The sequence below is a fragment of the Phoxinus phoxinus genome, assembly GCF_949152265.1.
Source record: "Phoxinus phoxinus genome assembly, chromosome: 17".
Classification (NCBI taxonomy): domain Eukaryota; kingdom Metazoa; phylum Chordata; class Actinopteri; order Cypriniformes; family Leuciscidae; genus Phoxinus; species Phoxinus phoxinus.
Window position 1 is genome coordinate 30,446,941 of NC_136892.1, and position 62,569 is coordinate 30,509,509.

General features: G+C 37.7%; 3 protein-coding genes and 1 long non-coding RNA gene across 5 annotated transcripts; 1 reads left to right on the forward strand and 3 right to left on the reverse strand.

Moving 5' to 3' along the window:
- The first annotated feature begins 4,745 nt into the window (after positions 1 to 4,745).
- Positions 4,746 to 34,500, forward strand: zbtb7c (zinc finger and BTB domain containing 7C). Its single transcript, XM_079584981.1, has 3 exons — positions 4,746 to 4,919; positions 26,188 to 27,505; positions 32,057 to 34,500. Exons 2-3 carry the CDS (start codon positions 26,202 to 26,204, stop codon positions 32,598 to 32,600), a joined length of 1,848 nt encoding a protein of 615 aa, XP_079441107.1. The 5' UTR covers positions 4,746 to 4,919; positions 26,188 to 26,201; the 3' UTR covers positions 32,601 to 34,500.
- LOC306984027 lies at positions 16,896 to 38,717 on the reverse strand. Its single transcript, XR_013794464.1, has 3 exons — positions 38,552 to 38,717; positions 38,402 to 38,463; positions 16,896 to 17,064 (listed from the first exon to the last, which is right to left on the reverse strand). It is a non-coding gene; the product is annotated as an uncharacterized lncRNA (long non-coding RNA).
- A 1,438-nt stretch (positions 38,718 to 40,155) lies between these two features.
- On the reverse strand, positions 40,156 to 44,331 carry hnrnpabb (heterogeneous nuclear ribonucleoprotein A/Bb). 2 transcript variants are annotated; one of them, XM_079586890.1, is made up of 9 exons: positions 43,940 to 44,331; positions 43,341 to 43,514; positions 42,126 to 42,294; positions 41,887 to 42,045; positions 41,666 to 41,797; positions 41,345 to 41,441; positions 41,095 to 41,265; positions 40,927 to 41,009; positions 40,156 to 40,765 (listed from the first exon to the last, which is right to left on the reverse strand). In XM_079586890.1, exons 2-8 carry the CDS (start codon positions 43,493 to 43,495, stop codon positions 40,942 to 40,944), a joined length of 951 nt encoding a protein of 316 aa, XP_079443016.1. In that variant the 5' UTR covers positions 43,496 to 43,514; positions 43,940 to 44,331; the 3' UTR covers positions 40,156 to 40,765; positions 40,927 to 40,941. The 2 variants fall into 2 exon arrangements, with proteins under 2 accessions (XP_079443016.1, XP_079443015.1); XM_079586889.1 differs by having other exon boundaries at positions 40,435 to 40,765; positions 41,642 to 41,797.
- Positions 44,332 to 45,387: 1,056 nt separating this feature from the next.
- LOC306985021 (small ribosomal subunit protein RACK1) lies at positions 45,388 to 59,990 on the reverse strand. Its single transcript, XM_079586891.1, has 8 exons — positions 59,736 to 59,990; positions 58,593 to 58,764; positions 54,342 to 54,489; positions 53,157 to 53,252; positions 52,819 to 52,929; positions 52,021 to 52,161; positions 46,554 to 46,664; positions 45,388 to 45,529 (listed from the first exon to the last, which is right to left on the reverse strand). Exons 1-8 carry the CDS (start codon positions 59,842 to 59,844, stop codon positions 45,464 to 45,466), a joined length of 954 nt encoding a protein of 317 aa, XP_079443017.1. The 5' UTR covers positions 59,845 to 59,990; the 3' UTR covers positions 45,388 to 45,463.
- Between the last annotated feature and the right edge of the window lie 2,579 nt (positions 59,991 to 62,569).

Sequence of the window (62,569 nt, forward strand, 5' to 3'; positions counted from 1 at the left end):
AGCGTTTCAATCTTCTGTTTATTCAGTGACAGTGATAGTATGATGCCCATAGGGATTTCCTGGAATGACGTGCGTTATCTACTTCTGCGGGGCATATTTGGAGATTCTGCGTGAGACGCCCTCTGGTGTTTAGATGGAGCAGCACTTACTACTGATCACAGAGCTGTGCTTCACTGACAAGCTGCGCATAAAATAACCGCAGCGCATGGCAAATCCTGTGCAGTTTCATTTCGATTAATCGTGCAGCCCTAGTCCCACTCAACCTGAATTCAACCCTATAGAAATCTACCAATGTCATTATTACTTTTTGGAAATTTGGGGGTTTTAAAGGGTTAGTTCGCCCAAAAATGAAAATTCTGTCAGTAGGCTAACTATTGGCCGATGCTGGTCATGTATGTGTGATCCTGGCCAATAGTGAGCCTACGTTCTGACGAAGCGCTGCGCTGTTACACTACGTGAACTCACTCAGAGGCCCACACAGAAGAAAATTAATGGTTGAATAAAGTCGTTATTTTAGTTGCGTACAAAAAGTATTCTCGTCACTTGATAAATTAAGGTTGAGCCATTGTAGTCACTTGGACTATTTTAACGATGTCTTTACTAACTTTTCTGGGCCGGCAGATGCAATTACCTAGAAGCCTATGAAGGAGTCAGCCAGCTCTCAGATTTCATCAAACATATCTTAATTTGTGTTCCGAAGATGAAAGTCTAACGGGGTTGGAACAACATGAGGGCGAGTAATTACTGACAGAATTTACATTTTTGGGTGAACTATCCCTTTAAGGACGCACTGAAAGGGGCCCCTTCACAAAAGTTTAGCTTAGGGCCCCCAGAAGTGTAGGATCGGCACTGTCTGTGGGTTGTGCAAATAACCAATGAAAATTTAAAAAGACCTTGTGACTAAACCTTGTCCTCAAAGTGTCAAACCTCATAACTCCACCCGATTCCAGGGGCGGCAAAAAATAATTAATTTACAAATACATTTACACAGCCTCAAGCTGTTTCAAACCTGTATGAGTTTTTCTTCTTTAAACACAAAAGATGCTATTTTAAAGAGAATTGTCGATAACAAGATTCCTCCGCAAAAAGTTGCAAAAGTATTGTCCTTTAGTTTACTAAAGCACTGCCAGACGGGTGAATGTAGTGAAGCTATTTTAGCTGCGCATAGAAAAATTGTCTCGCAAGTTTTGCGTCATCTGATCGGCTCTTCTGAACGGCCTTTATAGAGACCCCCAATCAAACTTTAAAAAGCTATTATCAGCTGATAACGATCGGAGCCCGATCAATCAGAGCACCCTTACACATTTTATTTTATAGTTTTACCCTTGTTCTCTGAAAATGAAAATCCATCTATAGCATCTGCATATTAAATTAAAATAATTTGTGTTTAGTGTTGATCATCAGGGAGACATAGCATGATTGAGATATATTACATATATATATATATATTGTGCAAAAAACATGCAAATATTTCTGAAATAATGGCCATTTGTGATACTTAAAATACTAACTACGAAATTATTGATAGGAAGGCCATTTTTAATCTTTATATTCTAAAAATCGTAAAAATTTTATTTAAAAATTAGTTTGTTCATAAAAACAATACAAATGACTCAAATAAATCTACAGGATCAAAAAGGCCCAGAGTTGAAGAAACTCCCCCTGTATGTGTCACTAGGAGGGAGACGTTTGCTACCCCACACACACACACACACACACACACACACACACACGCACGCACTGCAGGAAAGGAAAGGAAGTGGTTGATTTTTTTGCAGTTTCAGCTGAAAAAGTAAGTCCTCATTTATAGGTCTGTCTCATTTGAAACAATCAGTGCTCATAAAACAGAAAGAGAAAGAGGCAGAAAAAACTAGACCGTGTCATTCATGTTTCTGCAACATGAAAGAGAGATTTAAAGATGCACAAAAGTATCTTACAGCTAAAGACATTAATGGTACTTTTAGCAAATGTTTAAAATGAGATGAAGACTCGTCATATTGGTAGGCAAGAGAAATGCTCATGAATTGATGGTTTCTGGCATCGTGTTTCTGTGTGATGCTGCATCCACACCGATATGAGTCATTCAGAGTTTAAGACCACCGCTTCGTCGGCCAACGACACGAACCAATGTGACGTTTCTATGTTTCTGATAATCCAATAGGCGTTGTTGATATGTGAATGTGGGCAGTCATGCGTTAACATATTCATCCGTCTGACGAGTTGCGGAAGTTCAGAACGAGTCATTTGAGTATCTTTGTTTCAATTAATCTCTTTTTAACCTGAGGAAGAAGTTTGAGTTCTGAAAGTTACAGTATGTTTTCAGAGTCAGACAGCAAACTCTTTTATCTCAGAAGATCAAGAGAGATTAGAATCCTCAAGAGGAGTGCTTTAAGAGAGAAAGAAAATGTCATTTTTGTCTTGTTTTGTCAATCGTGTGATGTTCAGTGACCCTACCATATACTGATCAGATCATGAGGCCCGTTCACACCAAGGACAATAACTATAACGATAAAGATATAGTTCTAAAAATCGTTCTAAATGTAAAAGAATAGCAGAGTCCACGCAACAACTAGAAGAACGATATCATCGGAATTACTTTCAGAACGATTTTTTTCCAGCTGATGAAGGATAAAAACATTGACAGCCAAGAGCTTAAGCATTTAAAGCGACAGACAACAAAACTGCAGAGTGCCTATAAAAAACAAAGATATCATGCGTTGGTATGGATGCTAATGTAGTTATCATTATAGTTATTGTTCTTAGTGTGAACGGGCCTTTAGAATTCTTGACTCAATTTTAAAGATCCCTTTTTGGCAAAAATGTCTTAAATGATTGCATAATGCCTTCATGTTTTTCTAGTGATAAACTATGTTTAATTCATAACATTTTATCAGAATTAAAATTAAATCCATTAAATGATCCAATGAAGGAAAGCACAAAAAGGTTCTATCTAAGAAGCCGCTGGCGGAACCCTTTAAGGTTCCGTTTGGAACCTTTTCTTCTGTGACATCACGTGATTAATGATACGCCACTGAATTAAAATCCAGCTCCAGGTATTGAAGTACTTGAGAGTGATTTGAGCTGGGTAAACATGTATTAATCTTGATCTTTAAATGCGCAGCGTGAATGACACCGTAATGTGTTTAGCGCTGTACACTTGATGCATTGTATAATTATCTGCGCGGTGCACACCTGCATTCACAAACACCTTACTCACGAGCCTCACAGAAACATGCCCGCTCCCTTCTTTAGGTGGGTATTAATGACGCGGCCCACATATATCCAGCCCCTCCCTGAGTTTAATACGACACTGAATGCTGGGAACACAGCCATGAAACGAATCAACACATTTACACATCACACCCATATACACATCTTCTACGGGGGCTGCGGTCAATGTATACAATAAATATGAGGCCTATTTAGCTATACGAGTATACACTTACAAAATAAGCACTACGGTATCATTCTTTACCAAGGAGTACCATAAAAATAACACAGTATATATGAATATGATAATCACATAGTGCATGGTATATTAATGAAACAGCATACATATTGGATAAGTGTTAAGAAAATAATGATCAATAAATATTATTCAATATATGTACATCTTTTTTTTATTCAGTAAATAATAAATAAATTAATTCCAGTGTTTTTTGTATTTATATTGATTCATATTAGTAATTAATATATTAGTAATTAACAATTCAACTGTAAATGTTCATTCTGACCTCTCACAAGGCATGGAGACACATTCAGAAATGTTTATGAATAAAATTTATAATATTCATATATTTAAGGTGAATTTTAATATTTATATATTAAACAAATCTTTCTCTGACTTAAGTACAAAAAACTATTTATAATTCATCTGCGATTTCATTAACCTAAAATGTGGCGGATACAGTATGTTCAGCATTTATTGAGAATGTACAGTGTAAAATGTGGTCAGGTAACTAACAATTAATTCAAGTCTAAATTTACAGGTTATATTTTACTCACAAAAGATTATTTAATATGACTAAATTACAGTTACATTAGATTTCACCAATAAAAGTCATTTCTAAGGGTCAGACCAGGAAGAAAGAGCTATATATACTATATCATAATAGCATCTGCTACCATCATTTGACCAACAGAACTGCCACAGTATATTTATGTGCTATAATACATTAACTTTGCCTAACTCAACAATACACTCACAAAACATATTTCTCAGTAGCAAAACTTCAAATATGCTCCTATGACTTAAAGGAAAAACCAATAAAATGCATTGAATTGTTCACCTTGTGAATAGATGCATAAAATACATAACACTGTGTGTGTGTGTGTGTGTGTGTGTGTGTGTGTGTGTGCGCGCGCATGCGTGTGTGTGTGTCTGTGTGTGTGTGTGTGTGTGTGTGTGTGTGCGCGCATGCGTGTGTGTGTGTGTGTGTGTGTGTGTTTGTGTGTGTGTGTGTGTGCGCGCGCATTTATGAGATTATCAGAATGTAAACATGTTGCTGAGTATGTTGGTATTAATGCATAACACACTACCAGTGTCTGCAGGTACGCAGGGAGGGTTTGTGCTTGGTGTGTGTGTGTGTGTGTGTGAGGTGCATGTCAGGTGGACACGTGCGGCCGGCTGCCAACATACTTTTGGTTTGGAGGGAGGGCTGGGTGGGTGTGAACTTTTGTTTAGTGTGTCTCTCTCTCTCTCTCTCTCTCTCTCTCTCTCTCTTTCCCTCTCCCTGATTCACGACACACCTTCTGTGCAAAACGCAACTCCTCTGCTTATCTCTCTCCCCCTGTCGCTCTCTCTCTCTCTCTCTCTCGTCTGTGTTCACTTTCACATGTTTGAATCGGAGGATAGCAGTCTGTTTCCTGACACGCAGAGACTTCTCTCCAAGAAGCAACTCCACCAGCAACACCTAAAGGTCAGCAACCACTACTTTCTGTCTCTCTGTCTTTCGCTTGAAGTTAGTTTCTCTCAGTGCCTGTCTAACTGCTCCATCACTGTCTGTGGTGAAATGTAAAGGGTTTGTGATGGCATTTTTTTCAGCTCGTCTTGTGCATCTGTCATGTAAAGAGCACTAGATTCTGCGGGACCCCCCCTCCCACCCCCTCGTTCTCACCGTCTGTTTAATTAGAAAGTCTAATACAGTAAAATGAGATGACAGGGCAGGGACAGGGGTCTGATGCTATCTCAGCATCACTCAGTGTTGCCCTGCAAGAGAACTGCAGTTTAAGACAAATCAGGCTGCGACCAACATTATCCATTACGCCACTACAGCGACTAAACAAAAAATGCATGAGAACCAAATTAAAATATGAGGAAAGTTTACATAATAAGTTAAATTATCTGCACTTGAGAAAAAAAAACAACAACGAACGTATTCTGACTTTCATTTGAATAGCATAATATTGCAATCTCAAAAACGCAAGCTTTTTTGTAATCGTCTCATTCTTCAAGTCAGTAATGTAACGTACATATACAAAATAATGGTTCTGTTTTGTAAGGGTTTTATTATTGTGTATTTTTATTGTGAACAGTATAAACATTCATTGGAAAAATGACTATGGTACATTCAACAAAGTCAATTATTAACTTTCTAAGATTTCTGAATGATTTTCAACATTTCAAATGTTAATGTCTTCCACTATTTAAAAAAATAAAAAGATTCTTTAAACGAATGTAAATATGAAAAATTTACATTTTGAACATTCTAAAGAAAAAAATCTTTGAATTTTATACATCTTTTTTTTTTTTTGGCAAGATAGCTTTGAAAACACTGCTCAGCATGTTTCCACTATCTGCTGTGACTTTTATTCTGCGGAAACTTCACATACGATGAAACTGTGAGCAGTGCTGGCCATGTCTAAGACGGAATACAGGAAACATCATTCATCTGCTCTCTTTGTGAACATAAGCCGAGACTCTATCAAGAATCTGGAGGATTAAATGCTGAAGTATTCAAACATGTAGATTCAGTGCACTCGGGTACACTGTGTGAATACAGTATCCACACACACACACACACAGAGAGAGCGAGAGAGAGAGGGGGAGCTTTGTTCGGTGTGGTCAGGGACACCGTATATCAGGTGAATGGGCAGATGACCGCCGGTCTCAATTATTCATTCATTTTAATTGTGGCTGTGACGGGTACCAGATTTCCTTTCAATGCCAAGCAGCAGCTTTCAGATCCATCACGGCATGTTCGAGCAGCCCTGATTAACCTGACATTAACAGGCCGTGATTACATAAAAACTCCAAACCTCGGCGAGCGAGCGAGAGAGAGAGAAGACGCGGAGAGCAGCGTGAGGGAGTGGGGTTATGCCGGGATACGCACCACACCTTTGTCTGTCGAGTCACTAGGACAAGGTTTATCAAAGTTGAACCTGATCCGAAACAGTCTTTTGTTACACGGCAGATACTTTTACACTGGCGTGTTCTCAAACATTAGAGAGTGTGGTGCGCTCCACGCGGGAGGGTGTGGGAACGAGGTAACGAGAACAATGATCGGGATCTCAGTGCGGTTCTAGATCACTGCTTGGAAAAGATACAGAACAGATCCTACACACACATAGAGAGACTACAGACATACACACAAACACAGCTCAGATATTAAATGTATAAATATATATATATTAAATACATTAAAATAGCTATAATATTCAAAATACACACCCAGTGTTGAGAATGTATACATTCAATGTTTTTTTTAAGAAGTCTCTTCTGCTCATCAAGGCTGCGTTTATTTGATTTGATCAAAAGTACAGTAAAACAGTAATATTATGAAATATTATTGCAAATGTGAATATATATATTAAAATGTAATTTATTCATGTGATCAAAGCTGAATTTTCAGCATCATTACTCCAGTCTTCAGTGTCACATGATCCTTCAGACATCAGTATAATATGATGATTTGCAAACATTTATGATTATTATCAATGTTGAATATGACTTCATATTTTGGTCAAAACTGTGATCCTTTTTTTCCAGGATTCATTTATTTGAAATAGATTATTTTGTAATATTCTTAATGTCTTTACTGTCACTTTTGATCACTTTAAATCATAAAAGTATTAATTTCTAAAAAAAAAACTAAAAAAAACTTCAGCTTTATGGTAATCTGTCAGTATGTCCAAATAATAGCTTGTTTATATAATTTATAATGTCGAAGACGAATATGGTTTGACTGACTGTCTGGAATAGAGACTTGATGTTTAGTCACTGAACAAAACAGATATTGATGAGGAATTGTGATGTGAGCAGATATAAATATTGATTTACATATAGTGTTGCTCATGGCTGGTGCAAACACATTGTTTCTTTTTGGGTCCAAATTGCTTAATATTAAAATAATAAAAAGAGTAAAAAGAGTACTTTACCCGATAATTCAGCTACTGAACATAACATTTTGATTCAATGTTAAAGAGTAAAAAAATCATTCAAAATTAACAATGGGATATCAGAACTAAAGATTATCAATGAAATATGGACTTTTGCATTCCATACATAATGATTAATTGAGTTACACAGCTCTCTGTAATACTTGATTCTGATTGGTCACACGTGGTATTATGCAGTAAAAGATGTGTGTGCATCATGACGCTAAATTGAATAATTTATCGTTGTCCCAGGCAACCGATGTCCTACATATATGAGCTAGTTTCATTATTGCAAAAAAAAAGAGTGAAATTATTTAGTCAGATCTATTCACCAAATCTTTCAGTGCTAGTTTAGTTTCATTATCACAAAATAAACCCCCTCAGGTTGAAACAAACCCCTCACATCATCCTGTCAGGGTTTATTAAGTGATAATAACCAGCGGATCATTTCTTTTCATTTTGTTTAACAGTTGTGAGAGGAAATCTGTGGTTTGATGTTGTTTAATAGAGACTCTTCTATGAATCTCTGTGTGTGTGTGTGTGTGTGTAAGCAGTGAATCAATCTAATAAAGAGTAAGTTTGTCCAGTTTGAGAGAAAGTTAGGGGATTCACATCCGCACACACACACACATGTATGTTTCTGATGACACAGCCGCCCAACAGCACACTCAAACAGAGAGTGAAATAGTGCCTGCCTATATGTCATTCGCTTTCCTCTCTCTTCAAAAAAAAGCATTTGTGGTGATTTAGGTAACGCTTATCTGTCAACCCGTGAGGACTGCCCTGACCTCACCTTTACACAGAGAGAGAGAGTTAAACTCTCCATAACAACTTTCTTTTCTGCTGCATAAAACCGTTCACGACTGAATCTTTTCTGAATAACCATCTTCATTCAAAAGTTAAACGGTTAACCCTGGATACTCACAGCCATTGATTTAAGTGTCTGATGTCATAGCATGTTCATTTTCAATAGCAACATGTCACATGGTCATGTAATTTCACTATCACTATGGTCACGGTGAGTGAGCTGAGCCGCTATTTATAAAGTGTGAGCGGGGATTATATGATATATCTGTAAGAATTCAACAAGTGTTTTTCTTTAGAAGCTCCTACACATCACAAGGACACATGACTAATCGCCCATAACAAACAGGAAATTAACCACAAATTTAGGTCAAAGTCTCCAGAAAGAAGAAAAAGTTGTATGCGTCTACAATGACTCTCTACAGCCAATCTGTTTAATAGAAACCAAACGTATTAATCCAAACATGATCATAATCTGATCTAGATAGACATTCTACAATAATTACTGTTTAACAAGACTTTACAGGTCTTTATCTAGACTTTATATACTTTATAATATAATCTGACTTATATTAGACTTTAATAACAACATTTTACTGTTCTATCACTATACCATATTATAATTATATTGTATTGTAACTGTACCAAACCTGATTCGACATTACTATAATCTGTTTAATTTCTAATCTATGACTAGACTATACTATAACCAAACCTGATCAGACTATACAATAATAATGTTTAACATCTAGACTATAACCAAATTATATTAGACTTGCTTTACAAAACGTAACTTTACTATTAGACTAGTCTAAAGCTATTCTTTACTCTAACCAAACCAGATTAAACTTATATTATAAGCTATAACATACTAAACATAACTTTTGTATAACTAAACTATACTTCATTATTCTATACTTTATCATACTAAACTTTAATAGACTTTACATACTATAAATATTCTGTCCTATAGCTAGACTACAACTAAACTAAACTATACAGCATTTCCAAGCGTCTTCTCTTCTCCAGCTATATTCCTTCCTGTACTGTGACATCAGCTGACATATCTTTCTTCTCGTGTAAGCCTGATCTGTTAGATTTCAGCGTTGGGCCGTGTGTGTTTGACTGATTTCCTCTGGTCTTCTATGAAAAGTGAGTGTGACGTGAGAGCAGCTGATTGAGGAACATCTAAACTCCTGTAGGTGTTTCCTGTGTGAGAAGAGTCACTGTAACCAGTGGCAACTCCCAGACTCTCTCCTCTCTCTCTGTTGCTCTGGGTAAATTACAGAAGCCCAAACACACACACACACACACAGTATTATTGAGGGCAACGCACCACAACACACCTTTACGTAGAGAGACCGAGCTCAGTTAACCACACACACACACACACAGAGAGAGTGAGAGGGAAAGCGGGCCGTTTTGTAATGTTGCTGTAAGATTTTGGTTTTGAAACTGGGTCCACCCACTGGTGTGAGAAAAGAGGAGAGGCACAGAGGAGGGGTGTATGGAGAGAAAGACAGCGATAGAAATGAGTGTGTGGGCTATCACTCACTCACTCACTCGCTCACTCGCTCAGTTTAAAATAAGGACACATTGATCCACCCACCCTAACCCCACACACACACACACACACACACAGAAGAGTTTAGGCATCACAGCGGGTTGGACTGACAGTCGTGTTGTATTGTGTGACCACAGGAAGTACACATGATTGAGGAATTATCTCAGTGTATGGTGGCTGCTTGTTATCCAATAGCCGATATGTATTACAGAGCAGTGCGGCCGATATACTGCAAACATACAATGAAAAAAACACATTTTACACAACATTTATTCCAAAATAGACGCACACATACACACACAAATATATTTATAAAATAATTGAAAAAGTTGACTAGTCGCTGATGACGTCATTGATGAGCAAATAAGCCTGAACCTCGAGCTGAGACTCGAACACGGGTTGTCTTGTGCTCAGCTCTGGCATATTGACACAGCGCTCCTACACGACAGCTTATTCTGATCAGTTCTTTTGTCTTTGGGTCGTTTATATTTCTCACAGATTTCTGCTCGTTCTAAATCAGATTCAGATAAAGTGACATTACATTTATATGAGTGCATTAGAGAGAGAGAATGTGAGTTCTAGCCGGCAGCGTCTCTACTAATAGTGAAGCTCTGGGTTTTAGTTACTAAGAAATATTTGCTAGAACTTTTCAGATTCTAAGCTATTTTATTGATAAATCACAAAACTAAGTTTACAATATATTTCTGCAGTACTGAATGATTCTGTGAGTGATCTTCACGTGATGTGTGCGCTGCTGTCTGTGTGTGTGTGCGCGTTACAATCAGCAGCGCATTAGTTTAGAACAGCGATTAACTTGCGTGTACAATAAAGTGTTTAAAACGTGCATTCACACGATCAATTTTGAGCATCAAGATGGTTTAATGAAACACATCTTGAGGAGCGCTCTCATTTATTAGTCATTTTAAAGGAAACAGAGTGTAAAAGTGGACTTTAAAGGTGTATTATCCTGTTGCGCCCTCTATAGGCTACGATCAACAACTAGTCAATGTCAAGCTTAAAGCGTCATGGCAGAGCATTAAAGTCGACTAGTCTGTTCAACCCCTAATATATACAGTATATAGTATAAACATAAAAAAATTGTAAATGATAATGCATTTCATTTTAGAACACACTTATTACCAAATCAACTCATATGTCAAATTAAGCAATATTATTTGTCTGGTTAATTATTCTGTTAAATATATTAATCGTTCTGTTAATTGTTAATAAAAAAAACATTTATTATTTTATATCGGTCCACCACTACATACTTTTTTTTTTTTTTTTTGGCATGCTGAATATCCAGTGCCATTATACATAGAGATTTCAATGAACTGTGTGCGTGAGTGTATGCGTGCGATATGCGCTTGCATTTTTTAGCATGAAGCGACATATGTGCATACAGTTTGTGACTGATCACTATGAAAGCTTGCATCTTGTGTGTGTGTCTATGTGTGTGTGTGAGCGCGCTTTGACAGACATCTGTCTCCTGTGCCCTGCAGCCTGGTTGGTTTTAATTAGGTAGAGCCAGAGGGCCTGAGGGCAGACAGGGGCTAGTCATAATCACTCACACACACACACACACACACACACACACACACACACACACACACACGGGCCAGCCTCCCCCTCACAATCCTCCACAAAAATGTCCTTTCAGAAGGAGCATCTCAAAAACACAAAAACACACACCCTCACACACTCCATCTGTCGCAAACACGTGTGAGATCTGTGTTTTACATGCATGATTAGTTCGATTAATGACATATTAGGGGATATACATTACACTACATTTGAGCTTGAGAGATGGAGTATCTGACGTCAAGTATGTCGCAATGACCGGATTCACATATGAACACCGGCACAATGCCGTAATCACCAACAGGATACTCTGGTTTTCCTTTAAGCCGCAACTTTCTGGGTTGAAGGTGTGTCACTTACAAAATAATTGCTAAAGTTAATTGGTTTCAATCATAATCATCTGTAATTCCTGCAGCTTTAACAATAGAGTGTCGTGTTAACAATGTCTACGAATGCATGAACTAACAAAATGTACAACCTTCAATACAATAGCAAAAAGTGTCAGCTAAATGTAAATGTCCATGTTTAATGTACAATTTATCTTTTATGCATTTCGATAGCCTTGCACAACAAAACTATATTTCCCATCATGCTCCACTAAAGCAATTAATGCTTGAATCATTATCGATATGTAGTTCTCTCTCACACACACACACACACACACACACACACACACACACACACACAGACTGACTAGCCTGACCAAGACAAAAACTTTCTTATTAGCAGCAACTTCCATAAACGATCACTATTTCTCTCTCTCTCTCTGTGTGTGTGTGTGTGTGTGTGTGTGTGTGTGTGTGTGCGTGTGTGTGTGTGTGTGTGTGTGTGTGTGTGTGTGTGTGTGTGTGTGTGTGTAGAAGATACCAGATAACGCAGATGAAGCCGACCAAAAGACACAACACATCCAGTAAAAACAGGAGCTGATGTGTGGAGGGGTTCACAGATGACCTTGTCGCATATTTTGGGCTCTCTGTATGTGTGTGTGTGTGTGTGTGTGTGTGTGTGTGTGTGTGTGTGTGTGTGTGTGTCGTCCTTGGATGGCTGTTTCCCACCCTAGTTGGTGGGTTTGTCTGTAAGTGGGCAGAGATGACAAATTTTTCCCACAAGGCCACACCCTTGAGCGCCAAAGCCCCCACTCCCACAATACATCTGTGCACGCCGTCCCAAATTGCAAATCCAAAGGCTTAAGATTTCAAACTGATGAATTTATGTATTAAACACACAAGCAACAGTAATAGAGATTTTTGACTATCAAACTAGAAACTAGAAAGGAACATCTGACCTTCCCTGAATTGAAGCATCACAGGGTCAGCGAACACACGAGGCTTTGTATGAGGAGGATGTCAGTCGTGTTTCTGAACGAGTCTCGTCTTTGTCTGAATGCTGCTGTGAAAAAACAAACAACACATCAGTTCTCACTGCATTCTGACTGATGCAAAACACATCGGAGAAATTTGATGCTAAACAGGGTTATTATAGTTCAAACTAAAACTAAAACTTAAAAAAAAAAAAAAATTCGTTACTTGAAATCAAATAAAAATTTCCTGAAACTAAACAAACCTTAATTTTCATTTAGTTTAACATGAAAACATTTTTTAAAAAGAGACAAAAACACACAATGCCATCGAAGAACCATTTCTGGGTCCTCAAAGAACCTTTCAGTCATCACTTCTTAAAATAAACTATTTTTTTCTTATTGTGGAGAACATTTTAATATTTTAAACAAAGTGTTACCAATGCAAGTTCGATTTAATGCGTCATTGCGTTACCATTTTCAAAATGTGTCAAGCATGTGAATTCATAACACAACACAAATCCCTGACACATTCTCAGTGTTTTCACAAATTGCTTTTCATGGTTTAAAAAAAAACTTTTATTTTGTAGTTTAGTTAGTTAATTCGTTTATTTTTAAAGATATAAAGTACTTTGATTGAACTGCCAATTTTTACCCAGAAAAGCAACTTTTGACAACACAGAGAATGCATCAGGTACTTGTGTTGTGTTATAAATTGCGCTTGACACATCTTTAAAGACGTAACTCAAAATACATTCATTTTTCTTAGAGTATAAAACAGTCTAATACAGGAATCTGTTTTAATGGACGTATAGAATCACCTGTCTGAGGTTTCTATGACAACTAACTAAAATATCTTCAAATAATGTGTGTGTGTGTGTGTGTGTGTGTGTGTGTGTGTGTGTGTGTGTGTGTGTGTGTGTGTGTGTGTGTGTGTGTCACACGTCTCCATAATTAATTTGTCCATTTCTTCACATTCACATCTTGCATTCGTCACGTTCTCAGCAACACAAAGAAATGCTAAAGCGCTGGCTTTGGTATAAAGTAACTGTGCTCGTTAAAAAGCAGGTCATGATGAATCTGTCATAAATTACATAACTAGGTGGATTCTTGATGTCATTTAGGAAATCCCGTCCGTGTTAAAGCGTCGAGTCATGATTTAAAGAGACAGATTCGGGGGGGAAATGTCACAGTGCCAAAAAACACAAACGAGAGAGTCTGTAATAGTTTTATGTCTTTTTGAAACAATAGATTTGAAGGAAACGCACTCCCTCTCTCTCTTTTCACACACACACAAGCTCTATTTCTGAAAAAGTACCGCCATTTCAATATGTATCTGTCTCACATATTGTACTTTTGTTTGCAAATGTTGTCTGCATTTCTGAAGTGTTAAGAATTGAATTGAACTGATTGAATGGAATTGAAACATTATGATTGTGACAAAACATCTTTGATTATCAGAATCCAAACATGATTTGGGGACATTTTAAAGTTCACATTGATTGTAGCTTGAGTTTAATTTTTTTTTTTTTTTTACTGAACATTGTTATCCTTGACAAGAGAGATTTCGTTATAAAATGATGATAAAATAAGATCTCATTGGCATTACATTAAAATACAAATATAAGTGAAATGAAACATTGACAGCTGTGAGTATTATTAAAGGATGAGGTTGTGCATCTTCTCAATGTCCAGCTTTAAACAGAAGATAATAAACATTCATTAGACGGATTAATGCATGATATATGCCAACATCTACATACCCAGAGGTATATCTAATAATCTAAAGCTTTCAGAAGAATCACAGAATGAGCTGAAAGGTGGGGAAAGTGTTCTGTGACACAGAAAGTGCTGCACAGTCACATGTAAGTGACTTTAGATATTACATCACATGTAATAGGCCTATTTAGACATATTTTGTTTCACCTAGACATAAGGTGCTATGATAAAAACTAGCTTGTATTCCTTTTTTGCACACATTCAACTACACTACACTACTACACAACTCGAGGTACTTTAAATTGGAAATTTAATCCAATTATGTATAATATATGATAAATTATGGAAACCAAATAGAATTAATAGAATTCAAAAAAGCAAACCTACAGTATGTGTGTCGGTGTGTATATATATATATATATATATTAATAAACTATATATATATATAAAGTTACATATATAAAGAAAATGTTTAAATAAAAAAATAATAAAGAAAATATATGATATAAAAAATGATGAAGAAAATGTAAATGATTAAAATATATATTATATATTAAAAATGCTAAAGAAAATGTATATTACTAACATATATTAATATATATATATTTATATTAAAAAAATGATATACATATGAAGACTATATATATATATATATATATATACACATTTTAAAGAAAACTATATTATTAAAATGTATTACATGGCTTGGTTAAATTCTAATGTAGAATGCGGTCTGTTATTTCACCGTTGCCATGAAAAACAGAGCGTTGCCATGGACACAGTGTTCTTCAACGGAAGCAATACAGTCGTTTTTAAATCAATAAACTCCTTTTTAAATCAATATTTTGTCAAATTATTGATTTATTTGGTAGGTAGCCATGTAATAAGCGGGACAATGTATAGCGAGGCGGTTGTTATAGCGAATACAACCCCTTCCGGCTCCGCTTCACGTCGGGGTCCTGATCAGCCTGTCGGGGTTGTAATCGCTATAACAACCGCCTCGCTCTACATAATCCCTTACATATATCATATATACAAAATTATAGAACATGTATATTACTTAAATATATATTATATATACAAATTATATATACAGTATATGTATATGTATGTATATATACACAGACACACACACCTGCTACAGAATATGTAGAAAACCACATTACAGTAAAAACTGCTGTTTGGATGAACAAGTGTACTCTTCACACAACTGTGAGTATAAGTTTACACGTTAACTAACTGATTATCCGTCTACCTCTGGTTTCAGTTTCACCGAAGGGAAATTGAACAGCCCCGCTGAGGAACATGCAGTCTGAGCTGCAATATGGGTCAAACCGCACGTATAAAACAACCAACTTCTAATTAACTAGAGAGTCGTAACGTCTCAATTCTGCCATTATATAAAGTGTCGCTTAATTAAACGGACACACATGCGAAATATAAGCTGCAAATCTGACCAGTGCGCCACAGGAAACAATGCAGAATTTCTATGACATACTATATTAATCTATAAAAAATATTAATCTTCCTTTTGCTGCATTGTATGGCTGTCATACTTGTGCACAGCAGTGTTAATAAAGTATCACTGGTATAGAATAATCGATTTTGCTTTTTAATATTTCAGTATTGTTTTTGCTTTTAGTTTTAGTTGACTGTAGAGTAAGTCATTTATCCTGCATGTCTAGATTACATACTACATTTGCCAAAATGTGTAGTATGCATGTAGTAGTATACAACCAGAGAACAATGCTTCAGATACTTTATCCCACAATGCATTGTGCTCTGGGGTCATATACTACATTTTGGCAAATGATAATGATAAATCACAGTTCTTTCTTGACTCATTATATGAGTTGATTGCCATATGTTTAAATAAAATTGCATGAAAACTTTACTAAATCAGTTTTATTATTAATCTAAGATTACAATGTGACGGTGCATGTTTTAATAAAAATATATATCTAAGACCATAGCCAATGTATAATGTCCAGTATGTGGTAAGTTTTAAGAAGTAAGAGTATTGTGAACTTCGGGTCTTCTACCTTCGTCTAATTCATCTTCTGAAGTCAGCGCACATGCATATATAGAACTGGTAGTTTTCTCTCTCTCTCCCTTCATTTGTGCCCAAGTTCGAGTTGCAAATCCTTCACGAATAAAACTAAAAATTCATTTTGTCTGACCCCAAATCAGAGGGTTTGTGCACCATGGGCTTTATTACATACTGAGGCTTAAACTGTGTTGTGGAGGAGGATGGGTATTATTATCCTGAGCTTCCCACCCAGCTATAAAACCTACATCGCCGCTCTAGAGTAGATCCACCACCACCTCCTCTCTCTCTCTCCTCTCTCTCTCTCTCTCTCTCATCTCTCTCTCCTCTCTCTCTCTCTCTCTCTCTCTCTCTCTCTCTCTCTCTCTCTCTCTCTCTCTCTCTCAATCTCTCTCTCTCTCTCTCTCTCTCTCTCTCTCTCTCTCTCTCTCTCTCTCTCTCTCTCTCTCTCTCTCTCTCTCTCTCTCTCTCTCTCTCTCCTCCTTCCTGTCAGCGTCCACACAAACCTCTCAGTCTGTCCGCGCGTGTGCTGTTGTTTTGGGCTTGTAGTTGGACGCTCGTCTGTGCTTTTTTGTGAATGGAGAGGAGACGCTCGGGCAGAGAGGATGGACAGACGTCTTTGTGTCCCTCAGAGACGGAGATGAGACCGGCTCGGATCTGAGACCACACTTAGTCCTGGAATAAAAGCACACACACACTTAGACACACACCTGAGGATCTGGACAGGGTGAGTGCGTTACTGCTAACCTGTTTTCAAGAGTTCTGCATGTGTGAAGTCTGTCTCGGTGTGTGGTTTGAGTCACAATGCGCACAATATTTGAGTCTGTGGTTGACATGTGCGTTCGTACAAGCTGTTTATGTTTGTTTGTACGTGTCCGTCGGGGATGTTTGTGTGCATCTCAGGTAGAGAACAGCATGTCTGTGGGCAGACATTTGATGACTCATGTAATTATTTGGGCCATTCTTTAGATGTCGTCTCCAGAAAATTAGCATGTGGAGTCTTTGCCCGCTGTAAACGCAAACTAACACAACAAGTAATGGACACAGCAAATCGACAATTACACCAGACACCGCTGACTCTGATGTGTGTGACAGCAGCAAAGCAAAGTGCTCCGTTATCACAACATGACTTTAAGTTATTTACTTCACAGGCTGTTCAACACTGTAAGATAAAGTGCACTTTTTCATTTCTCATGATAAATCTTTTAAATGTGGCTGATCTAAACTGATGATCGACCCACATTGCTACATTCATTGTAACAATCATCTTTAAATATACAGTACTGGTCATTGAGGTTTTAATGTTTTTGAACTTAATCTCACCAAGGCTGATCAAAAGTACAATACAAACTTTTACAATTAATACATTTTAAAATATATAAAAAATCATGTGACACTGAAGTAATGATGCTGAAAATTCAGCTTTGATCACAGGATTAATTACATTTTAATATTCAAATAGAAAACAGTTACTTGCCATTTTAATAATATTCACAATATTACTGTTTTTACTGTATTTTGGATCAAATAAATGGAGCCTTGGTGAGCAGAAGAGACTTCTTTCAAAAAATGTTTCCTAACTTTTGACCAGTATTGTACCACATTACATTTTTATATGAAATAGAAGAACTTTCCGCTTAAAGATATATAAAGCCAAACATTTTAACTGCGACTGTCACTGCTTAAAATAAGTGTAAAATATTAATTACATGTATATACCTAAAATATATAAAAGTAAATAGTTGTAGGCCATATATAAAATTATAAAGTAAAACTTTATTATACATTAATTATATTTTATCTATCTATCTATCTATCTATCTATCTATCTATCTATCTATCTATCTATCTATCTATCTATCTAATATATATATATATATATAAGATTTTATATATATTAGATTTTACATACATACATATTTGGCATCTTTCTGCGATAAGTTGATAAATTGTGAAATCGATAAAATCGATTAAAATCTATAAATTTTATCGATAAATTGCGATATAGTGCATTTTATGAACTATATTTGGGATTGAAAAAAAAAAAAAAAAAAAAAAAAAACGAACTGACGTCACAATGCAAAAATCAGATACATATCAGATTTGTTTCCACACAAAAGTGGCCCAGATCAGATTTGAAAATGTCAGACTGTGGATTTTGCTGCTCATATTATCATCCAAAAACAGATTTGAGCATTATCTGATTTATGGAAATCCACCAAAAGCATAAAAGCAAAATTTAATTAGAATTATTAAAGTTTAGACAGTCATTTGAATATGTTTGTGAAGTTTCTGAAAGGGTGTCATAAAGTTGACGTGTGTTTGTGTGTTTGAAGGACGCAGATTAAAAAGCGTGTAAATTACTGTTTGTAGCAGGTGAAGCGTGTGATGCAGGTGTCTGTACGGTCTTGCTTCATATATTTAGCAAACAGACGAATTACAGCAGACATTACACAATCCCTGTGTGTAATCTTAACAAGTCTCTTAAAGTGTCGTTTACGTTTGTTCTCATCTGTTGGCGGGGGAATCAGTCTACGGGTGAAAAGCAGCTCAAACATTTGGGACAAATTTATAGCAGAACGTTTAAAAGAACTCCGAGAGGGCCAAAAAACACGAGGCCAAACCTTCACACCACACTTTATTATGTTTTCTTTAACTTGATTAAACAAGGTTTAGTAAGGACCGGTTTAAGTCTGTGGTCTGTCTACTATTTGTATTAGGGTGGTTGACAACTGACATGCACATTGATTTTAGATTTTTTTTTAAATTATATATAAAGAAGCTTTGCCATAAATGACATTTTTAAATATATTACAATAGAAATAATTTAAAATTGTAATATTACCTTGGTGATCATAAGAGACTTCTTTAAAAATTAACAACATTAAAAATTAACATTAACAAAAGCTTAATTATAAACAAAAATCTTAATCCAAACTCATAATATGAGTATATATATATATATATATTCTTAATACATTAAGAATAAATTGATGTATTTAAAGAATTCAGAAATTGGACTGGTGCAATGAATGATAGTTTTTTATTGATTTTTACAGTATTTTTAATTACCGGTAAATAAATAAATAGCCTATATATATAAATAGAAGTTTTGTTAATGGGTTGCTGAAGTGACGTCAAGAAGATGTCAAGTAAACCAGATTTTTCTGATTCTTCATAATTTTTCTATATACCTATATATATAAATATATATATATTTCACATGATTGTTATTTTCCTGTTTATTACTGTGAAGTTGTTTTGAAACACTCTGTATTGTATAAAGAACTATATAAATAAAGGTGACATGATTAAATTTATGTCATGGTATATAGAAAAATAATGAAGAATCAGAAAAATCTGGTTTAAAATAGTTTTTTACTTGACATCTTCAGCTACCCATTAACAAAACTCAAAACTTCTGTTACTATTTAATGCAAATGTCAAACCCAAATTCCACAACCACAAAAGTAATTATTCCGACTGTGGAAACATTACAAACCATGCAAATGTCTGAAATATTCTAAACTGAAACGGAAATCAGGTTCACAGTAACCAAAGCACCTTTAAACCGTTTGCTGTGTATTATATGCAAATCACTACAGGGCAGAGAGAAACCGTATTCAAATCCACAGCCTTCTATTGGGCGATCGGTGTGCCGTTGCTAGAGTGCAGGAGAGGGAGGGAGGCAGATCTGTCTGTAAACAGGGCAAGCACTAATAGACTAAAACCTACAGGTGCCCCTGCAGGTGAGGCCCCTAAATGATCTCCCTCAGGACCCACGAACCCACGGCTGGATTTAGCCAATTTACCAGCAGTCTGAGCACCATGACACGCGCTCGCTCCTGTCTTAGACTCGAGCCCTGCCTCCCTAAAGAGGCCATGATGAAATATCTCTCACAAATGTGAACTGTTTTAACTTTTGGAGGAGATGTTGTAACTTCACCATATCAAGAGTTGGTCATCTTTGCATCACAAAGTTAGGCGAGGCATCCGTCGTGCACCGAACGCATGCATTTAACCCCCAGAATTGTGTTTAAAAAAAAAGTGCTTATGAATACATTAAGGAATAATCACTATATTAATTTTGAAGCCACAGTCTTTGTCCCAGTTAAGACGATCATCAAAGCAGGTGTTCGCCTGCGTGTGCTTATGTATTTAGTTCAAACATCAAACATAGGTGTGTGTTATTCTGAACGATCAAAGAACTGAGGGGGTAGTTTGGGTTTTTACTCACAGTGTCATTTATGTTTTGAGATATGACACATTGTGATTGATGTTGAACTCAGAACTAGTAATTCATGAACAGGTAAAGATGAAAATAGGAGATATCCGCAAACAAGGTTATTATTGATAATGCTTAAATCACACTTAATTTCTACATACCGGTTTTACTGAGCTTATAAATGATCGTTTTTATCATAACTTTAAGTAAGCTTTCAGACAAATTCAAACTGAAAACTGCTCAATTCAGAGCAATTGGTTAAAACGGAGGATTTTGTGAATCAAGCAGCACTGAAACATACTCATTGCGTGTTCATTTTCGCAAGCTGACAAGGACAACGACGCAATATCACAGAAACACATCTAGCTTTTTTTGCAATGCTCCTCCTGAATAGCGGTGCAGGAAACACTGGTCCACATGCATGCATCTTTTTTAAAATCACAAACGCTTCTCTGTGCTGAAATGAGTGTGTGGTATTTTATCAGGCTGAAGGAACTGTGTGAGGGTATTTTATGAGACGTTCTTCACCTCTTTCCACAAACTGCGTAGATCAAGACAGACACCAGAACAAAACGCTGAACTTTTTTTCAGATGATCTCTAAAAAACATCCTTTAACCTCAAGCAGGGCATTTGATTTTGGCATTGCAACAAAATGCAATCTGAAAAATGTATTTATGTTATCTATAATAATTCTATTATTTTAAATTGTTCTTCGACAATACTTAAAAGAAAGAGTTAAAATCTCCAGAAAATGTAGTGAACAAGTTTTTTTAATATTTTAATTACAGGTGAAACTCGAAAAAATTTAATAAGGAGCAAAAGTTCATTTATTTAAGTAATTCAACTTAAAAGGTGAAACTAATATTTTATATAGACTCATTACATGCAAAGTGAGATATTTCAAGCCTTTATTTGTTATAATTTTGATGATTATGGCTTATAGCTTAATATGAAAAACTTTCACAATATTCTAATTTTGAATTTGGGGTTTTCATAAGCTGTAAGCCATAATCATCAAAATTATAACAAATAAAGGCTTGAAATATCTCACTTTGCATGTAATGAGTCTATATAATATATTAGTTTCACCTTTTAAGTTGAATTACTGAAATAAATTAACTTTTGCACGATATTCGAATTTTTAGAGTTTCAACTGTATAACCAAATAATATAACAATACAAATGCAAACACGTTAATACAGAAAAACTCATGCACTGTATACAGTATATATAAATTGAATTTATATTTAATGAATGAGAAATTAAATAAGCTCTCAAACTTTTTCTCGAACGACATTTAACACGTTTTCTTGGGTTACACTATTCTGCACTTCTAATATTAACAGTCAAACTAATTAAATACTGAAACGATACCGAGCGCCTGACAGCTGAAATTTGTTGTCAGAAGCATGTGAACATTGCGATAAAATATTACTCCGTGGAAAATTACGTTGTCTTTCCTTATCGTTAGAAACATCACAAGCAAACCGCAAAGGCAACATCTACAGAATAATTCTACTACACTCCAATTGAGTACAAATTATCAAATCATTTTAAAACAAAAAAAAGTGCAAATATGGAGGAGGACAAACTGAGCTGCGGTCCAGTCGCAGATATCAATCTAAAGCATGCTCTTTCCTAGCAGTGCATCAACAGTTTCGACAGGATTTCAGATAGCATCTCGCTGAGGTGTGTGTGGGTCAGTCAACTCGGTGGGAACCAACAAGGACAATGGCTCAATAAACATACTCAATGTGCAAAGGTAAAAATGCAAAAGGTTGCATTAGGGTGCCATTCAATGTAATGGAATTTTTTTTTATTTCAAAATGTTAAAGGTCTCACCCCCTCATTCTGTTCCTTTTATTATTTACTGGTAGCTCAATGAGCTCAAATGTTGCATATGTAGTACATTTATCTAAAAAAAATTGCATTTTATTTAAAAAAAATTCACCGCCATGACTTTCCAAATCCTAATAACAAGTCCACCTTTACAGCAGTTAGGTGCCGCAACATCCACATCATTAATGCTGACAGTTTGGTCACTATTTGACACCGTTCGTGTTCAAATGATTGTGCTGAACTGTTGATTATCAACTGTTTAGTCTACTTTCTGAGGATTTTTGCCAGATTCTGATTTGTGATGTCAAAGTTAATATTACATGATAGTATCGGAAAATGTTGCATATTGTAAAACTTTGTCCGCGTTGAGCTACCAGTAATAATCATTAGAATACAAATTTTGTCAGCTTTTTTCTTTTCACATTACTAACACATGTGGGGGAGGGGGTGAGAGGACGAAAAATATATAAAAAAAATGTTGAGTGGCACCCTAGGTTGCATGTAAGGGTCAGTATTGAAAACAACAGAAAAGTTCCAGACAAAATTTAGAAAGAAGTTAGACAAATGATACAAAAAAGGTTTTCCAATAGATGTACGAGTATTGTGTAGTATTGGCGCAACTAGTCTCTGGTGGTATGTCAGCATGCGTCGGCACACAGGAAGGAGTAAATTGTCAAGGTTTGAAGGAGTTAGTCAGTGTTAAGCGTGTGTGTGGAGGGGCCAGTCGGCCCTCAAACACGCACACTATAATTATGGGAGTGAGTGAGGAGGTGTGGAGGGCCGGACTGAGAAAAGAGGAGACGAGAAACGCATGTGCTCCCAGGGTGGGTGGGAGACCTCACTGTGTCTCTCTTCCTTTTTTTCACTCCCTCCCTACTGTTGTTTTTAGCTCTGAACGCCTATTTAACTTGGCTGGATTTTCCAGGGTGGGGCTGAATTTTTTTTTTTTTTTAGTTTTGCCCAACCTGTCAGGGAACTTCTGGGGACATGAGATTTCATCCTCCCCCCTTTCTCTTTTTTTCTTTCTGCAATTAAACCTTTGAAAGAGTTTGTGTTATTTCTACACATGTGGTTAAAGGGATAATTCACCCAAAAATGAACATTTTGTCATCATTTACTCTCCCTCAAGCTGTTCCAAACCTGTATGAGTTTCTTTCTTCTGGTGAACATGAAAGAAGATATTTTAAAGAATGTTGGTATTGTAATCAAAACAGTTGACGGCACCCATTGACTTCAATAGTAGAAGAGAAAAAAAAAATACTATGGACGTCAATGGGAGCCGTAAACTGTCTGCTTATAACATTCTTCAAAATATCTTATTTTATGTTCAACAGAGAAGAGAAACTAATTCAGGTTTGGAACAACATGAGGATGAGTAATGACAAAATTGTCACTTTTGGGTGAACTATCCCTTAAAAATCATCAAAAGAATAAAATGTTATTTACGCACAATTAGCAAAGAACAAACAAATCAATTATAAATAATTCAAGGCATATTATATATGTAAAATTCTTCGATATCTATAAAAGTTATTCATTATTCCATTTCCAATTTGATGTTGGTTCATACAGGCCAAAGAAATTATTTTTGTGGCATCTATATATTTACACACCAAATATACAAGATATGTATATTTACCTGAAGGGTCACATTGTTTAAAACACAAGGCTCTCAATTTAAAAGATACAGTCCGTGTTACTTGACTATATGTTCAAACGGTAATTATAGCATCTGTCTCCTAGCAACAGCAGAAGGGACATTAAGATCCTGATTGGTAAGTGCTGAGCTCAATATTATAGAGAGAATAAAGACAATGTACAAGAGAAAAAAAACCAGTAGCTCATTTCCTTTGGCTCAGAAGCCGTTTTTGGACCATTGAACGCCAGTCGACAGCTTTCGGTGGTGGCGGGACGTATGAAAGCCTCCATCCACATGCCTGCAGTGACCACGGGGACGAGACACACTGAGATTAAACTCTATTCATAGCCATGAATGAAGGACAATGCTGCCAAAATGCCTCTTAAAAAGTCACAGTAAACATTTCAGGGAATCCGCAGGTACAATTCGGGCTCCATTCATGTATTTAGGAGCATCTAAACGGAGATCCGCTGTCCGAAAAATATAGCTTTGCAAATTCTTTATAATTGTTGGGCACTGTACAGTAGAAGTGCACTTTTAAACTAGACATGACTAAAATATATATATATATTTTTTTTTTACGATTCAACATTGCATGCCTGTTAATTAATCAAAAGTAATTGCAATTAAGCAGCACCATTATCAGAGCTCTCATGCGACGCGAGTAAAACTGGAGGTGGTGGGTTACGTTTACTCATGCCCTGACACTTTTTTTCCCGTGGAAAGCAGAAACTAGAGCCTGACCCCTTTTGCCTTCCTGTGTTGTCTTGTCTTCTTTTCTTTCCGAACGTGATAAAGATAAGTGTCAGCTTTTCTCACAATGCAAACGATCTGATTTATTTTGCTATCTGTCAAGGCCTACACAAAAAAATAGCCACTGCTTTCAATATATGTCATGAAAAGCAGAAGCCAGAGGAGCTGCTGTTTGATCGCAATCAGAGAGACACAGAGATTTGATCCTTGCATGCTCTATGGGAGCTAATTAATTATCTGATGATGTGACGCATCCTCTTTAACCGCAAAGTGCACGCACACACAAGTTACACACTTTTGCAAAAACAAGCAGTTTTTGCTCAAATCTCATTGTATATTAATAATATTTTAAAGTAGTTCTGGGTGATATGGCCAAATATATTCTCACAATATTTTTTCCCATATCATTTGATATCAATATTAATCATTTTATACTAGTAACATGGAAGGAAATGCATTTCACATGTTTGAAAATGAATTTAAACTACCTTTTAATTGAGAATGAAATCTGTTGAAATTCTGTTTTCAATTTTATTTTTTACGATTTCATAAAAATGTATCATAAAAAATTGTGTCTGATGAAATTATTTTAATCTTTTAAAATGTAAACAATTGAAAATATAACAATTAATTTACAACAAAATACTGCATTTTTATTATTCAAATAAGGTGCAACACAACAGAACGTGTATACTGTATAAATTAAAACATGGATGAACAAATATCTTGGTTATCCCTAAATCATAATAATAATAACAACAATAATACTTCAACAGATTTTTTTCAAAGTTGCAAATAAAATTTGATTGGATCATTGAAAAAAAGTTTATTGTAGTACGTTTTACATGAAAGTACTACTTCCGTCTTTCTACTTTAAAATTGCACGTTAAATTCAAAGTGTCTCTTGCCATTTCTTCGTAATTATTTGTGAAATTTACAAGCAATTTGAAGCAGTGAAAATCCTACACCAGTTTTTAGTGTACATTCAGTGTCTATTTCCTCAAGTTAAAGCTGAACTACAGTAGTCAACATTTGAAGTGGATCAAAAAAAGTTAATCAAAGACAAGAACGGGTATTGGTCAAAATTCATGTATAACTTTGATGAAAGGCTTTGATCCACAGCAAATGTTGACTACTGTATTAATATATGCGGTTTGTATTGAAGAGCTACCTGCAGACATTCTAGCATCTAATTGAAATTTAGTCAAAACTTCATTATTGATATGATTGATTTGTTTTTATGATAGATATCAATATCGATTTAGCAGCCAGCCCTGTTTTAATGCATGACACTATAACAAACTGCAGCTCTGACCAATTTCACTTTTTACCCATACACAGATTCCCCGGAGAAGATGGCGCACACAGACGAGGACTTGATCGGAATTCCCTTCCCGAACCACAGCAATGATATCCTGTGCAGTCTCAACGAGCAGCGGCGGGACGGGCTTCTGTGCGACGTCATCCTCGTCGTCAGGGATCAGGAGTACCGGACCCATCGATCAGTCCTGGCCGCCTGCAGCCAGTACTTCAAAAAACTCTTCACGGTGGCCACCGGCTCTAGTCGGGACGCCAACCCGCACGCCATCTACGAGCTGGACTTCGTGGCGCCGGAATCGCTGACGGCCATTCTGGAGTTTGCGTACACGTCGACGCTGACGGTGACCGCATCCAACGTCAAGGAAATCCTGAGTGCCGCGAGGCTCCTGGAAATTCCCTGCATCATAAACGTGTGTTTGGAAATCATGGACACGGGTGGAGGGGGAGAAGGAGGAGGACCTGCAGAAGGAGAGGAGTTTGAAGGGGATGACGAAGAAGACGAGGACGAAGAGGAGGAAATGGAGGAGGAGGTTGACTCGAAAGATGGAGAATTCGAGGACGACAATAGTGAGAAGTCTGCGCAAGGCAATGTGGCGGAAAACAAAGAGAGACGGAGAGTTTGGGAGGACAGGAGAACGGACAGCCCACCGTGTAGCTCGCAACAAGAGGCGCCGAAGCCAGACCGGGATGGACAAGAATCCCAAAGACGCCCATTGGACACTCCAAGTGCTGGGAAACCCAGAGGGCCGGAGGGATTGGAGGGCCGGGCGCTGAAGGACTTCTCCATTGAGTCCTTACTTCAAGAGGGGCTGTATCCGAAAGTGCCAGGCCTGGACAGAGGAGCTGGATTCTCGCCTCTTCTCCCAGGCTTTTATCCTCCAATGTGGGCTGCAGAATTCCCAGGCTATCCTCAGATTCTGGAGCCGCGACACCCTTTCCCCGCTGCTTCTCTGGAAAACAGTCCTCTGGACCTCGCAGTCAAGAAAGAAGTCATCAAAGAAGAGTTAAAGGATGAACCCACGAACCCTATCCTTCACAGAGACTTCCTCAAAGACTTTATGAGTCCAGGTTTGGGTATAACCTCTGACCCCGCTCTCGGCCCGATCAAAGAGGGAGCGGACTTGCGGTCCTACCTGAGCTTTCTTTCCGCCTCTCACCTCGGGACACTGTTTCCTCCGTGGCAGCTGGAGGAGGAGAGGAAGATGAAGCCCAAAGCGTCACAGCAGTGCCCGATCTGCAACAAGGTGATTCAAGGAGCGGGAAAGCTGCCGAGGCACATGCGAACACACACGGGGGAGAAGCCCTACATGTGCACCATCTGCGAGGTCCGCTTTACCAGGTGAGTCGGGTTAAAGATACAATATGTAATTTCTTTCGCCGCTAGAGGTCGCTAACCTCTTAAAATAACAAAGGCGTAGGTTGATGACGCAAAATTTCCTGCGGAATTATGGAACTTGTCGTCAAGCCGATGGATCTAATAATGTTTATGGATGAGTGAATACAACTATGTTTTTATCATGACTGTGGTGTGAAGCAGGGCACGATTGCTAATAAGAGACATATCAGAGCCACACGTGAGTCCCGCGGACATTAAGGACATTTAATTCTACCGAACTACCCGCAAGTGCTTAATACTCACACAGGTCAGTTTATTAGACGAATGAAGCTTGTGAGGTAACGCAGCGCTGTCTCACTCGCTCTACACTATCACACTAAACTGCATTTGAGTGTGTTGAAAGCTATAATGTTAGTTTGTTGGCTATATGAGACTAGCAGTAAGCTAGATCAACATTAGAATAACATACAGATCATATTCTAACATTTTATCATGTTGAACTAACATTGATTAGTTTTATGTACATTTGCTCACCTGTCTAATAAAGTACATGTAAGAGCGGCGTCTCTATCAAGTCAAAGTTTGTCACGGACGTGGAGCTCTCGGCGTCTCGAAAACGCCACGCTGATATTGATCCCCGTTTTAGTTCTCCTTTTGTCCCAAAGTCTGCTTGCCATGGTCCATAATGTTTGAACGAAACAACACCAGCGTGCAGCTAGACGTTACGCACTACGCAGTTGTCTACGGATACCAGGGATAACGCGGATATAACATCATTGACAGGCGACAAGTGAACAGGGATTACGGGACAGCCAATTATTTAAAATGGGAATTTATCTGAAATTTTAAATCTTTGGGAACTTTTGGTGTATTGTAAGTACACAACTGCAGGAAATATATCACACTGTGCAAGTGATTTTTGGATATTTTATTACAAAATTCATACATATTGTTCCTTTAAGGGGACACTCATTTTAAAAATTTTTTTGTCAATTTTCAAGTACTACCAAAATTTGCAGTACTCCCTTTAGTAATAAATGAGAGTGAGAGACAAAACTGTGTTATTCCAGTGGTCCTCTCTGTGTTGTTTTTATTGAATCATAGTTTTCAATACCATGAAGCAAATGCAGTTTTCTTAACTCTCAATAAATAAATAAACAAATATACACACAATCAAACAACACTAACGCATTAACTAAAGAGAGTTAATGAGAGAAGTTAGTGATACTATTAAAGTATACTTTCCTATAGAAGAATAGAAATACTTTGTATTTTTCGACACACTTAAGTTCTAATTAATAAAATTAACAATAATTTTAATATGTATAATTGACTTAATTAACGTTTATTAAAATTATTATTTAATTACTATTTAAAAATGTTTTCCACTTATTTATAGTGAAGGTTTATGGGTGAGTTATGGTGGGTATATTTTGTATTTTTCTATACACTTCTAATTACAATTATTACTAAACATTTAATTGATGTATTTTATTTCATTTATTATAAAATTACTCTTTTTAAAATACTTTTGAGGGGAATGATGTTTGATGGGAATGATGGTGATATTTTTATATACACTTCTAAGTATTACAATTATTATTTACCATTTAACTTATTTTCATCTACCTTTTTTTATTTAAATTATTATTAAATTACAATTAAAAAAACTTGCCAGTTTTATTTATATTGGTAGTTGATGGGAATTATGGTGGGTGTATTTTGTATTTTTCTATACATTTCCAAATATTATAATTATTATTTACCATTTTAACTTATTTTTATTTTTGCAATTTTTTAATTATTATTATTTTATTTTTTTGCCACCTTTATTTATAGTGATTGTTTATGGCAATGATAGGAAGAAATGGAGACAATGTGAATGCGCAACAACACCATTAAAGTGATAGTTCACCCACATATTTAACTAAAAACTTGCCATTTACTCGCCCTCATGTCGTTCCAAACCGGTATGACTTTCCTTCATCTGTAAACGTTCGAAACCACACGAGCATAAAAAACTTGGGTGACCTATCCCCCCTTAACATTTCAGCAATAACAAGAACAACTCGTTTAAAGTGAACGTTCACTAAAAAGCATCAGACAAATGTAATAGTTTTACAATGACAGATTTACGAGAAATAATTCTGACATGCTGTCATGCAACTTTTTCCCTCAAACAAATTACACTTGACTGTCTACAAGAATAAATAGCCTCTTTGAAGCTGAACAGCTAAGCTTCGGTATTACAACAATGAAAAGGCACATGAAAACTAGAGCAGCATCATAAGGACAAACCTGCTGTGAAACACTTTATGCATCACTGTGGTCGAAGCCCGCACGAGGTTTCCACACTGTAATAAAAGCCAAAGCGTGGTGATGTTAATATAAGACCTACATTGCACTTTTGGACTTTTCAAACACTGAAATTTCTATGAGTGAGATCTAGAGTGAGAAATAGATCAAACAACGTTTTTTCAGCTTCTGGATAACTCATCTGGATACCACATAACAGGGACACTAAATCCTGAGTGTTTCGGGTTTCGTGTTTTTTAGGTTCTTCTGTGGCTGCTACTGTTGAGCAACTTGCAGCTGTATGCTTTTCAAGTATGAAGGCGTACACCTGTTTGTGTGTTTTCCTGCATGCATATTCAATCGAGGATGCGTGAGAAAGAGTGTTTACGATGTAAAGGTGATAATACACGGGGCAATTGTTTTTAGCAATGTTGCCGGGCACTTTCCCATTGAAAATGGGCAGCACATTTCTATCTGGAATGGATACTTAAGATCGGTCGTGGGCCGTGTGTCTCACCTGGTTGCCCGCTGATGGCAACATTGCTCAAAAAGCTGCCCCGTGTATCATCATCTTAAGATTAAAAAAATAGATAAAAATCCCCACGGGTCCTCAAAAAGTAAAAAAAAAAAAAATCAGATGCATGTTATAAAACTTCTTAAATGGAATAACAAACATCCTAATTATTCTTACATTTGGGGAGGGACAAAACAGAAATCACAATACAGCCTAATGTGATTTTTAAACTGCAAAAGGTGATTATTGAAATAAATAAATAAATAGATTGCTTGTGATCTACTGTTGATGAGTTATGATAATGTTTACTTTATGGTGCTTATATTGAAATATGTTTCAGATGAGCATATTATAACGCATGGGCATTTCAAGATAAGAGTCCTGGCGTATTTCGGGCTTCTATAATGAAAACTCACACATACATATAATTGATTTTACAGTTCATTAATGATATTCTGGTTACACAATAAACTGTATCTGAAATTTGAATTTAACTTAACCGCTTCTGTCTGATGCTCCGTCACAGAAATAAAAGTTGCCAGCCAACGCCAGCGTTTTTGATCATTTTCACAAAACTTTCATGGCTCATCGCACAATATTTTTAACAATATCAAAAGAAAGAACAGAGACTCTGCTTTCAAACAACAACAAAAACAACAACTTTATGCCTTCTTTTTTATAAACTCTTAAATTTGAGTAAATTTCATAAAAAAACTTTAACAAAAAGCTAAAATAAATCGTGTGTTTTTTCTCTCTCAAAGACTACAACGTGCATAAGCAATGCTTTTATCGCTTGTTTCTGCTGCTTTTCATCTGCGTTTTGATCAGGAGATTCGCCACTCTTTCAGAAGATGTGTAATAGCGCCCCCTACCGCATAACAGTGAAAACACAGAAAGCTGGAAAATTCTGTCAATACCGGGGAAAGAGACAAGAGCATTATTTAACACATACTATTCAATACATAGGGGTTTTAGTAGTATCTGAACAATAATTACTGTTAAATAAATAAAGTTTGAAAAAGAAATATTTAAAAACCTAGTGTACTTTTTGTATTTTAATAACTTACATATATAATAAATCATTTTGCTTGTAAATATCTCCTTGTATTCCTTCCTTTATAAAGAAAAAACACATTATTAGATACATTTTCTTTGCATCCCTTAAAAAGGAACACGCCAACTTTTTGGGACTTTAGCTTATTCACCGTATCCCCAACCGGGCGGAGTGATTAGCGCAACACTGAGCGAACTCTCGTCTCCTCACCGCGGGGCTTTTCAGGCGCTGTGAGCAAATCACTCCGCAGAAGTAGCAGTGCTTCGCCTTCTGAGAATATAGTTCCCAGTATGTATACGGTTAGAAGATGTCTCATGTGGCCTTGTTATTTGTACACGCTGTCGCTGTGACTATACAAATCACAACATGTAAATAGGAAAATGTTGGCGTTATTTTGTCACTTATTGGGAGCAGTATGCTAGCTGGAGCTGTTTACCTCCAGTCTTTGTGCTAAGCTAGGCTACCGGTGGGTGCGTCAGACAGAGATGAAAAGAGTATGTAGACTTAACTTTGCGGGATACGGTGAATAAGCTAAAGTCCCTAAAAGTCGGCGTGTTCCTTTAAGTTTTTTTAATGCGCTCCTTTTTCACATTTTTTCTGATTTTGCATGTGCTCCATGGGAAAAAAGACCTGGTGCATCTTACAAGTATAAAATAACCTCAAACTTAATCGCTGTCTTACTCTTTTTCAGGCAAGACAAACTGAAGATTCACATGCGCAAGCACACCGGCGAGAGGCCCTACATCTGCCTGCACTGCAACTCCAAGTTCGTTCACAACTACGACCTGAAGAACCACTTGCGCATCCACACGGGCGTTAGGCCGTACCAGTGCGAGCATTGCTACAAGAGCTTCACGCGCTCCGACCACCTGCACCGGCACATCAAGCGTCAAAGCTGCCGTGTCTCGCGCCCGCGACGGGGCCGAAAGCCCTCCGCCTGGCGGGCCACCAACTTCCTCTTCCCCCAGGATCCCAACGCCCTCCAAGCCCCTTTGCTGGCTCAGCGGGCTGAGAAACAGCAGCCTCCGGGAGGGAAACCGATGGAGGACGTGAACGACAGCCGGGAGACTGACAGGAAGATCATCTCAGAGGACGTGAATAGGAAGCGGGGCGTGTTCGCTTTCGCTATGGCCACGGAAGACGTTCTGCCCCACCCGCCCTTTTATTCAGCGCCCTCTGACCCCTGGGCCGTGAGACTGGAACGAGCCCCGCCCATTCCCGAAGCCGCAAAGTGACTTTTCCGTTAATTCCTGAGCTCTGATTGGCTCAGCTTGAAACAGCTGCTCGCTTCGGAGAAGTCTCGGGTTCGGACTCTGTAATATTACAAATTAAAGAATTACTTTTTTTTTTTCGTTCGTTCATTCGTTCGTTTCATACGTCAGCTTCCAATGGGATGACAGGGATTTTAAAAACTTTTTAAATGACTAGATTTGGATGTGCTTTTTTTGTTAAAGCTGTTTTTGATGCTTCAGCGTTTGCTAACAATGGTGATATGCTCATAGACTGTTCAGTGCAATGGAGTATGTGAAAATTGAATGCAAAAAAATTGACAATCAGGTATGCTGAAAGAAAAATACGTCCTGCTGAAATAAGCTAGAAGCTTTGATGTTTGCATTGCATTATCTGACAATGGTTCTCTAATGTTTGCAGTAAATCAAAATTTTACAAACCTACACATTGTACATCCACTATGCAAAATACAAAAGTGGTAAAAAATTTTTTTAATTACAACAGAAACCACAAAGACAGATTAATCAGAAAAAGTCTCAGGAATTGGAAAGCATTTTTAACACGCACAAAAAAAAAAAACTTTTGTACAGCCAAAATAAGATGTCAAACCAATCTGCGGTAATGTGCAAATAATGCAAGCTGTTTTTCTCATAATAACTTTCAGGATTGAAATTATTTATATTGTGCATCTCAATCAACCCCTGATTAAACTGAACGCTCTTGTCTGCAACATTTAAAATAATAATTTGTATAGATGGCTTTCAGGTTCTATGGTGGAATTGTTCATTATCGTAGGTATTTCTATACTGAACATTGTAAAACATCCAAAGATGTGTTGTTAAAGAACAAACTTGAAATCCAATGTTTTCACCTCTTTTGCAAAGCAGTCTTTCTTTTCACATATGAAGTGTCTTGGAGGTACAGGAAACTAAAACGGGGGGGAAATGTCCACAACTTTCATATCTGAATGGCTAGAATAAATCAGCATCGGTTAAACCGAAACAAAAATATTTTCATGCTATTTATGCATATTTAAATAAGCCTTGGCTATATTTTACTAAGAGGTTTTGTAAGACACTAACACTTTTGTGTTCTGGTTTATCTAAAGAGGGGGGGTGTTTTTCAAGAGAGAATGTGTGTCCGAGCATCAGTACACGATATCTGAAATCAAACCCTCGAAACAATTCTGAAATAAAAAGCTTTTAACAGATACAAACTCACACACTGATTTTCCCCTTCAGGACTTTCTTCTAAAACACCCACAAAACGAAACACCAGTCTAACAACTCAAGAGCCACCGTACAAGTACTCAAGATGAGACATGACAATTTAATATCTCTGCACTTGACAAGGCATTTAAAATGTTTTTTATCTTGGTGTGCAAAATGCAAAGATGTTTCAATGGCCATGTAACAATGAAGGTGCTTAAAGATTTGTATATAAATATATATATATATTTGAAGCCCTTCTGTGGCTACTGGTGGGAACTTACTTGCACTATTTGTTTGATGATGTTTTAATATTGGTTACGATATATTGCTTTTTATTAAAGATTAAAAAACATACAAAAAGAATATCACAGAACATGTCTGAGATATGCACTTTACTCCTCTTTAACCCAGTAATTGGAGCCCCTAAAGGGACGTGGTTAAGAACAAAAAATAAGATGGGAGAAAGAAATATATTACAATGCTTTTGCAATGCAAAACTTCTCGGAGAATCGCAAAATCATTAAAATATATTTTTTCCACCACCATGTCCCTTTAGGGCCTCCATACAACAACAATTTCAGTGAAAGTCATTTTTATAAATATGTGTGTTATTTGTATATTAGATTAATCCCTGGTAAACGGAATCGAATTAATTCAAGAACTGGAATACAATAATAAAATAAAAACTTGTTCTTTTTGTGCTCATTGCTTTCTTGGAAATCTGACTACACGGCCAACGCTGAACTTCAGAACTGGGTCGTTTAGAGAGGCTTTTATCCACAGCGATGACAAACGCCGTGAGGTCAAGTGCATTAACCGTCTCTTTAGAGTATTTTAACGTTAAGTGCCATACTCAAGGACCATGAATTGTTCTCCCTCCTCAACGTCCGGCTTTCTGGATGATGCACCAGCTCTTTAACGGCTAACTTACCTCAACCTAAAATTACTCTGAAATCATAGCATGTGGTAGTTTGTTATGACACAAGGCGGTGAGGATCCGACAGACAGCCCTCTCTGGCACAATTAACCATCTCTGTGAGTAATCTAAACCCACACGCTAACTGCGCTTCAGTATGAGCCAGTCTCCCAAACACATACTAATGCTGTCTTGCATTATGAAGGAATTTAAAGTAGGATCGCCATTTTCCATTTTAATCTCTCTGAGCACCAAGTTTATTCTCACCATTACTTTTAATGTCTGAAATTACTTGCATCGTGTGTTTGCTGCTAGTTTTGGATCAGCATCTCACACTGATCCTTAATTTGAATTGAATGTCTCTGCACCATTAAAAAAAACTAGCCTAAAAAGATTACAAATTATTTGAATGTCTTTTTTTAAATATGTTATAGTAAGCAGCTTACTATTTTGCATTAGATTGCTTTAATCTTTACTTTAGTTGTGACAGTGGCTCAATGTTTAAGTTGAAAATGGCTCATTCACAATTACACCAAATGAAGTCGTAAAATCATAACCACTTAATGCATTTTATATACCTTTATTTAGGTGGCCACCTCTTTCACTGATATCTAGCGCCCTCTAATGGAAATGAGGATGAGATGCACATAACAAAAAAGATAAAGTTCTTTATCTTCAAACACATTTTCACCCACACTGTTCCTACCTGTACACACACACACACACACACACACATATAGTTGAAAAATTAAGGGAACACCAAATCATCACAATATAACACTATGGCTGAGAAGGAGGTAGGAAGGCATTAGGCATGTCCGAATCCAATGTTAGCTTCACTTCCTGTCTCCTAAAATAACTTCATCTGATCGATTTTTGAAGGCAGCATAGATGTATCCTTCACTACTCTTGATATCCCACAATCCTGTGCTTTAATTCCTTTCGGAAAGATGACATCTGAAAGTTTCAGTTGGTGTGTAAATGTACATTTTTGATCAACGTTCTCCACTTTTGATGTAATTTCTAGTGAGAAATTACTATTGTAGTAGTAATTAAAAATCTCTCTCTCTATTTTGCTGAATATGTTACACTATCTCTGAACAGTCTGTTTAAAATCAGTCCCATGAGATGCCTTCATGCACAAACGCTGCCTTCAAAGTCATTGCCTGAAAGGGCAGAAAGAAAACAAGTCAGCTGACCAAGTTTTCAGACGCAGCCTAAGTCAATTAGACTTCAGGGATATCAATCTGTCCAGTTAGGTCGCATAAGTAAATTGAGAATCAGGGTATGTTTACACAACAACAATGTGCTACAAACGGAAATGTTTTTTTCTTTGTACAGGTGACAACGTTATCAAAATGATCTCTGTTTTTCTAGTTTACACGGAGATGATAAGGCTATTGTTCTCAAAAACTTTTACTCTGAAACCTGTTTTCAAAAGTTTGCGTTTTCAAGCCACCAAAATGTCGTAGTCGTGTAAATTAACAGCCAAAACTCATAAAAAGTCTTCCGTTGGACAATTGACCCTTCGCAGGGAGTTTGATTGACAGGCGATCTGACCAATCATAATTGAATCCACCATTTTTGCCTGACAAAGCAGTCAGGAGAGTTAGTAGATTAACGTTGGAGGATTTGAACTTGAAAAACGGAGTGTACTGACGTCTTTCCGCGGTTAAAACAACATTCCTTCTGATGTTCATTCATGTTTATTTGATGCTATAAATTAATTAGAAGAGATGATCGGTTCACGAGCAGCTTTAACTGAGGCTCTACAGCGATCTGACAGACACATTAAAGAGCCACAAAACGGTATTTATTGTTTAAATTTCTTTTATAAATGGCCAAATTTGAAAGGTTAGACTTTGTTTCATATCAAAAGTAACCTGGTCTGTCCTCCTCTTTGCTACGCAATGTATTTTTCACTGCGTGAGAACATGTTGGGGCGTGAGAGCGGCGTGGCTTGTCGGAAGTAGCAACAGTAACTAAAATGGGCGGGTTTTTGCTAACGGTCATTTGCTTTCTCCTTGATTTGGGACTGATTTGTGCCTATAGTTTGTGTTTTGTTAGGGTCCTTGTAGCTGCAACCCAATCAGGTTGCACAGGCAGTCCAGCTTCTCCAGGATGGCACATCCATACATGCCGTCGCAAGGAGGTTTGGTGTTTCTCCCAGCACAGTTTCAATAGCGCGGATGAGATACCGGCAGTTACACGAGGAGAGCTGGACAGGGCCGCAGAAAGGCAACAACCCAGCAGCAGGACCGGTATCTGCGAGGAGGAACAGAGAACACCAGAATTGGCAGTTCTGCCATTGGTGCCATGTTCTCTTCACGAATTAGAGAGCACAAGTGACAGACGACACGAAAGAGTCTAGAGAGGCTTTGAGGAACGTTATTCTCCCTGCAAGGTCCTCACGTTCCCCTCACTTTGGGGTGCCAATGGCAGACCTGCCAATTCTGGTGTTCTCTGGCAAATACCAATCAAGCTGTACGGTGCTGTGACTGTGAGCACAGGTCCCACTAGAGGACAGACATCAGTCCCTCATGCCACCCTCATGAAGTCTGTTTCTGACAGTTTGGTCAGGAACATGCACACCATAGCTTGCTGGAGGTCATTTTAGGGCTCTAGCAGTGCTCCTCCTGTTCCTCCTCGCAGATACCGGTCCTGCTGCTGGGTTGTTGCCCTTCCACAGCCCTGTCCGGCTCTCCTTGCAACATGTCCCAGAGGTTCTCAATTGAATTCAGGTCTGGGGAACGTGAGCGCCAGATGTTGTGGCACGTGGGCAGGGTTTGAAATTCACATCCGCCAACCCGCCAAATGCGCCGTGTTACTGTTTACTTACTTTGCTGGGGAAGTTTGTGTAAGCCAAATCTGTACAGATTTAGTGCAAATACTCAACTCGTGAGTCATCATGATATTAAATACAGCGTCTGTATTTAAATGCAGAATCTGCGCATGTCTGGCTTACTTGAACATACACATCACTACGCAACAAAAACGGCACGCTTGTTTATTTGCATTGAAGCAATAGCGAATATTAAGATTTGGTTAACAGAAAATACATTGTTATTTTACAACATCCTAAATGTGCTTTGTACTGTATTGATCTGTCCACCTAAAACATATTTTTCGTAAAAAGGATGAGAATGAGTAGAAGCTCTGAATGGCCAGTAACTTAAAAAAAATTAGTAGCCAAATTGGCCAGTGGGTGAAAAAGTTAATTTAAAACCCTGCATGTGGGGTGCACGTACAATATGTATATAACAGACATTCAATTAAGGGTCAGTTTGAGATGCTGTGTAGACTAAACACTAGCCGTAATTAATTCCAGTCATTAAAAGTAATTGTGAAAATCAACTTGGTGCTCAGAAAGATTAACGTTAATACTTTTAACTGAGTTAAATTAATCTATTGTAAAATAGCGAGCTATATCTTTAAAAACATAAAAACACTTCACATACAGGCCTAGCCTACTTGTAAACGGCGTCAAACGTCGTTCTTGTTTGGCTTGTTTCAGGTAAAAAAAAAGAAAGAAAAAAAGACGTATATAAATTTGTCCGATGCTAATTGAACCCCTAGCCTAATGGTTGCCACAATTGTTTTATTCTGACAGCGAAAACTTGTTAACTTTAAACCGTATTTTTCCGTCATCTGCTATCTGCTAATAGATAATTAACCTCACCTGTGGTAGGTGAAATTGCGTTGGGCACATCCAGAACTGCCCTCCATCCATCCACAACGAATCTGTTGATTTTGTAATGCAAATGTTTAACTGCTTGCCTTTCAACCTGCACGTTTAAGTTACTCATCATTTAGGCCTAACGTTACTCACCCTCGATCTTGTTGTTCCAAACCCGCAAGACTTTCGTTCATCTTCGGAACACAAATTAAGATATTTTGATGAAATCTGAGAACTTTCTGTAAGTTACCTCCATTGACAGTATATGCAACTACCACTTTGAGGCTTCAAAAAGTTCATAAAAAGATGGTAAAACTAATCCATATTGAGCGGTTTAGTCCAAGTTTTCTGAAGAGACTCAGAAAAATTTGGAATAATTTAATTATCTTTTGGTCAGTCTCAAAAAAAAACTTATCGGGTTAACTTCATGTTCTCTTTAATTAGACGTGTCAAATATCTCTGAAATCACACTATTTACTCAATTATAAGCAATTCAACAAAGAGGTCTGTAAAGTCAGTCACCAAAAATGAAATGACCGTTAATTTTTAAATTACAGTAGCGCGCAGCTTTCTGTGGAAGAATCGCGCGCAGTAAAAAATAAGAACTAAATTGGATTTATCTTAAAATTATAATGCGTTTTGACTGATCTAATCCAGGTTTTAATAAACTGTATCTGCAAAATATAGCCTACTTTATGGAATAATTACACATTTCAGCATTAACAGCTATAAAAATTAAACCTAAAAATAATAAATAACCTGCACGGAACATTCTTTTTAGATTGCAAAAATAAAAAGGAAAACAAACCTACATTGAACATTCACGTTATTTGGTTCCCAAAAAATAACCAAAAGGGAACAATATGGGAACGTTTTCTGGGCAACAACATATAAACCAGCACAGTCTGGTTTAGTCACTGCAAGTAATCAAAGTTAGATTAATTTTAAACAGGTAATTTATGCATTAAGTTTCTTTGGAATTAAACCAATTGAAACTCAATGTAAAAATATCCCCATCATATTTACATAGTTTTAATTGACCAAACACCAAATGAAGAGACAGTACAAATATCTAATTGCAATCCAATTAAAGACGCAACAAGATAAATTCTGTCATCCATCAGTCTAAAAATGGCCAAGTGAATTGCACTGTGGGCTACAATACAAGACAATGTGCCATTACATACTGCAGATTTAGCAAATGTAGACCAAGTATTCTATGCGTATAGGAAAGTTGCATGTTACACTGTATACATAGTATATAATGCAGCAATAGTAAGACTAGAACAGAAGTACACAACTTCAAACAATCAAAAGTTTCCTAAAGCCTTAGATGCTTCATCTTATTGTAACTTGAATGTGCAAGACATTTGGTATCAGCAGTTTCCAGATATTTGAGCTGTGCGCAAAAGCAGACCTTTTGCTACAAACTGGCATTACACTATTTTAGACATTAATCACAAACCCATTGGTTTGTTATGTTCCTTCAGCAATAAATCCCTATTTAGCTAGTGAATTAGAATTATTGCACATTCACAATGCTTACTTGATTGAAAAAAATAAGTTGAATACAGTTTAGCAGTTACTAGGCATGCAAAATATATCTTTATATGTAAAAATGTGTAATTTAAGCTCTTAAAGTGATGGCTAATGCCAAATGAAGGGTTTTGAAACAAAGGTGTTAAATTGTCACAGCAAAAGTCATGATTAAAACCATTAACATTAATGTTATCCAGTAAACAAGAACACTTCCAAAAAAACTTAATAGTCATTTATTTCTACCAAAAACACTATAGGAGCAATGCGACTATGGTCGCTAGCAAATATACTAATTGACAAAACTTAAGCATTATAACTGAAAAGGCAAATCAAAAACAGTTTAAAATCAAAGCTAACAAAAGTGGAAAATTTTCCAGTCACTATTAGACATTACCCAAAAACGCTGACATTCACTAGACTCTGGTTTTTAAAAGACTCTCTCCTAGACTATGCAACAGGATAAGCATAGTAAGCATCTGGAAACATTGAGAAAAATGTACTCAAAATCGTTTTATTTCAAAAGCTCTGGCAGCTCCCGAACCTCATGTGGCAAATCCAGTAGACATGTAAAATACAACCATACAATACATTATTCAAAAAAGGTACCAAAAAGTACAGTAAAAATAACACTTCCATCTCTGGAAATGTGGACAAAAGGAAAATAAAATTAAAATAAAAATGTGGAAGTGTGACTTTGCTTCCCCTATTCATCGGTTCTGTACAAATGGGTCATGATCTTGTCCGGTAAAAGGAAAGAGTCTGCGTGTGTGTGTGTGAACTGTTGTCGGCTTCACTGTCAGACTCATGGTTTTTGGGAATACGTCAGTCCTGTGGAGTAACGGAGACACGTGGTCAGTGGCAACACTGGTTTGAAAACACCAAGACAGACAAATGTAAAGCAGCTTAGATAGACGGCAAACAACCTGGGCATTGGTTGTACAAAAAATAAAAAATCCAATAAGCATTCATTTGATAAATGCATACGCTACCTGTTCTGTATGCGATCAGTATGGCTTGTAGCTACTCTGGTGTCCGCGTCTCGGTGTCTTTCCGTAGCTCGCGCTGCCCTGGGCTGAGAAAAACAAACATGTAACTGAGTGAACATGGACGTGAGACCAAAGAATTATCATTAGAGCGTCTGGAAGATGCTAACTTACTGTAGTCATATCCACCACCACCATATCCATAATATGGAGAGGAATAGTCGTAGCTTCCATAGCCACCGTAACCGCCATATCCCTGCTGGCCACCGTAACCACCATAGCCTTGGTTCCCATAGCCCTGGTTCCAGTAGCTGTTATATCCCTGGTTCCAGTTCTGGTTTTGGCCTGAGGAAACAGATGTTGCACGTTCAGACTGGTTTTAATAATGCTGCGGTTGTTAGTGCTAATAAAGCACGGCTCTTACCCCCACGACCCCTGCCGCGACCTCCGAATCCTCCCCCGCGGGCGCCGTACTGCTGCTGCTGGTAGATTTCCTTGGGCTGGGCGATTTTGATCTCGCACTGGTATCAGAGACAGAATGGATGAGAGCAAAGCCAGGCTCTAACAGGCCGAATAAAACGTATATGCACTAATAAAAAGCCGTTTTAAATCAATACAACAGTTGTAATCAAGCAACTGTGCACACCCACAAATCAACTTCATTTACCCACCATAACCATGCATCAATTGCAAAAGTATGAGAGAATAAAAATATACATACAAGGTCTTCCTCTCCATTCGTTACCTTGCTTCCACTAACGTTATGGTATTTCTTCTCAACTATCTTTTTGACGGCAGATTCTTCCTTGAACGTTATGAAAACAAAGCCCCTCCTTTTATTTGTTTTTGGATCCGTTGGAAGTTCAATATTTTCCATCTGCAAGCATAAACGATAAATATTAAAGCTGGTTGACAATATTTTTCATTTATTTTAATTTATTTTTACGCTCAACAGTAAAACCTCACCTCTCCGAAGGCCCCAAAGTATTCACGGATCTTCTCTTCTGCGGTTTCAGGGTTAAGGCCACCAACAAATATTTTCTTGACCGGCTCTTTCTTCATGGCCATGGCTTTCTTGGGATCGATCTGTCGGCCATCTAGTCTGTGTTCCTTTTGCTGTAGCACCTTTTAATAGAAACAAAAACGTTGCAAACGTCTGCCACCCAGTATGTATTTGTACTGGAGAGAAGCGAAAGCCTCCATACCTTGTCCACACTTTCTGCTTCTTTGAACAAGATGAATCCAAACCCTCGTGACCGGCCGGTGTTTGAATCCATCTTTATGGTGCAGTCTGTCACCTCGCCGAACTTTGAGAAGTAATCCTTTAGATCTTTCTTACTGGTGTCCCAGCTGAGTCCTCCAACAAACATTTTACTGCATAAAGAAAGACAAAAAGTTATTGAGACCCTGCATCAAACCACAAAGCAAACTCAGAGCACCATAACTGCAACAGTCAGGGTCGAGGAAGAAAAAAAACTGCTTTAAATAACTGCGTCCAAGTGGCATTCTGGGTAGAAAAACTACATTACCCATAATTCTGCAGAGAAATACCCTCCAATCTGAGTGATGTAATCAAGCCTCATAACCTCTCTTGTATATTTAAATGCATATTTTGCAATAAACAAAACATTGCTTCTATTCATACAAAAAAATGAATTCTGTATTTCTTAATATTTACACTTCAATTTATGTAATTCTCAATGAATGGAATGTAGTTGCTTCCCTCATTAAAGCATTGTCTTTTGTACAATTTTCAACTCGTTCATGACTTGTAACTCTTAAAAAAAAACTCAATGGAAAAAGAAATGCTTCCAGAAACCCAAAACTGCTTAGTGGGCGGGCACTAATGTACTTGCTTGTGCCAATTCTAAAGTCTGATTGGACAAACCAGTGTCCACACAAACTACATTAGGGACCGTTCCCAGGCAACCATATACACCTTAGCCAAAGTATTTTACCATTAACTAACTATAGCAAGGATTTGATACAAGGAATAAGCCACTATAGTTCACCTCACCCAAGAATGAAGAATATTGCACTAATTTACTCACACTCAAGTTGTTTCAAACCAGTATGAGTCTCGATTACCAACATTCTCCAAAATACCATCGGTTTGGAACAACTTGAGGGTGAGAAAATGGCAACTCCTATTTGTGTGAACTGTCCCTTTAAGACAGCAGGTTCGTGATTTTTACCGCGGTAACTTTAGTTCGCGTACAGACAGATCTAACGGCAGCTGCCACCCGCCAGCGTGAATTTCAACCCCAAACAACCCTCATCTCCAACAATGAGCACAACACCGGGAAGTAAACCACCCCACCCCCCTCTATTAACAAAGACACATGGCGCCAAGAAACACGACTTAAAACACACGGTCTACATCAAGCATGAAAACGCACTTAAACTCTGAGTATTCTTACCCGGCATCTTCCTCGCCCTTGCTGGCGTCGATCTGTCCTCCATCTCCGTTCTCCTCGTCCTCCACCGCGGCCTCCTCCGCGAGCTCCGCTCCGTTCACATCCTCCTCGTTCCCGTTCTCAGAGGTCTCCATAAACTGCTGCTCTGCGTCGGCCATTTTAGTCTCTTTTGATAACCTTTGGATTACAAATGATTAGGGTTTAGATCGCGGTGTGAAATTAGAGGGACGGTGCTAGAATAATAGAGTAGCAAAACGGTCACGCCATTAAGATTTAGCGCACAAAAGCTCGATTTCAGGTCTTAGCTTATTAAATGCACAAGAAAACAAACGAAATCAGGCGAGAAAACGTGTTAGAAGCGTATAAAACGCATCTGTCTTCCGAAAACAAACAAAAGATTCATTCAGGCCGTTTGCAGAAAGCTAAAGCAGCATGCAAAGCTAAACTAGCTAACGTTACACGATCTCATCTAGAGTCGTTTTCAAGTACGCAGAACGCATAAACCAGGCTATTACTGTCTAATATCCTTTTGTACGTATAGTCTCGTTAAACATACTTTAGTACAACACGGGAAGCGTGCGAAATTAAATTAACCGGCTTACTGTAAAATATTGGCGCTGAAAAAGCCGCTTTCCAAGATGGACTCTCGCGTACTGTACCGACTCGTGGCCACTTTTATAGCACCGGATGAGCTCGTTTGAATAAAACAAGCTGTGAATGGATGACTGGGAGTGACCAAGCAATGATAACGTTCTCTGATTGGTCAGGGACTGTAAAAGCGCCGCCCCGTTATGGTTTCCTCTTGCGCACTTCTTTTCTGCACAAACGCTTTAGCACGAGATGTTCAAAGCGCGTGCACGATAAAACACGATAGTGAGAGCGTTGTGCAATCATACAAGCGTGTACAATACTATATTATAATATATAGCAGGTTTTTTTTATACATTTGTTAGGCTTCCTAATCAGTTTTATTAATTTCTCCCCCGTCGTCGATGAAGGACTGCACTCACTAAGAGGAATTTATAGTCTTAAATATTTTAGAGCCGAGCATAACAACAAATATTATGTTAACTTTCGATTTTTTTCAAAACTTTGAAACTCTTTTCACGAACCTTTCAATCCTGGGAAATCTCGATTTAAAATTCCCTGATATTGTTTTAGGTTTTCCTTGACTATGGGAACAGTGTACTTGCACGCTTCAATGTAAGAGTGAAAAGGTTTGGGGTTTTGTAAATGTTATTTCTTTATGTACTATTGCTTTGTGAATATCATTCAGTATGTCACCATTACTATCATTATATCATAAAGCACCATCCAGAACCTTTTAGTACAATCTACATTTTCTAATTACATTAAAGCAAAAATTGCTGATAGTAAATACCTTTTTATCTAAAACTTAACATTTTAACCATTTTTACTTTACTTTGGACAACTTTTTCAAATGGCCTTAAGGGCATATTAATATGCATTTTCTATAGACACATCCTTTGCATGATATACATATATTTATTTTGCCAGTTATTGCATATGGGTGCTTTAATTTGATCACTTTAAACTGATACGTTGCTTATAAGCTGTATTCAGCTTCGCAAGTAAAATCTAGGAAAAGTGAGGGTAAAAGAGACTCCCCGACCTAAAATACTAAAGGTTTAAGTGTGACATGGTGTGATTTTATAGCCCTGAACAAAAACAATTAGATATTTAACTCAAGATTGTCAATTCGTCGCTCATTCATACATTAACAAGACACATACTATAGTTGAATGTATATATATGTGAACTATAATGTACTATAGTTCACAGAATCCAGCCTTTCCTTTCTACCCAATTAAACCGTTCTACAAAAAGTCCCAAACTGATGCATAAACAGCCTCATCAAGTAGATCAATATGGCATTAAATCATGAGTAATATCAATATGACATTAAATCGTGAGTGATATCAATATGGCATATAATTATATGTATAGTAACATAATGCTGTTTTTTTTTATAACAGAGAACAGCTTAAATTGCACTGATTTAGTACAACAAACAGAAAAACAAGGAAGGTCTCTTTCATCATTTCATCATTTATTTTTTATTAAATTTTTCCACATGTTGTATTCTGTTCTTGGAATCGACATCTTTATCGAGTTCCGACGGTCACCTGCCAAACTCTGATCAGGTTGTCTGTGTATCCAGCAAAGAGAGTCTGAGAAAGAAAAAGAAAAAAAAGTGTAATTAATATAACCTTTTTGTTTGTCCACTGGTTAATATTTAAGTTTATCCACTGCATTTATACACAAAAATGCCACAAATTCCCCAGAGATCCACCATCCGAACCGATGCTGATTATCTGCAAAGTAACCTCATCACACACAATAAAGGGCCTTTCACACTGAATGCGATTAAACGGCGCGAATGTACATCGCGATGACACTCTTGAATTGAAACAATGGATCCCGATGGAGCTATTCACACCGGGCGTGATCAATCGCAGCATGACAAAGCAAGTTTTTTCCCGACCAGTATTGATTTTTTTCCCCCTCAGCCAGCGATGAAACGAGCCGCCCATTTATATCTGAGCTTACCCGAGCCTCTGCTGTTGCACAAAAGCGTGAGAGGTGGCACTGTTTTGAAAACCAGTGTAAAGAAAAGTATTCAGAACAGAGAAGAAAATGTATTTTAAGTGTTATCATTGGTGTCTGAGAACAGATTTATTCTTACATGTTCTTTATACCGATTATTATTTCTATTTATTTTCCACTAAATTATGCGATTTGAAGAGCTTGAAACAAAATACAGAGCGCCGTTTTCTTCCCTGTGTGTCTGTTGAGTCAGAGAGTGCATTCGCTCTAGAGCTGTCAATCATATTATGTGATCAATCATACGCCACACATAAACTGAGAAATGTTTCTACAGATGGAACATGAATCTAAATAAATATATTACGAGGATATACATTATGTATGCGTTTCAGTTTGTTATAAAACACTCCAAATAAAACATGTCTGCTCATTATTTAATCAAATGTTTCAAATAATTCATATCGCAGTCTGAAGTTATAACACACACTCGATGGTGGTTTCTGTGTAGTACCCAACTTTATTAGTCTTTATTACGGTTGTTTGTTGTGCCGCGGACGAGGTTAAAGCTACATGGGAAATCCTACGAGACGCATACATGAGGAAAAGTGGAAAATGTGCAGTGTGAAAGGGCCTGTGGGAAGCTTTTACCTGTCCATCAGCAGACCAGGCCAGAGACGTGCACTGGGGCGGCTCAGCCTTGCTGTTAGTGGTGATGACCTCCTGTCTGAGCTCATCAACAATGATCTTTCCCTCCAGATCCTGTGGGGGGGGGAGAGAGAGAGAGAGAGAGAGAGAGAGAGAGAGAGAGAGAGAGAGAGAGAGAGAGAGAGAGAGAGAGTGACTGGAGTGCAAATGAACACCTAACAAAACCTTTTATTTTATTGCAAATATTTTAAAATCAGTGTTTCTGCACAGTTTTATGCTAAGTGACTATTAGAGTATGATATTTAATTATTTTATATATATGTGTGTGTGTGTGTGTGTATATATGTATGTGTGTGTGTGTGTGTATATATATATATATATATGTGTGTGTATATATTAGGGATGTTAACCGATGACCGTTTGACTGATGGTTGACCGTATCAACGTTAACCGATCAAAGTTGTTGGTAGTCGGTAAAAAAAAAAAAAAAGTGATCTCTAAATTAGTCTATTATAGAGAGTGGACTAAATGCTACTACAGTTAGCCGTCACATTCCAAGATATTTTTGTGTGAATTGAACAAATCCCTCTCACTCAATTTTTCATAACTCGCCCGTTTGTACTTAATAAACCAATAAAAACATTCGGCGCGAGGTCACAGCGTTTGGGTTCGCGCGCTCACAAGGTTTGTGAACAGTAAAGGCTACAGGCTAACACACTCGAGGTTAGAGCCAGCGCAGACGACAGGAGGAAGCGTGCGAAAAAGAGTAGTGTATGGGACCATTTCACCAAACAGAATGACACAGATGTAAGTTGCAACTTGTGTGATACAGTGCTTTAATATAAAAATACATTACATCTACATTTCAGTGGTAACAGATAAGGTGATGATGATCATCATCTTTCTTTATTATTGTTAGCACTACCTCAAACTAAAGCGGCGTCTCTTCGGTTCGGAGCTGTCATTTTCTGAAATGAGCCGCGGCAATGTTTCAAATGAGCTTCTAATGCTAGACAAACGCCTTTATTTTCAACGCGATCACCTTGTACCCGAACCATTTCGAAACTAAGGAGCCATTTGTCCGCCGATTACATACAAGCTCCTCGGCGCCGCGTTTGCGGGACTCATGTTTCCCGCTGTTGGGGATTTTAAAAAAGTGACGTGAGTGGAAGGCCGGCGCCGGCGCCGTGTGTGTGTGTATATATATATATATATATATGATTAACTTTAAGTGGTGGAAAATCAATCATTAAACAAGAGTTGTTGTTTTTTTAAATGGACAGTTTGAACAGATTACCCAAATTTAATTCCAATGTTGTCTTTTTTAAATGTAACGTATTACAATGACTGTTGATTTTCAGTGGAGACACAAATTAATCGTTAAATCAAAGTCAATGTATGAAATGGACGATTTTAACTTAGATTTAAGTTTAAGTTATAGATTTAAACGGAACTATTTAACATGTGTTGCATTGATATTCAGGGATAATTAGCATATTCATAGATCTGCGTATACTAAATGAAGCAGGGGTGTAGAGTTACATTCAAGCTATTTTAAGTCTTTTCACTTTTGTTGTTGTTGTCATTTTGGTGATCTAAGATGAGTTTACTGTATAAAATGAATTACTACAGGGGGACTTAAGTGCTGACACAAATTAAATGGACAATTCAACTCATTCACCAAATTGAACTGAACTTACCAATACCATTTACTAATGCCATCTTCATCTATTTTAAATTTGACATTTTACAATGATTTTCAATGTTGATGAATTGAAATCACCAGTTGACTGAATGATACCACTATAAAGCCAATCTAAAAATGCCAAACACTGACTGACTGTCCAGCATCACACAAGTTCACAAACTAAATGCATAGTTGAAGCAGAGTTATGATATTTCATGTAAAATGAGTGAAACTACAATAAATTAAAGCATTTCGAAAGTGACACACTTCCTGCTGCCAGTTGGTGGCGCTATAACTTTGACTCACAATAGTCACATCCATGTGATCGGCCTCTTACAGCAAACACACTGCTGAAGTTTCATCAAGATCAATTAATGTATGAGGATGTTATAACACACTTCCTGTTTCCAATATTCGCCATAAATTTGTTTCCTCACCACGGCCAAACCGTTCGAGATATCAAAAATCCCCTCGCAACTTTTCATCCTCAATGTCTTGACTTCATGCACACCGAGTTTCGTGGTGATTGTTTGAATCGTCTAGGAGGAGTATTTTAAATTCCATTGCATGTGTTTTTTAAACTACGCCAAATAGCCGACTTCCTGTTGGGCTGGGGTAAAAAGTCAGAGCACGAAGGATATATGAACCGATGAGATCTATAAGTGTACCGAGTTTCATATTATTTCATCCAAGCGTGTTTGATTTATGGACCAAGTTTTCGGACCCCGTTCCAGGGGGCGCTGTCGAGCCCCCCTGCCACGCCCGGGTACCAGCTTCAGTCCGGCTCTAATGGCCGCGGGTTCTGACCAGTGTGCAAAGTTTCAAGAGTTTTTGAGCACGTTAAGGCCCCCAAAAGTGGCAAAAACCATGAAAAAAAATGTATTATAAAGAAGAAGAAGAAGAAATATAGATATATATATATATATATATATATATATATAATTAAAGCTGCAAGCAGCGATTGCGGGCCCAAGCCGGTGGCACCGCCACCCTGGTGCCTTTAGTTCCACTAAAGGCACCGGGTGGCAGTGCCACCGGCTTGGGCCCTCCATCGCTGCTTGCAGCTTTAATTATATATATATATATATATATATATATATATATATATATATATATATATATATATATATATATGTATATATATATATATATTATTATGTAAATTCTTTTTCCCCCCTATTTTTAACATATATATTATTATATATATAATAATAATATATATATTATTAACATTTTTGGATGCTAAACTATTCTTTATTATAGGCTTTGTACTTTGTACACTTTGTACACTCACGTTCCAATATAGAAAAATTATCCTCTTCAAATGCGCAAAAATGTGCTTGGAAACATCACAGTGGAGCGGTGCTTACTATGAACGGCACAAACTGTACAAATGACTATTTAAACAGAGCAGTGTAATTTTTATATGTAAGGTTGACTATTTTATTATTATATTTTATTAAGGCTATAATGAACATGCTGCGATGTCAAGATTGCAATGCTGGAATGCTGTGTGTGTGTGTGTGTGTGTGTGTGTGTGTGAGGCTCGATCGAACAATGGAGACATAAAAACATACTCCGTCATTTTGTTCATACAGAACATCATTCAAAATGTAAAGTGTTTCCTTATATTTGTGTACACTCGCAATGAAACACAACATTGTGCTATAAACTCTTGTCAAACTGTAACCTACAACTGTCACCCAACCAAAATCACACACACATCTCCCCTCCCCTCCCCTCCCCTCCCCTCCCCTCCCCTCCCCTCCCCTCCCCTCCCCACACAGACAGACACACACACACAGAATGGCAGAGAGAGAGAAAATACACATTCAAACCACAATATCTGACTTTCTGTTGGTCGGAGCTAATGACTGTAAATTAGAAAGTTGTTCGGCTTGATAATATCAATATACACGCTGAGTTTTGTAACTGTAGGTAAAACTATAACTAAGTTATAACACACTTTATGCATCCTTTTTTAATCATAAATTTGTTTCCTCGCCACGGCCAAACCGTTCGAGATATCAAAAATCCCCTGGCAATTTATCATCTTCCATGTCTTGACTTCATGCTGACCGAGTTTCGTGGTCATCGGATGAATTCTCTAGGAGAAGTGTTTCAAATGCGAGAGCAAGCGTTCTCCAATCAACCCGTAATAGCCGACTTCCTGTTGGGCTGGCGTAAAACTTGACCCAGGGAAAGTTGTTCGGCCCGATTAAATCTATATATGTACCGAGTTAATTCATGCAAGCGTGTTTGATATACGGACAAGTGTTCGAATCCCATTCCAGGGGGCGCTGTCGAGCCCCCCTGCCACGCCCGGGTACCAGCTTCAGCCCGGCCCTAATGGCCGCGGGTTCTGACATTTGTGCAAAATTTCAAGAGTTTTCGAGCACGTTAAGGCCCTCAAAAGTGCCAGAGATTTTGCACACAGCAGAGAAATGGTTAAACTAAACTAGCCCCCCTCCTCACACACACACACACACACAGAGAGGGGCAGAGGGAAAATGCTCCAAACAGTACACATTCAAACCAAAATATCTGACTTCCTGTTGGTCGGAGCTAATGACTGTAAATTAGAAAGTTGTCCGGATCGAAGAGAAGAATATACGTACCGAGTTTGGTTACTGTAGGTAAAACTAATACCCCATTTTTGACTAAAGGTGGCGCTACTGAGCCCCTTACCACGCCCGTTTCTAAAAACTTCGCACAAGTGTACTAGGCAATAAATGTCAAATGCATGTTGAGTTTCATGCAATTTGAAGCATGTTAAGTGCCTCAAATGCATCCAAAAAGAATATAAAAGTTTAAAGCGTTGCCATGGCGACAGTATTAAAGATATCAATAATCCTTTCACAGGTCTACATCTGTCGTGTGTTCACATTATACAGATGAAGTTTGAAGCAAATCGGGTAAAAATAAGAGGGTGAATTCAAAGCATTTTGAAAGTGACACACTTCCTGCTGCCAGTTGGTGGCGCTATAACTTTGACTCACAATAGTCACATCCATGTGATCGGCCTCTTACAACGAACACACTGCTGAAGTTTCATCAAGATCAGTTAATGTATGAGGATGTTATAACACACTTCCTGTTTCCAATATTCGCCATAAATTTGTTTCCTCGCCACGGCCAAACCGTTCGAGATATCAAAAATCCCCTCGCAACTTTTCATCCTCAATGTCTTGACTTCATGCACACCGAGTTTCGTGGTGATTGGTTGAATCGTCTAGGAGGAGTATTTTAAATTCCATTGCATGTGTTTTTTAAACTACGCCAAATAGCCGACTTCCTGTTGGGCTGGGGTAAAAAGTCAGAGCACGAAGGATATATGAACCGATGAGATCTATAAGTGTACCGAGTTTCATATTATTTCATGCAAGCGTGTTTGATTTATGGACCAAGTTTTCGGACCCCGTTCCAGGGGGCGCTGTCGAGCCCCCCTGCCACGCCCGGGTACCAGCTTCAGTCGGGCTCTAATGGCCGCGGGTTCTGACCAGTGTGCAAAGTTTCAAGAGTTTTTGAGCACGTTAAGGCCCCCAAAAGTGGCAAAAACCTTGAAAAAAAAATTATTATAAAGAAGAATAACAAAAAACCCTTAGAAGAACAATAGGGCTCTGCGCCCTTTCAGGGCTTGGGCCCTAAAAACAAAAAACCCTTAGAAGAACAATAGGGCTCTGCGCCCTTTCAGGGCTTGGGCCCTAATTAGAGCATCACAAAACTGAGCCAATCCAGCCAAGAACATGTTTGGATGTGAAAAGGTCAGAAAGCTGATCGTACCCAGATCTTGATGCTCGGCCCGGTGGCGGCACACAGCCAGTATCTGTTGGGACTGAAGCAGAGAGCGTTGATCACGTCACCGCCGTCCAGCGTGTAAAGATGCTTGCCTTCGTTTAGATCCCAAAGCATGGCCTGTCCATCCTGAAGACAGAGACACAGGGAACGTCACATTTATAAAGTCATCCAGCATAATGAGGGCAACGAACTGCCCTAGAAAAGTGACTGTCAATCATTAGCCTCAAAGGTTACGCTTCAATGCTAGTTGGCAGCGTTGTGTCTTATCAACATGACTGAAAATTATCATCCTCAATCTTAAAATTGGACCCCAATCCAAAAAAAATAAAGGCAGCTATATAGTTTCATAAAGACCCAATTTATACTGTAAACAAAAAAAATATTATTTTGATATTATTTAGTTTATGTTATGCTACATTACATTTTGTATTAATTTTAATATATTTTTTTATTTTAATCCATTTATTTATTTTAAGCTTATTTTTATTATGCATTCATGTAAAAAGACCCAACTTAAAAAAAAAAGAAGATAAATAAAAAATATTCGGTTTCTGTTCAGCTAGATTATTATGTTTTTTTTATTAATTTAAATTAAAAGCATTAATAAAAATGTATATATTTGATTTTTTTAAATTATTATTTATGAAAAAAAAAAATGTACACCGCTGTTCACTAAACTCCCTCTCTGTCCCCTGGGGGTCACTTTGAAAAGCCCTTGTCTATATTTTGATGAAGTTCAACAGGCCCTACGTTCAGATTTGGAGCATAAAGAGTGAAACGGACCTTTCCTCCAGACGCACAGAGGGAGCCATCGGGGGACACCGTGACGGTGTTCAGGAATCCCGTGTGACCGATGTGATTGGTCTTCAGCTTGCAGTTGGCCAGATTCCACACCTGAAGCAAACAAACACTATCAGTGAAAAGTCACTCATATGGAGCCCCTAATGGGACATGGAAACAAATATGGGATGGGAGAATTTTTGTTTGGGATGGACCGAAATTCAGTCGAAAAAAGGCAGAAAATATAAGCTGAAAATATGCCGTTATAAACCATGTGCATTGTGGAAAGCTCTATATCAATGAAACTAACTTGACCTAAACACGGCGGTGTTAGTTCTCACCTTCACCATCTTGTCCCAGCCGCAGGAGACGATGATGGGGTTGCTGCTGTTCGGGGAGAAACGGACACAGGACACCCACTCGGTGTGACTCTCGTCCTGAGGAACAACACAAACATCTCAGTGTGGATCAGCTCAGCTAACAGATTTAACTGCTAAAATAAAACAGATTTATTTTTTAAATGGAGCCATTTATTAAGCCTGACATATGAAATAAAAGTCTGAAAAAGACTTTTCTTTTTTTAAATTGAGCCATTAATTAAACCTTTACACAAAATGTAAAAAAAAAATTGAGTATCATATTTGATGCATCAGGCTTTTATGGCTCGTATCATTTTATTCAGAGGCTCAAACTGAGCAAAAAATATGCAGTTTCTTTGGTGCAGATGCCGATATTTAAATGGCCATAAAGTCTGATAGCCTGTAATGTAAATCAGTGATTCTTATTGCAGTATAATAGACTTACATAAATTGCATATAAATATCAGTTATTACTATATCTGCCAATATGCCTTCGCAAGATAATATTAAATGGTTAGTTTTATGATCAAAGCTCTGTAGTTTTAAATCATATAATGCAATGTATTACAATGATGATGATTGAGAGATGAAGAAATAAACCTTCCTCAAATGCCTGATGATCATATTTGAGATAGATGGATATACGGATAATCAAGTAAGTGTTCAGTCCAGTAAGTGTTAATCTAGAAATATTACTTATATAAAAGTTATGTTTATGTTCACAGCAGAAAGACAGGTGAACCATGAGCTGAAGGTGGACATTTTTACAATTACACCAAAAGTCATTTTTAAGCGTTAAAACTTCTAAAAAGAAGTAGACTAAAAAGTTTATATTAAAGCTTTGAGTTTAGTTGAGGTTTTTTACTGAACTAAAAAAAAAAAAGTCTTAACTATCAATCGTACGACAGAAGGCATGCAGTAGATTGTGTGCAACAGGTTTTTCAGCAAAGTTTGATCATTTATAGGCCTTAGAAAATTACATTTCAAACATGATGCAGTGGGCTTTATAGGGTTAAGTCACTTTGATCAGGCCTAAGTCACTCTTAGCACTGCTGTGCTGAAAATGTCTAAGAGAAAAGCAAATGTCTTTATTGCTTTGAAATAATCTTGGATTATTTCCAACCTTACAATCACTGCTAACCCAGACAAAGCCACGGTTCCCCTCACCTGGATGGTGTACTTGCAGACGCCCAGGGTGTTCCACAGCTTGATGGTCTTGTCCCGAGAGCCGGACACGATCTGACGGTTATCAGCGGAGAACGCCACGCTCAGCACATCTTTGGTGTGGCCCACAAAACGACGGGTCGTGGTTCCACTAAAACAACATTTGAAGAGCAAGGTGTCACATATTCAGATTCAGATTTTTTTATTTAGTGCCATGTCAGCATTCAAAGCTATTTTCATGGCAAAAAAATAATTACAAAAATATAAATATCATATTAGGGATGTTAACCGATGACCGTTTGACCAATGGTTGACCGTATCAACGTTAACCGATCAAAGTTTTTGGCAGTCGGTTAAAAAAAATAAAAAAGTGATCTCTAAATTAGTCTGTTATAGACAGTGGACTAAACGCTACTACGGTTAGCATCTCATTCCAATATATTTTTGTGTGAAGTGAACAAATCCCTCTCACTCAATCTTTCCTAACTCGTCCGTTTGTACTTAATAAACCACTAAAAACATTCGGCGCGAGGTCACAGCGTTTGGGTTCGCGCGCTCACAAGGTTTGCAGAAAGTAAAGGCTACAGGCTAACACATTCGAGGGTAGAGCCAGCGCAGACGACAGGGTGAAGTGTGCAGAGAAGAGTAGTGTGTGGGACCATTTCACCAAACAGAATGACACAGATGTAACGTAAGTTGCAACTTGTGTGATACAGTGCTTAAATATGAAAATTAGGGCTGGGCGATAAAACGATAACGATAATTATCGCGATATAATTTTTCTCGATAAAACGATATCAAGAGCTCGATAAATGTTCGATAATGTTTTTGCGCCAAAAGCGGAACGAATCTCATTTGAACCGCGCGCCACACGGACCGTTTATCCGCTCGGCTCAAAGTCCAAACGGCAGCGCGAGCGCGAGTTCACTAGAGCAGACGCGTTTACTCTGATCGGTCTCGGTCACGAGATCCAGTGAGAAGCGCTTGTATTCAGCGAGGAACACAAATGTCTCAGTGATTTAAACCAGTTTAAAGGCAGATGAGACCGCGCTGACGAACAGGAGAAACACTGTGCGCAGCGATACAGTCAGAAGCTTTTCCGTCTACACATTCCCATCATTTACCACGGATTTAACGTTACTGTAACGTTAGCCTAGTAATATTAACTGCACAATGAAATGTGGGATATATATATTGAATTGTAAAATATTATTAATGTAGACAATGTATTAAAGGACTAATGGAATATAATTACAGTTTTAAATAATGTATAGGCTACTGGTTTTCATAAATACCATAGAAACCATAAAGTTACATTTTATCTGTGGTTATCATGATCTAAATGCATGATGCTGGCTGACCAATGGTTAATTTTAATAAAACTAAAGAATATTACATTTTACCAAATAAAAATAATGTTGTTACTTTTTTTTAACAGATGTTACTGTTTTTGTTAATGAACATAAATTGTATATAGTAAATCTGCATCCTAACTCAAGCTAATACTACTGAAATAAAGATATTTATTTTGTTAAGGAAAAATGTCAAATGTTTGAATGTTCTACCTCGGATTTGTGAATGTTCCCCTGTTTGGGAAGTGTTTGTCATGATATGTTCTGACAATAAAGAGTAGTTTAAAAACACAACACTCTGGTTTCTACAGCTTTCACTTAGGAGTAAAAATCTGTCTTTAAACTTGAAATAAATAAAGATTTGACATTTATCGATAATTATCGATATCGACTGATATAAAAAAAAATATCGTGATATTTTTTTTGGGCCATATCGCCCAGCCCTAATGAAAATACATTACAAATACATTTCAGTGGTAACAGATAAGGTGATGATGATCATCTTTCTTTATTATTGTTAGCACTACCTCAAACTAAAGCGGCGTCTCTTCGGTTCGGAGCTGTCATTTTCTTAAATGAGCCGCGGCAATGTTTCAAATGAGCTTCTAGCGCTAGACAAACGCCTTTATTTCCAACGTGATCACCTTGTACCCAAACCATTTCGAAACTAAGGAGCCATTTGTCCGCCGATTACATACAAGCTCCTCGGCACCGCGTTTGCGGGACTCATTTCACGCTGTTGGGGATTTTAAAAAAGTGACGTGAGTGGAAGGGCGGCGCCGGCGCCGTGTGTGTGTGTGTGTGTGTGTGTGTGTGTGTGTGTGTGAGCGGGAGGCAGAGCGGCGCAGAGATGCGACAGAGTTGTGAAATTGCAGGCGCGGCTCGAAATAGCTGTTATTTCAAATAGCGTAGCATATTTTAAACTAATCGGTTAACCGGTTTCAACCGGCTAATGAGGCTCGGTGGTCGGTCAAGAATTTTTTTAGTTTTCGCCATCCCTATATCATATACAATAAAAAGCAAGTCTGGTCATATTATACAAGATTTTTTAAATTAACATATGATAACAAAAATTCAAAACCTTTTCAGACATAATCCTACTAGATAAGTCCTTAAGTGAGGACACTTCATAAAAGAGCACGCTACTTGTATTAAGTCCAGGACAATCTATTATAATAAGTTTAACAGATAGGGGATTCTTACAAAACATGCATAAATTTGGGTCTTCGGAAAAAGTCACAAACATAAGGGCTTATGCAGGCAGTCTCAATAATACTGTTGAATATGAAGCGTCCACAACTGAGCAAGCCAGAGGCGACAGTGGCAAGAAACCCAAACTCCATCAGGAGACCTTGGGAGAAAGCAGGCTCAGTCACAGTACGATTATGATCCAGGATAGCATTATAGTTTATTAGTCAGACTGGACCAGAACATTCAAAATATTTAATCCAGTTTCATCTGGCTGAAGATCGGATTCATCGAGCTGGTATGGAGACGGATTTAGTTAAGGATCTGTCAAAATTTCAAAATAAAATGGACAGAATTTGAAAGCGGAGACTGGTTTCATATCAGAAGAAACGAGGCACAGACTCTTTGAGATTATTGGATGGGAAAAAAACGCAGACCTGGCAACCCTAGCTTGAACTACCGGTGATTCACAGGGTCAAATAGAGCCTTATATTTATTATATTTTGCAAACACAAGTAGTGACACAATATAAATGTGCTAAATACAAAATAAACAGGACCAACAAACAAACATAAACAGCCAACAGAAGTCAATTCTGATTCTGTGTGTGTGTGTGTGTGTGTGTGTGTGTGTGTGTGTGTGTGTGTGTGTGTGTGTGTGTGTGTGTAAAAATGTAAGTGTATGATATAGCTATTTTTTTTCAACTGTTATTAAGGTACATTCTAATCCGAAAATTTCACACGTTAAAATATAAAATCGACCTCACGTTGTCAATCACACATTTACACACTGACTCAAACTTTCGTCTGTCATAAAAAAAAAAATCAGAGCGGGTTCGATTTTCTGCGTTTTTTTCACACCTGTAGCATTTTGAAGATGTTTTGACAACTCCGAGCCAACGAATGACGAACACGAAAATTGGGACTCAGTGTGCAAGGATCTTTAATGCGTTATTGTCCAGTTAAATTCAACACGTGAGAGATTTTATTCACACAGTGACACGTTTATATGCCCACTTTTGATTAGAGATGCACCGATTGATCGGCTGGTGACCAAAATTGGCCGGTCAGTCTGACATATGCCGATTTTATGCCGGTCAAACGCACTCGGGCGGTGCACCGATTGATCGGCTGGTGACCGAAATTCCGAAACCTCAGAATATTTTTTCCGGTGTGTATGTTACTCAATAAGTGCGTTCACACCGGGAGGAGCAGCGCGTGAGTGTCAAGCAGGAGCGTCTCGTGAGCAATAGTGAAGCGCTGGGATTCGGGGGTCTCTTTTTGCTGCGCTGCTCACACTCAATTAAAGTGAAAGCACTCTTTTGATGGACAAAATCAATATGATTTCACACAAAAAGTGCCTAAAATGCACAGAATTTGCAGGTCTAGTGTGTTTTAACAAGAACTGGAGTAACTATGTCAGAAAAGAAAATTAAGACTCAAATTTTTACAGAAAATTTACACATTTAAACTTGTTTTTATTATTCAGTATGGGTAAAAGTATGCGTTTTATAAAAAATAATAATATAGAAAATAAATATTTGTGTGTGCTGTAAAGCGGCAGGTCAAACTCAACGAAAAATCGGAATCGGCCTTGAAAATTGTAATCGGTGCATCTCTACTTTTGATTGACAGGATATAATCTGCCGGATCATCAGCTGTTTTTAGCTTTGATCAGCCGATACATCAGTGCATCTCGACCCGCTCGTACTCACGTGGTGAGGTCCCACAGACGCAGCGTCCCGTCCCACGAGCCGGACAGCGCAAACTGCCCATCGGATGAGATGACCACGTCGCTCACGAAGTGCGAGTGTCCGCGCAGGGCTCGCTGAGGAATACCGTAGTTGGTCTCATCACGGGTCAGTTTCCACATGATCACGGTCTTATCTAGAGGAACACACAAACATGAAGATATTAGAGCAAGGCCTGTCGTCACGTTACAAACAACTAGTTACTAGTATTTTATCCAGTAAAAAAAACATCCCTCAAAAATCAAAAAGCATCATTAATAGCATTTTCATTAATAATAACCAACTATAACTAATGACAGTAAATCATGCATTTGAATGTAATTACTAACTAGTTTAATGGTTAATGCCAGATGAACACATTCACATTTAGGGCAGAACTGTCATTTATTGTGTAAACAACTCATATAATAACAGTAAAATATAATTACAAAACAAACTAACAGTAAACGTGTGTTTAATAAATACTACCCAATACTTGTGTTATCACAAACACTTTAAAATTAAGTTATTTTTTACATACAAAAAGTGCCATGATGAACCATGGATAAAACAGCATCACTGTACACCATGGTACAACCACAGTACTTTTTTTGTAAGAAAGACATTAACATCATCCTTTATTGTTAGTGAAACTTTGACGTTTTCTTCTCCTGAAAAGTACCATGGTGTTACCGTAATAGTAGAAATACTTCAGTTTTACTATGTAAATACCATGGTAAATGAACACTGTAATCATTCAGCATTATGATAACAACACGTAAAAATGACAATACCATGGTATTATCCATCACTGTACTACGGTACCAGCACAGTTAAGTTACTTTTTTGTAAGAAAGGCTGAACTTTGCAACTTTTCCTCTCCTGAAAAGTACTATGGTACTAGCAGGGTCATGGTATCGTTGTAATACCATGTTTTGAACACACACCATGGTAAATGAACATTGTAATCATTCAGCAGCACCATATATATATTTATGTTTATATATATACGACCATGGTATTATCATCGGATATTATCATCACTGTGCCATCACCGCACTTGTTATTCGCGCTAACTGCCGTGAGACAGCTGTGCGGTTGAGCGGTACAACTGTGTGTATCTGTCACCTCGGGACGCGGACAGAATCATGTCTGGAAACTGCGGGGTCGTGGCGATCTGGGTCACCCAGCCGTTGTGGCCCTTCAGGGTCCCTCTCACGGTCATCTGCTCGGTCATCTCGGCGTTCGGTACCGGTCGATGGCTGTAGATTGAGTTGGACGGACTGAAACGCCGCTTTACTCAAGTTAACAGCACAGGAAAAGGACCGGCTCCACGCCGGAAGTACATATTCATGCCTGAGCAGAGACGGCGCAGTGCCTTGTGGGAGCTGTAGTGCGAATGCAGTCGTTAAAAAAATAATAATAGTCAGTAAAATAATAATATTAGAAGATTTATTTCACAACATAAATTATTCGCAACCATATCGTAAACATTAAATTTGAAATCGCCGCTTTTTAAAATAATAATAACAACAATTTGATAATAAACATATATTATAATACAATATAAAAAACATAATGATAATAATAATAAATAACGATAATAATATACAAATGTATAAAGACTGTATAAAATATTGTAATGTTGACTAGGGTCAAAATCATCAAAAAACAATGTACATCCTCTTCTACTATTAAATGACATTCAGAACTCTTTGGTGATGTCACTTTTTTTTGTCCACATTTTGTCGACTCTTATTTTCGAGTTTTCCATTTTGTGAGAAACACGGGCAGAAAAAAAATATACCCGATGTTTCCGCCCGGTTTCGAACCGGGGACCTTTCGCGTGTGAGGCGAACGTGATAACCACTACACTACGGAAACCTGCGTGGATATGTCACACTAACTGCGGGCGTTTGAATTTTCGCATTTGTTATGATACGTCTCCATCTAGTGGCGGCTGATAGAAAGTACATGTCATTGAATAAGCGACGAATGCAAGAAGTTCAACAACATTCCACAAGATGTCGCTCAAGATCAACAGTGTCTCCAAAAAGTATGCAGACGATCCAGTCACATTTAAAAATGTCTTCATCGTGTCATTGCATAAAACATAAAATGTCTAAACATGTTTTAAAGAGCACACATTTAAAGAAAAACATAAAAAAAAACTGAATATTGGGTTTGAAATGATAAAATAATAGGTTGAAAACGAAGAAGAGTAGGCTATGGTGTGATAAAGGCCGCAGCTTTTTATATCCAGTCAGCCCTAATATAATTAGCCCTTTAAATGTTTCTGGGGAGATGCTTTTGTCTTTGCTCATGAAACAAAGCAGTCAGCAGAGGAGAGAGCCAGGCCAGCACATCTGCGTTCAGATGGAGAGTTTGGGTCTCTTGGCCCCCCTGAATCAAAACCACATCCCTTTCATGAGCTGGCCTGGCTCCCGACTCCAGCTCTCCGCTCAGGGTGGCTCCTGCCTCGGGAACTAATATACTGCAGCCACAGGCCGTCTCTAACGCTCACAGATCTTCTCCTCCTCTTCCTGGCTTTCTATTTTGATACCAGAAAAACTCAGACTGGTTTTACCTCAAACTCTCGGACTACTAGGCCATCTGGGACCTCGATGAGCTCTTAACAAACGTTGCATGTAAAATTGCATTGTTTGCCAATTATTATTTTTTCCCCCAGAAAGTTTTGACAAAGTTTAAATGATTTGATTTCAGCCGGCTGCCAAGGCAACATTTCTCATTTTCATTTAGTTTAACTTGATGGCTATAATAATTAAAACAAAAACTGAAATAAAAGATAAATAGGCATATTTTTTGAAAAACGAATAAAAATGACAAAAACACATTACTAAAACTTTAAAGGCATTTTTTGAGGCATTTGAGGCAAAAGATGTAAAATAAATATCTGATGTCCCCAGAGTGTGTGTGTGAAGTTTTAGCTCAAAATACCCCCACAGATATTTTATATAGCATGTTAAAGTGGTCACTTTTTGAGGGTTTGCAAAAACGCACTGTTTTGTTTCTGGCCCTTTAAATGCAAATGAGCCGCTGCAGAGGGCGGGGTTTCAAGAGCTCCCGTGTGTGTGTGTGTGTGTGTGTGTGTGTGTGTGTGTGTGTGTGTGTGTGTGTGTGTGTGTGTGTGTGTGTGTGTGTGTGTGTGTGTGTGTGTGTGTGTTAGCAGCTGCGATTACCTCACACACACACACACACACACACACACACACACACACACACTAAAATGACAGAAACTATTCTGTCTTTAATGTTAAAACGGAGTCAGACAAAGATGGAGAGACTCAAGAAGAAGTGACAACATGTAGAAGCAACAGGACGTCTCTGAATGGTTAGTTGATGAGTGTATGTTGCTGATGTGGAGTTAACTCTCTTCAATTAGCATATTCTGTCATGATAATCTATAAACCGCTCGTATAGGAACTGTTGTGAGATGCACACAGAGTGACTTTCTATTGCATGTGAAAAGATGGATGCTAAAGTTTGAGCTGACTCACAAATGTGCTCGACTACAACAACTCTTCCTCTTCTCAACATGGACTGTGTGTTCAGGGGGCGGGGCTTATGTCAATTTTAAGGTTGGTGATGTCACTAACCCGGAGGAATGTCGTGTAGTTCCTACCAGCCGTTTGTTGAAGTCCTTTTCTTTAAAAGCAAATATCTCCCTTTGCTTTGAACTTTGAGCGTTGTAACTTTGCAGATGTTGTTTATGATCAAACAGCAACATAACTACAGTTAGAAAAGTGAAATCATACTCAACCACCCCTTTAACTAAAATTAGCATGAAAACAGATGGTACAAACATAAATTCCAATTAAAATATTTTTGAAAACTATAATAGTATCTCAATGATACTTAAATAATACTATAGCAACTAAATGCATATATGGGCGTTTCTGTGGCGTGGATTTAATTTTTTTTTAAGTCGACAGGAAACAGAA

What these genes read in the sequence shown, in the direction of transcription:
- LOC306985021 (XM_079586891.1), bottom strand. Translation starts at nt 59,844, where the DNA reads ATGACCGAGCAGATGACCGTGAGAGGGACCCTGAAGGGCCACAACGGC. An exon ending in GATTCTGTCCGCGTCCCGAG is followed by an intron (nt 58,765 to 59,735) that starts GTGACAGATACA and finishes GTGTTCCTCTAG; the next exon opens with ATAAGACCGTGATCATGTGG. An exon ending in TCTGCAAGTACACCATCCAG is followed by an intron (nt 53,253 to 54,341) that starts GTGAGGGGAACC and finishes GTTGTTCCTCAG; the next exon opens with GACGAGAGTCACACCGAGTG.
- zbtb7c (XM_079584981.1), top strand. Translation starts at nt 26,202, where the DNA reads ATGGCGCACACAGACGAGGACTTGATCGGAATTCCCTTCCCGAACCAC. An exon ending in TGCGAGGTCCGCTTTACCAG is followed by an intron (nt 27,506 to 32,056) that starts GTGAGTCGGGTT and finishes ACTCTTTTTCAG; the next exon opens with GCAAGACAAACTGAAGATTC.
- hnrnpabb (XM_079586889.1), bottom strand. Translation starts at nt 43,495, where the DNA reads ATGGCCGACGCAGAGCAGCAGTTTATGGAGACCTCTGAGAACGGGAAC. An exon ending in ACTTTGGGGCCTTCGGAGAG is followed by an intron (nt 41,798 to 41,886) that starts GTGAGGTTTTAC and finishes TTATGCTTGCAG; the next exon opens with ATGGAAAATATTGAACTTCC. An exon ending in CGAATGGAGAGGAAGACCTT is followed by an intron (nt 41,442 to 41,641) that starts GTATGTATATTT and finishes CTCTGATACCAG; the next exon opens with TGCGAGATCAAAATCGCCCA.